General features: G+C 34.9%; 1 long non-coding RNA gene and 1 pseudogene across 4 annotated transcripts; one reads left to right on the top strand and one right to left on the bottom strand.

The window, feature by feature from the left end:
• Positions 1-38,433: 38,433 nt before the first annotated feature.
• On the top strand, positions 38,434-47,577 carry LOC111366631 (annotated as a pseudogene).
• A 6,226-nt stretch (positions 47,578-53,803) lies between these two features.
• LOC111367245 lies at positions 53,804-57,205 on the bottom strand. 4 transcript variants are annotated; one of them, XR_002697755.1, is made up of 3 exons: positions 57,000-57,205; positions 55,482-56,858; positions 53,804-54,550 (listed from the first exon to the last, which is right to left on the bottom strand). It is a non-coding gene; the product is annotated as an uncharacterized LOC111367245 (long non-coding RNA). The 4 variants fall into 4 exon arrangements; XR_002697754.1 differs by having other exon boundaries at positions 53,804-55,539; positions 55,621-56,858; XR_002697753.1 differs by having other exon boundaries at positions 53,804-55,539; positions 56,635-56,858.
• Between the last annotated feature and the right edge of the window lie 14,884 nt (positions 57,206-72,089).

The following is a 72,089-nucleotide window of genomic DNA, read 5'->3' as shown; positions in this document are numbered from 1 at the left end:
GTCTTTTTTACGGGTCTCCTCCTCAACAGTCCCTTGGATGTGTGCTCTTTGGAGAGGTGCTCCAATTTGCCCCTTACCTCCCTGGCTTTGCTGAAGATAGGCTTTAGGGGCCTAGCCCCCACTGTGAAAGTGGCCTTAAGGATGGAGGCCATATCTGGAGTGGGGTACTCCCTCCTCGTGTACTTATCTGCAATGAGACACAAAAATCAGGTCCCAATATCAATGAGATTTAAATTTTACCAAGATTGAATGCATCTTATCCTTCGATGCCATCAAATCGAAATCAATGAAGTATCTGCCTCGGTCAATGAGGTGATCGAAGTGACGAAACTTCAAGGGACTCTTGTATATATTTTCTATCATGTCGAGCTCCGTCTCGTGAGGCTCGAACCTCGTACTAGAGTCTGCAAAACAAGTTGCAACGGTTAACCTAAATTTTGGAAAACATCAACAAAGACGAACAGCTTATGATGGGTCATTCACGGGCTTCGTAATACTGGGTGGAACGGTGCATGCCAAGGCTGTGTCTCCCTCCACTGCCTGCCATTTACCCCTAACCCAAAACCACGACTCTTTTCACCCTTTGATGGAAGAAGACAGCCCCCCACAAATGGTGTGTGAGCCCCCAGGAAATTATGTAGTACCACCCATTCGACTCATCCTTACCTAGAACACGAGGTTGAAATAGGGTCTAGAAGACATGCTGAGGCATGTCCTCACTCAATGACATTTGCTTCCAGAGGAAGTATGACCCCACTAATTGGCTCTACCTGTTCGGCAGAACTTGGGTCGATGACAACATAAAGTTCCTAAGCATAGCTCTAAAGAAGGGATACAGAGTAAGCATACCTGCTTTGAACAGGTATTCACTCATAGCCACACATTCGAGCCTCGAAAAATAAGACCGTTCGTGGGCCTCGGGCACTAACATATCTATACTGTGGGGACACAATATTTCTCCCTAATCTCACCTAACCTCTTCGAAGTTATATTCGAAGATATCTTAGTAGTCTTCTAGTCCTCATAATCTATGGGCTTTTCGGCCATAGCATATTGCTCGACCTCGGAGCTACCACCAAGGACCGCCCCCCTCATTTAACCTAGATATGGTGACCATCTTCCTACCCGAACTAGACTCAATTTCAGAAATCAAAAAATGACAAAGATTATAGAAAATTCGATTTGATGAAGGAATACCTAAACAAAAATCACTAAGATGATGAAGGTCGAATGACGCGTGAGAATGGAAAAATGGAAATCGACACTGAAAAACGTGAGAGTTTCATAAATCAGAGAATTTGCAAAGTAAAGGGTTCAAAATGGGGATGGTTTGCCCTTTTATATGAGGCCAAAACGAACCCCAGCTGTCAGATTTAAGCCCATACAATCTGAACCCTTCATCTCTGATCAAATTTGAAGCGTAGAATTCAAATCGTTTTGAAACTAACGCCTCAGATCTTAACGTGCTACTCACGCACCTCCCAAGCAAGTCAACTTTTAGAAGCTCTAGCTACAACCATCATTGTGCATTTAATGCCACAGCCAATCATTGAAAGTTGTAATTGTTCGACTCTTTTTCTCGATAACACACACAAGCATTAAATCATTGGCACAACTATCAGTGACAATCATCACCACACGAGCCTCAATAGTTTCAGCATTACTCTTGCCTCAGCCTCAAAATGAATTTAGCTAAAACATAACGACCCTCGGCAGTTCAATTCACAGCTGCCTCGAGTGCCAACAACCTTACCACTTCGATAGTTCAGCTACTAACATGCCTCAGTTTCAAAATAACAATTTTAGCTCTAACACAATTATTAGCCTCAGAGGTTCGACATATGTACCATCTTAACTTCAAAATTGTTATCACCAAACAAACACGATGAGCCTTGACAACACAGATTTTCTACCTTGGCTCACTACTAAACGCTATAACAGCAAATTTCAGGTAATTGTCTAGGCGCGACAACACATTTTTAACTCCAATCATGATATAAATATCTATACTTAGACTTGGGAGACTAATTTAGGTTTCAAAAAAAATTCCAATTTTTACCTGATGAAAGCAAAGGACTTTGTTCCAACATTGAAGTTCACGCATTACATAAATGACTATTCTTGGACTTGGGGGCTATTGTTACATGTTGGCACACTTGACCGACCCACTGGGGCTCATGGTCGAAGCCCCAAGGCCAACGAAGAACACACAACCTCTAGAAGCAACACCTCTAACGTGGCCTAATTGCTTGAAGACCGAAGCGAATTGGCCAAGATGGTCCATACTACGGCTCCTATGTTGAAGCCGAAGCGCCTCTGGCTTCACCTCTCCCAAGAGATCCGGTCTTGCACAAGAATCCACTTTGAATGATTGATGGGACGTCCATCATAGGGTGCAAGTATTTTGTCTTGTGAAACATAATGACGACACTGCCAATCAATAAATGTATAGCAGGCTAAGTAGTCAAAAATGATTCTTAGGATTGGATATGTAAACTAACAGGATGAGGCCACGTGTACTCTCAACTGAGGGCCACGATTCAGCTTGTATCACTATAAATACTCCCCCATGTAAGGACTAATGCAAGATTCAATACAAGAACAAATACTACACAACACTCTCTCTTTTACTCTCTTGCAATACAAATCGAGATTACATAGAAATTCTACAAACACGATTGGTAATTATTGTACAATCGTTCTACAAATGTCTTGTCAGATTCCGAATGTTACCGTCCCGCACCTTTGAGCCATTCCTATGCTCTTTCTTAGACCAAACCAGACCGTCTACGCGTTTTAGCGTATCGGACTAAGCTTACGTGTGCGCGGATGGCTCTGATATCTGTTATCCGCGTGGCCCCAACTGGAAACCAGGTCAACAATATTCATTTACTTACTTCTCACTTTTATTTATCTATAATTTCAACTGTTTACTACACTTTCTAAAATTAATTTAGTTTAAGTAGTTTTACAGTAATTACTTTCTAGTTTTCCTAAAATAATTACTAAGAAGATGAATAGATTATGGCCTTATTTTGTGCTTTTGGAAATTAATGGGCAATGATGACCATGTAGCTAAAGTAAAAGGACCACGTTATTTACATTTTGTTCTAAGGAATCTTAGAATATTTGCTTTTTGTGATTGCCAAGTGGGTGGAGGGACATGTTAGAGCATTTTTACTTAAATAAGAATAATGTTATTTAGCAATGGTGTTAGAATATCAATTTATGTCGTATTATATAAGAAGTTAAAATAAGTGTGGAATTATGTGATTTATTTAATTGTACTTTCCATTTAATGACATTTAGTGTCCATAAACTGGTGTTGATAATGAATAACATTACTCTTGAAACAACTTGCATTGTTTAAATGTGGAGAGCAAAATAAGGATGGAGAAACGAGTAGATTGTAGATTGAACTAAGGGCCTGTTTGATAAAGATGGAAATTTCATTTCCCACTTTTGTCATATTTGATGTCAAATTTTTTTTCCCCATGGAATTAAATTTCCACCTACCCTTGTCACATCAACATTTCCTTAAATTCAATTCCCCAAATGGTGGGAATTGGTTTTTCAGCATTTTTTTTTTTTTTTTTTTGCAATTGAAACAAATTTTAGAAGTAATTGTAAAAGAGGATATCCCTTAAATTGACAATTTTCATGCAAAACAAAGCCAAACGAACACAAAAAAATAAATAATTTTTGGTTTTCTTGGTTTTTTTTGGGCAATGAAAACAAATTTCATCCCCAATGCTAGTAAATTCTTTTCTTTAATTAACAATTTTCATATAAAATAAAGGCAAACGAACACCAAAAAATATTTTTATTTAAATATTTTCTACTTGGAAAATTATACTAATCAAACAGAATAATTGACAATTTTTTGTAAAATAATTTCTAGACAATTTAAATCATTAAAATTCATTTTTTTCCATCTAAATTTAATTTTTGTAATCAAACGGATCCTAATGATTAGTTTTTATGTATAAGAGAGGCCATGGGGAAAAAAATGAAGATAAATTTTGAAAAGTAATTGAAGATGCTTTTACAGTGTTTTGTTCTTGGTGCCGTTAAATCCTAGTGTACAGTTTGCACAAATCAATTTCGTGCCACCTACAGTCTTCATTTGATGAGCATATACGTGTCACTTTGCATTGAGGAACCGTTGTGATTGATGGGGACGTGATGAAGGCAATAGTCAAATAATTCTGCATTTTAAAGTCGTTCTCTTTCCTCTTCTTTTACTTTGTAGTTTAAACTCATCTACCCATTAAATTACATTTTATTTTTATTTCTCCTATTTTTAATTACATAATCTTTCATAAAATAATATTATACATAAATCGAAAAATTTTATTCTTTTTCAACTACTCATTTTTAAAAAAATATATTATTTCACCCATTTTTATTTCTGAAAAATGGGGACTAAATGGAGGCTAAAATAAATTTGTTTTGTGGATGTCATTATTTTGAAAATTATTTTACGACAAAGTTATGGGTTTTTGAGCCTAAAAATTCGTTTCATTGACATGGTCAAATTCGGTTTTTGAAAAATATCTAATTTTTATAGTAAAATCATTCAAGTTAGATAAGTATTTTTAGACCTATTCGAAGGAAAATTATCTAAAATTTAATAAAAATGCAGTTTATTAGGTTTAAAATATAGGGCTTTGTATATATCAGACATTTTCTGCTTCAAAAATAATTTCCTAATATTTGATCCACCGACGAAGACTATTGAGCTAAGCGTTTCAGCTTTTCTTTTCCTTTCCATTCGCTCTTAGCTTGAAAATGTCTGAGGGCAACTGGCTAATTGATCATATCACAACAAGAAAGGTAGGTTACACGTATACTTTCGGTCTTTTTTTTGTTTTTTGTTTTTTTTTTTTTTGTAATACTCCCAAATCTACAATTGTTCGTATGGGTTAGATATGTTGTAAAATGAAAGTTTATTAGGGTTTAGAAATGAATGAAAATTATACCCCTTCAATTTTAGAAATAATTAATGTTATATCTCTGATTTGCCCTATAAATACAGGGCTTTAATTCATAATAAAACATACAAATTTATTGACTTTTTTTTGTTCTCTTCTCTTTTCTTCACTTTTGTAACACGTTATCAGCACGATAACTTAATTTTTCAAAATTTAATGAAGGTAATAATTTTTATAGGCGTGAATATTTATCACGTATACCAAAAATAATTTGGTATCATATAAACTATTTCAATATATATATGCATCATAACGATGTTGTTTCTTCTTCTCTACTTTTCATCGACATGCATATTAATTTTAATTCACGTTTGTATGTATAATCTGAACACATAATAATTCACTTTTTTTATTCATACATAATCATTTTTTCACATATTATTCAGTATTAATTCTGTCTTTTGTATCTGTTACATATTAGTTCTATCTTTAATTTCTAGATATGTGAAATTCATACGCATGTTTAGTATCTTTTGCATATTGATAAGAGATTTAGCCAATTTTATTTTTTATTTGGTGATTAATTTTTACATCATATCCTGTTTGTATAGTAATTAAATATTCTTTTCATGTGTATGCTTAGAAGATTTTTTTCTTTGCTTATACATTTTTTGTGATTAATTCTTGTATGTAAATTCATACCATGTCTATATGGTAATTAAATATTTTTGATTTTCTTATATAAACTTTAACTTAACAATTTATCATGTTGTTGCTCCTGAAATAGCACAATATTATAATTAATATTCTATAAGCATATTAATTTAAAATCTATCTATTATATATAGTTTGTTGATACTCTTGAAGTAGCACAATATTATAATTAATATTCTTGAAAAATATTACTTGCTTATGAAGAGCATAAATTATAATTTTTAATATTCTAGAAGAATATTCACATATTGCTCTAGAAGAAATAATAATAAAATACAACATGTTTCTGAAGTAGAATATGTTTTAAAGAAAATATTATTTTAGTGTTTATTCTTGAAGAAAAACATGTAATTTATGTTATTGACTACTTGATTAATCATTATATGATGTTTAATCACATTTTTCAAAACTAATTGTATTTTTTTTATTGTGTAGTTAATCAAATGACAAACATCATGAAACTTAAGTTTGTTGCATTTGACATCTCTGGCAAAAACTATCTATCATGGATACTCAATGTTGATATTCATCCTGTCTCAAAAGATTTGGCAGAGACAATAAAACAAGGAAACAAAGAATCTTGTAGGAATGTGTAAAACCACTTATATTCCTTCGCCATCAATTTCAAGATGGACTGAAAATTAAATATCTCATTTAAAAAGATTCACAAGTTCTTTGGAAAAAATTACTAAAAAGATTCGATTATCAAAGGACTATAGTCCTCCTCAAAATTCGCTATGAGTGGCTGCCCATTCGTTTGCAAGATTTCAAAACTGTTAGTGAGTACAATTCTGAATTATTCAGAATATGTTCAAAATTGACATTGCGTGGAGAAAAAAATCACTGATGAAGACATGTTGGAGAAACTTTTTTCACCTTTCACGTCTCGAATGTGTTCCTGCAGCAGCAATATCGCGAGCGTGGTTTCAAAAAATACTCCGAACTTATGTCTTGCTTGCTTGTTGCTAAACAGAATAATGAACTGCTGATGAAAAATCATGGGTTACATCCAATTGATTCTGTACCATTGCCTGAAGCAAATGGTACTGCATTGCTTAAAGCAAATGCAATATCAAGACAAGGATGTGGACGTGGACATGGACGTGAACGTGGACATAGATTTGGACGTGGATGTGGACGCGAAATAAACCATGGACAAAATAATCAACAAAGTTATCAACAACAAGGCAACAATTTCAAAAGGCACAAAGCAAACAAAAGTAGCATATCGAAAAAGGTATACGAAGAAAGTTGCTTTAGATGTGGAATGAAAGGGCATTGGACACGTATCTGTCGTACAACAAAATATCTTGTGGATCTTTTCCAAAAATCAATCAAGGGAAAGAGAAAAGTAGAGATAAATTTTGCTGGCTATGATGGTTCAATTGATGTGACTCATTTGGATGTCTCCGATTTCTTTGTTGATCTAAATGAGAATATTGACAATTTCGTTGAGGATGGTGTGATGGAAGATAAAGATTACTTTTTTTTTTATTTCTAGTATTTCCTTTTATTTTAGAAATTTAGTTTGAAATGTGTTTTTACTTTTCGCAAAAAAAAAAAAAAAAATTGAACTTTATTATGCATCGTTAATTTCACAAGTATTTATTATGTTATCATTTTGAATTTAAATTCAAGTTTTTTTAAATATATCTATTTTGTTATATTGATAGATTCATGATAGATTGTCAAAACACCTACTTGATTGATAGTGCAACCATATATACTATTCTTTAAGATAAAAAAATATTTCTTGGACTTAACATTGAAAGAAGGTGCATCAAATATCGTTAAAGGCTCCAAAAGAGCTTGTATTATTTTACCAAATAATACAAAGTTATACATTGACGATACACTTTATTCTAGCAAGTTCAATAGAAATTTGCTTAGTTTTAAAGATATCCGCTGCAATGGATATCATATTGAGATGACGCAAGAAAATAATATCGAATATCTTTGCATAACTTCTTTTAATCTAGTCAAAAACAGATAAAAGAAAAATTTTATGCACTCTCATTTGGCATGTATTATGCATTTATAAAAATAGTTGAATCAAATAATGTCACGAATCAAAAGTTCGTTGACCCAAAAAGCTTTATTCTTTGACATGATCGACTTGGACATCTAAGAGCTATAATGATGCGTCGAATAATAAACAATTCACATGGACATCCTTTAAAGAACCAGAAGATTCTCTTACCTAATAATTATTCATGTGTAGCTTATTCACAAGGCAAGTTATGCATTAGACCTTTAATTACAAAGGTCAATATTAAATCTCCAACTTTTTTAAAAAGAATTCATGGAGACATATGTGGGCTAATATACCCACCATGTGGACAATTTCATTATTTTATGATATTAATTGATTCTTCTACTAGATGGTCACATGTTTGTCAGCTTTCCACTAGGAATGTAGCCTTTACTAGACTACTTGTTCAAATTATAAAATTACGAGCAAAATTTTTCGATTACTTAATTAAAATTATTTGCCTTGAGAATGCTGGTGAATTTAGATCACAAACATTCGATGATTATTGTATGTCAATCGGAATTGTAATTGAACATTCAATTACGCATGTCCATACACAAATGGTCTGGCATAGTCGTTTATTAAATATCTACAACTTATTGCTAGATCATTACTTATGAAAACAAAACTTCCAAATTCTGTTTGGGGCTATGCCATATTACATGCTACATTATTGGTTCGTATTAGACCAACTGCTTATTATCAATATTCATCTTTGCAACTGACATTTGGTTATGAACCTGATATTTCTCACATACGGGTCTTTGGTTGTGCTATTCAAGTCCTTATTTCACCCTCACAACATACTAAAATGGGTCCCCATTGAAGACTTGAAATTTATGTGGATTTTGATTCACCATCAATTATTAGGTATTTTGAGCCTTTAACGGGTGATTTATTTACTGCACGTTTTGCAGATTGTCATTTTGATGAAATGACTTTACCAACTTTGGGAGGAGAAAAACTATATCCTGAAAAATAAAATAAAATTACTTGGAATGAAGCAACTCTATCTCATTTTAATCCCTGCAGCAATCAATGTGAGCAAAAGATTGAAAAAATCATTCATTTGCAAAGAGTTGCAAATCAGTTGCTTGATATATTTGTTGACACAAAAAAGTGACAAAATCATATGTTCCAGCAGAAAATATTCTAACAAAAATTGATGTCCCTGTAGGACAATCTGATGTAACAAATGAATCTCAAATACGTCAGAGGCGTAGTCGACCAGTTGGTTCAAAAGACTCTGTGCCTCGAAAAAGAAAGGTACATAAGAAAAACCACCCAAAACTTTCAGAAGAAATTACATTAGAAAATATTGATCAATCAGATATTGAAAATACGGTTCCTGAAGAACCACAATGTCTGAAAATAATGAGATTTCAATAAATTATATGTTATCTCATAAATTATGGGAAACGAAATAATGTTATTATAGACAATATTTTCGCGCTTTAATGTGACTCTTGATATTATGCAAAATGAGGATCTTGAACCACAATCAATTAAAGACAATCAAAATAAAAATGATTGGCCAAAATATAAAGAAGTCATACAGGTGGAATTGAATTCTTTGGAGAAACGAAAAGTATTTAGACCTGTAGTTCGAATACCTGAAAATGTAATACATGTTTGATACAAATGTGTTTTTGTACGAAAGAGGAATGAAAATTATGAAATTATAAGATACAAAGCCCGACTAGTAGCTCAAGATTTCTCACAAATATCAAGAATTGATTACGAAGAAATATATTCTCCCGTAATGGACACTCACTTTTAGATTTTTAATTAGTTTAACTGTGTCACAAAAGTTTTATATGCGCCTTATGGATGTAATAACTATATATTTATATGGTTCACTTGATAGTGACATATATATATTAAAACCCTAAAGGACTTAAAGTGCCAGGAACAAATGATACATGCCCGAGAACCATGTTGTCAATTAAATTGCAAAGATCATTATATGGGTTAAAACAATTCGGACGCATGTGGTATAATCGCCTTAGCGAATATTTGTTGAATGATGGTTATAAAAATAACGATGTCTGCCCATGTGTTTTTATAAAGAAAACAAATAGTGGATTTACAATTGTGGCAGTTTATGCTGATGATTTAAATTTAATTAGAACTCCTGAAGAGCTTAACAAAACTGCTGATTATTTGAAAAATGAATTTAAGAAAAAGGATTTGGAAAAAATCAAATTTTGTCTTGGATTGCTGATTGAACATTTCGCAGATGGATTATTTGTTAACCAATTTACGTATCCAGAAAAAGTTTTAAAATGTGTTTATATGAATAACGCACATCCATTGGCATCACCTATGGTTGATCGATCACTTAATGTGAAAAAAGATTCATTTCGTCCACTTGAAGATGGAGAAAATGTTCTTGGCTCGGAAGTACCATATTTTAGTGCAATTGGAGTATTAACTTATCTTGCAAATTGAACTCGATCAGACATAACTGTTTCTATAAATCTCCTTACAAGATATAGCTCTACACCAATTCAAAGACATTAGAATGGTGTTAAACATATTTTTCATTACTTAAAGGGTACCATTGATTTGAGATTATTTTATTCTCAAAAGTCGGGGTTTGCTTTAGTGGGATATGCAGATGCAGTTTATCTATCTGACCCACATAAAGTTAAATCACAAAAAGGTTATGTATTTACACGTGGAAGAATATTTATATCATGGTGATCTGTGAAGCAATCATTGACAGCTATATTCTCAAATCATTTTGAAATTATTGCAATTCATGAAGCAGGCTGAGCATGTGTTGTTGAGAAACATAACTCATCATATCCAAGTATCATGCAGATTAACTTCAAGAAATGATAGTCCAACAATTTTGTATAAAAATAATACAGCTTGTATTTCACAACTATGAGGAGGCTATATAAAAGGTGACAGAACGAAACATATTTCTCCAAAATTCTTTCATATACATGAGTTTCAAAAGAACGGCGATATCAATATCCAACAAAATCATTCAAGTGACAATGTAGTCGATTTATTCACAAAAGTACTGTCAATGTTTACATTCAAGAAATTAGTTCGAAAAATTAAAATGTATCGACTCAAAGATTTTTAGTGATCAACATCAGGGGGAGTAGCTATACTCTTTATCCTTCGCTTAGGTTTTGCCCCACTCGATTTTCTTAGCAAGGTTTAAATGAGGTAGCATTTATTTTTAGTACTCCAAATAATTGTATTATTTTTCCTTCGTTTTGATTTTTTTCTTATTGAATTTTTATCAAACAAGGTTTTAATGAAACAGATATTTTACAACGTGTTATTCAAGGGGAATAGTTGTAAAAAAAAGTTTATCATGGTATAGAGGTCAATGACAAGTATACCCTTGCAACTCTAGAAATAATTACTGTTGTATCCCCGATTCTACCCTATAAGTACAGGACTTTGGTTCACAATAAAACACACAAATCTATTGATTTATTTCTGTTCTCTTCTCTTTTCTTCACTTTTATAACAAAATAATATATATCTATACAATTTATAGAATAGACTGTGGGGTTTTAATAATTTCTAATCAATTAACCAAATTAAATTCTTAGTATTCGAACACAAATATTTATAGTTTTGCTGATTTTCTCTTTAAAAATTCTTGGCGCTCAATGAGTAACATTAATGATGGTCTTGTTTGTGATTTGTATTATATCTCTTATACACGAGTTTTGAAAATCATGTGGTCGACCTTCAAGCGTTGTTTAATATAATTTTGATTGCTTGATCACTACTTACGAAAGCAATATATTTCTTTGTAATATAGTGATAAAAGCAATATTTCATATAATTTTGATAGCTTGATCAAGACTTATGTGTCTCGTCCTCAGTGATCAATTCGATGATTGGATGTTTATTGCCAGCAAAAAAGCCGAAATGAAGGGTCTGTCTAGTCTACTCCATGTGGTTAATTTAGAAAATGTGCCTGACGGCGTACCCATTATTTTTACAGTTAATTTGCCACTCTGCTCTCCGGTAGGGATAGCAATCGGTCTTGTTGGTTCGGACCATCTGTGACTCGACTCGAAAAAAATTCGAACCAATGTGGCTCGAGGCTCGAAGGCACCGATCCCCATTTCGAGGGCCGTTTAAATAAAAAGAAAAAAAGAAGAAAGAAGATAGCAAAAAAAGGAATTCAACCGATTTTGTAGCTGCATATTGAGCAGCTAGGCAAAAAATTCATGTGTCAAATGAAAATCCTACGTGATTTCTAACAATTTACAAATGAGGAAACTATAAAAAAAAATGTCCATTTTGACAGTCATTTACAAAAATGTCCAAAATTTTTCAATATCCATTTTCGCAATTATTTGGACGAGAATACTCCTAAGTAGTTTCCATAAAAAGTTACATTAAAATGATATTCTCGACACTTCAAATGTCGCTCTTGATATTTGAATTCGTTTATATTTCAAAAGTATACATGTTAAATTACAATATTAAATGTTCTCGACATTTCAAACGTTATTTTTGACATATTAAATGTCTAGAATGACATTTCTCTACACTTTAAATGTTGTTCTTTGCATTTCTATATTTAGCATTAATTGTGATTTGACATGTGCAACATGAAATTATTTATCCTTTATTAAGGGTAAAATAGAGAATTTGATATCAATTTTAGTCATTTTTGCAAAGATGATCAAAATTGGACATTTTTTAATTGACATATGTAAAATTGGATATTTTTACAAATGCCCCTTTAAAAAATTGACACATGGTCAAAATGCATTTCAACAACCATGTTTTCTCTTACAAATTGAAAGAATAATTCTTTTCCAGACTATCTTCATAAATATTTTTATTTTTTCAATCTTTACATAAAAAATCTAGTCGAACCTACCTCCATTGCACTAGGGATGTCAATGAGTCGGCTCGCGAGTCGAAACTTGTGGCTTGTGCGTGGCCAGCTTGGTTTGGGAAAAAAAAGCTTGAACTTTTTTTTAGACCAAGCCGAGTCAAATCTCAACCAAATTTTCAAGGCTAGACTTGAGTTTTTGGCTTGTGCATCACTAAGCCGAGTTGGCTCGTGATTTTTTAAATTTTTCATGAAATATTCATATAAAGAAGTCGAACAAGTGATTCTTCTCGATTAAAATACAATAAAAATAATTCTTGTAGATATGAGAATATATGAATAAGAGTACAACTTTCAAATGTATAAATATCCTAATATTCACTTGTAGAATTAAAAACATTTGAGTAAAAAATATCTTTTAAGTTCCAATACCGTAAAATAACAAATTATGTTATATTAATGTCTATATAATAAAATCTAAAATTTATATCAATAAAAAATGTAACGATAAAACTATTAAATATGATAATAAATTATAAATATATATAGTTGTAACATAATTATTAATATTAATTATTTAAGCATATTTATACATAAGTTATACTTTATTGAAGATTAGCAACAAGTTAGGCCAAGCTTGTAATGGACCATTTTCACAACGAGCTGCACTGGTCGGCCCAACTTCGAGCTAAATATCGAAATTTGGGCTTGCCCCAGCCTCCAATCGAGCCGGCTCAAACCTTTTTCGGGCCGAGCCGCTAGCATCCCGAATCGATAGACTCATTTGCCATCCCTACACTATCCCCACCATTATAGTAGGTGACAAACATGATTAAAAGATTGATTCCTCTAAAAAGTGTAATATAATTATTTTACCATTCCCATTGATAAGGATGGCAAAGGGCCGAGTTGGCTCAGTCCATGTACCCACGAACTTGGCTCGTTAGAGCTCATGAGTGCTCAACTTGCCGAACGAGCACCACGTTTGGCTCAGGCTCTAGCTTAGGCTCGTCTCAAAACAAGTTCGAACATATCGTGGGCCGAGTCGACAAGCTACTCGACCCTTTTGTCACCTCTACCCATCGAGGTAATTAAATTCTTACATACTATTTCCGTACTATATAAAAAGGAGAAGTTACTGTAAATATGAACAGTGAATTCTTTCATTTATCTCACTATAGCCATTTTTTTTCATTTTATCGCACTATAGCCGTTTTGTTCCCCCCGGTATTTGAGCAAATACGATTTTGTATTTAGTTTTGTCTAATTGATACAGTGATATTTCCCCTTTCTCACTTGACATTCTTTACTTTTTCACGGAAATCACACCTTATTTCTTCTTCTCTTCTCTAATGTTTAATGTGTACTTTTTATTTCTATTTTGTTTTTATTTCTTATTTCTATTTTGTTTTTATTATTTGTGTATTAGATTTGATTTTTTTCAACAGAAGTTAATTTCCTTTTTTTCCCCTTTTTTTGGTTCTTTGGTTTTTTTTTCTTATTTCTATTTTTTTTTTATTATTTGTGTATAAATTAATTCGTTAGTATTTGTTTTTATGATTTTCCTGGTGTCTAATCTTAGATTTGATTTTTTTAGATAGGTAGGTTAGTTTCCTTTTTTTCCCTTCTTTTCTCCTTCTTTGGTTATTTGCTTTATTTTTTTTCCTTTTTTTTCTCTTTTTTTTTTTGAATTGGCTTTCATTAATTTTTTTTAAAAATATATATACACTATTGGGATCTTTTTTTTATTGTTTAGTTAGTTGACTCGGAATTTTGAGAATTTTAGGTTTGAATGTGTTATTTAGTTATCTGTGATTTTGTATTGCTTTATTGTCTTTGCTAAAATTCATTTTTGAAATTCCTTTAATCTTCTGTATTTGTGTTATTTCCATGAAGATTTGTCACTGTGTATTTATGTCTCTAATAATGTCATACAATTTGCATGGAGGAGTAAAAATGTTTGGATTCAGGGAATGGTTTTGAGGAAAAAATCTACTTTTATGTGGTGTTAATTTTTTTGTTATAGTAATTTTGGGTAGGATGTTGATTTATTTTATATAAGAGTTTGGTTATATTTTTTAATGGATTGGTTGAAGTTTGGAAGTTCCATTTCAATAGAGTTTATTCCATTTCTATGTTTTTTCCTGCAACATGAAAAAGAGATAGCAAAATAGATTAACATGAAAATCTAGGAAAAAATTTCCCTACATAAGAATATGATTGAAAGTGAAAAATGGTTAAAAAGTCTAATAGATGTGTCAAACTTCCATTAGGGTGGTCTTTTTTGTAGATCATAAACATTGGGGATTCGTTGTTCAGTAACTCGAAGACATATCTATCTCTCATTTGTAGTTCTTTTTCCCTAACAAAATATGCCCAGCCTATAGTAAGACATCGCACTTCGCTAGTTTGTCTTAAATTTGTGGTGATATCCCAATCGTGATGTAAAGAATCGTGGATCTGAATACTGCGCACAAATTTTGGCAAGTGTTCTATGGCAAACCTTCCTGGTTTATACTACAAAAACATAGATTAATGAATTTGAACTCAAAATTATGTGGAAAGGTCAATATAGAATGGGATATTAAAGATAAAACCTTCAATTTTTTGATGGCTGTTATGATGAGGTGTTTGTATTACTTCAAATACATGATTATTTGTGTGTGAAGTGTTGCCTTCTTCACGTTCTTCAGGAGTATCGAAGTCATATGTCACCTCTAACCTATAGTGGTCAAATATAGTCATGTTTAATGTGGAATTTCCACTATATTCAAATACCAGAACATAGTCATCCTGTAAATTATGATAGTCGAAAAATTGCTCCCATCCATCAGCTAGATTTATTTTTTCATCAACTCTTTCTAATCTGATGGTGACAATCATGCTATTGTATGTAGTTACTCGTATTGTATCACCAAGTTCCCGTCTTCAGTCATTGACAAAAGATGTGTATACAAAAAATATAAGTATGATAAAACATCTATTAAAATGTGAAAGAAGAACTAACTAGACGAGTATTGTGGTTTAGCGAAAGGGTAATGATTTTGAAGAAACGACGTCCATTTTGTCTTAATACATTGCAGTAAAAAAAATTGTTAGTAGAATAATATTATTTAGGATATGCAAACTAAAAATATTTATTTGCACTGAGAAAATTTTTAGAAGGATAATATTATTTGAAATGTGGAAACCTGGAGTATAGATGAGTTAGAAAATTTGCTAATCAAATATAGTGTAATTTGGTAAAGAATTAACAGTTTATGCACAAAGAAGACGTAATTAAAAGAAAATGGCAAATGGATGGACCTGATATGATTGAATGAAAACCGACAAGTCACATGTAAGATATGCAAATTTTTAGGGTAAAAAATGAATTCATGTAGGAAGTATTTAAGCTAAAAAAAGTGTACTTTTTCTTCTTTATTTAGATTTGACAAGAAGTTCACAGATTGTAGAATGGACAAATTGTTACTGAAAAGAACTATCTCCCTCTTCCCAAAAAGAAAAATGACAAAAAAAATTGGTGAAGTCTTGTTGTCTCCGTGATGCCACTGAGCCTGGTCCTTGTCTCCATGCACGCACAGAGACAAGTCTCCATGTTGTTTCCACGGAGATATGCAACTCTATACACACAGGAGGATATCCACGCACATACACATGCAGGCGACATGTTCCCTGTGTCGCATTAATTACTGTTACAAATCATATATTTTTCTTAATCAAAGTACATCATAACAATATAATATTTTTTTTTTCTTGACGTCAATAGAATACATTTAATTAATTTCTCTGTCTTAGACATTTATGAAAACGACATCGTTTTCTTGCCTTGCATATTTTGTTTTCATATTGGTTCAATGTATATTGTACTTGATTTGTTTCAATGATAATGGGTAGACAATATTGGACACCTACATCTGTACAACTTCAAATTTTTAAATCTATATTTGATCAAGGAAATACAACTCAAAGCAAATCAAAGATCACATAGATAGTCTCTGAGTTGTCATTGCATGGCCAAATTTGTGATATAAATGTTTATAGAGTTCTGCTACACGTACAAAACAATTTTTACAGATACCTTATAGAATACATATAGCGTGGGATGAGTGGGTTATTTTTTGGATTATTATACTCACGTGGGGCCCACTTCTCATGTGAGTATCTAGAATTCTTCTGTAGGGCAGATATCTGTACACAGAATTTTCGATGTTTATAATTGGTACAAGAGTAGACGTGCTCGTTCAAGAAGGCAATAATTGTCCACACAAGCACATGATTCAGCACTCATAATTCAGCCAAAGGTAAAAGAGGGCAAATTGCGTTAAGATTTTTAGGTATTATTACTTGTTAAAATATGATTTCTTGTTGATTTTATGTTTCTTTCCTTATTTTATTTATTTATTATTATTTTTTTACATAAATTTAACAAATTATTTGGTATTCTTGAAGTTTCTACAAGTTACACATGACCACTAGAAAGGCGAACTAGGTGCCGTCAGTACGAAACAGGTTTAGGTTTTTTATTTTTACATGCATTTATGTTTTTGCTTTTTTTATTTAGTTTTTTTAGAATTGTTTGTGATCCAATTCTTGCAAATATATTATCTTTCATCAATCTTATATTATTTTTATGTTTTTAGATTCTATTGATGGTTGCGTTGAATTATAGAAGGATGAAAGCATTTGTCTGGTGAAAGAATCTGAAAGTGGAAATACGCAATCTCAATGTACTTCAGATGTTCCTATTATTTTATATCGTTCTAAAAGAATTGATTCTAAAGGAGTTGATCTTCAAAATATTCCAGTTGAACCTTATATTCTTCCCTTCTATACAATTTGTAAATATTGTGGTGCAAAAAGTTTCACAAAGAAAGTAGGGATTTTTGTTGTTGTGATGGAAGAGTTTAGATTACAGTAAAATAGTGTTCCCCTAAATTGTTTGAGCTCTTTACTTTTACTTCATGTGAGGCAATTGCTTTTAAAAAAGTTGCTCTTAGTTATAACAATAATTTTGCTTTCACTTCTTCTGGTGTTAAGTATGATAAAAATTTGTGTAGGAATAATAAAGGTATATGTTACGCCCCGCACCAAAACACTTCGAAAATCATGTCTCTCTCCTCTACGAGGTGCCACGTGTCCCTACGAAGTGGTTTCAAAGTGATGTCGACTTCGACCGAACTCCAACTTGACGCACCGCAAGGCGTACACTTTACAAACCAAATCTACTGAAACAACCGAAGTGTCCCCCTTTAACTGAGGCATCTGGCTCTCCGAGGTGCTCCCTTAACTGGTACATTTGGCTCCAGTTTCAGAAGCATATCTATGTCAGGATCATCTATGGATGTGACATCTTCATGGGTCTAGTTGATGTGACATCAACTTTTTGTCAACTCGAACTCAGGAAAATTAATAACCCACCCACTTTAGACGCGACTCATTGACGCTTACGGGTAGACATCTCACTCAGATGTATACACATGTCCCACATCCAACGGTGCTCCTCATCTATAAATACCTAAAGTTTGGCAAGAGGCAAAGGTAATGAAACTCACACTAAACTTAGCTCTTCACATTAAAGCATTATATATTCTCCTTCCCACTTTCTTGCACAATTCCGGCACCGTTCCAATCATCGACTACTAACTTGACTGTTGGAGTGTATGCGGTTGCCACGACCCACGTTGGTTCCGACCGTGTGTACTTGTGCGTAGGGAGGAACATGCAGAGTCGCTCTCCATTGATCACGTGGACTTCCAATTCGTGAGGTCAACAGATTGGCACCGTCTGTGGGAACATTCCAACCAAAGGATTTCCCATTTACCGTCGAAAAACTATCGACTTACCTTGAAAAAGGGACGTTCTTGAAAAAGGACCAAGTCAACTTACAGTCTTAAGTTCATAACACCCTTGAAAAAGGAGTGGGAAAATGAGCTATAGCAATGAGTACGCAAATCTTGAAGGGCATAGGGACGCCTTTGAAGAAGAGGTGCTCCGGACCAATGTCATGCATCGAAGACCCCATCATCGGCGTCACCAATGCAAAAGGGCAACGGCACTCACTGAAGGGATGGCTCAAATAGCTACAGGGATGATAGATATTGCAGCCCAGAATCTGGTAATGCATGAATTCTTCATGCAAGCCTAAGGTCAGAATGGTTTTCCAATGCCACAATGGCTGCACCCAACTCATGGCAAAACTTGGCGTCTCATACCTAGGATCATTCAAGCTACCATGGAGAACACCCCATTGAGAGGGAAGTGAGAGTGGATGTCACTTCCTATACTCAAGGTACTCACGTGGTAGAACCACAGCTGGGAGAGAATTTCTCACCAGAATACGAACTTCAGAGGTCGGTTAGTATCTTTGACCAAATAGGGCAAAATCCTAACAGTAGGATCCGCTCCATACAGAGGTCAGCTCAGCATGTGTAGGAGCAGGATCAAGAGCAAGAAGAAGAGCAAGAGGCACCCCCTCCGTCCAGAAATAGGCGGGAAAAGAGAAACCTAATAGATTGGGGTAGTCGGGGAGGGGCACCTCTACTTCCTCAAGAGGGGGAGCGTTCTGAAGGGCCATGGTATTCTTATGAAATTAATAACGATGATGACAACCTCCCTTTCTCTAGAGAAATTCGAAGCTTCCCAATGGCCGCAAACTTTATGCCTCCTAAAATCCCTAAGAATAAAGGAAAGGGGGACCCACAAAAATACTTCACTAAGTACATGATGCAGATGAGCCTCAGAGGAGTCTCGCCGGCACTTAAATGCAGGGACTTCCATCTGACCCTTATCGGAGTTGTTGAGGTGTAGTACAGTAGATTACTGCCTTTAAGCATCAGAAGTTGACCAGATTTGAAGAAGACATTTCTGAACCAATATGTCTTATGAAGGGAAGGAGAGGCCCCAATGCAATGCCTATAGGATATGAGGCAAGCTCCTAGTGAGACACTGAAAAGCTATCTCACCAGATTCACTAATGAAATCACATATTGCGAACAAGTCACGGATAGAAAGACCCTCTTAGTCCTGAAAGAAGGCCTCAATATGAACACATTGTTCTGGAGAGAAGTCCGAAGCAAGAATCCAGGTACTTATGACGAACTGGTTGAGATGATGAGGGTGAAAATCGTCAATGAGAAGATGATTGACCATCGAAACCATCCAAATCAGGGACTTCCTTCGCCTCAGAAGCAGATGGGTCAAGGATCAGTGGCACACCTCGTCACCCAGCAATGGACCCAGACAAGTTACATAGTAGCCCCCACATCTGGATAGGCATTAGCTTCAACCAATCTGAATGCAGTGCCAGTGCTGGCATATGAAAATGCTCCTGTCAAAGCAGGACTATTCGGAGGAACAAACAACCAACGTAAGAAGAAGAAGCAGGCAAATAGGCCCCTGGAAGTGGCAAAGTTCTACACATTTCACCAACTCTATGGCCATGACATCAGTGAATGCAGAAAAGCACCTTGGTCCTCAAATCGAAGCAACTCACACTCCTTCAATAGGGACCATTATCATGAACACTCCCACAGGTCCACTTGTCCCAACAGGAAGTCGAGGCGACAACAGAATCAATCACCTCAAAGTAGAGAGACAAGAGATAGATCTCGGGGAGAATCAGGCAAAGGAATTAGGCCCCAGCCACCGGAGGCAATACTATCTTGGAAATTGATACAATCATTGGGGGACCCTACATCGAGGACAATACCAGAAATGCCCAGAAGTCCTCACAAGGGAAGCGAAAGACCCACCAATGATCATTTATATCATTAATCAGTCCTATACTAATAGAATGGATCCAATCATCTTATCCCAAAAAGATTCGCAAGGTGTTCATCACCCACACTGCGATGCGTTGGTAGTAAGGGCCGTTGTGGCTCGGAACGGACTTAAGCACATGCTAGTTGACAAAGGAAGCTCAGTGAATATACTGTTCGGATCAACCTTTGACAAGATACAAATTGAGCATGGGTTGGTTCCATGACCGACCCAATATTTGGATAGCATCATCCCACGAGGATGAATCACTTTACCTGTTGAGATGGGATCAGCATCCCTAGTGGCTCATTACTTCATGAAATTTTTAGTGGTGGATCATAGGTCGGGTTACCACAAGGTACTCGATCGACCTGCACTAAAGGACCTTTGGGCTATGACCTCTATTCACCATTTATGTATGAAGTTCCCAACTAAACATGGGATCACGACGGTCTGAGGAGATCAGATGTGCTTAAGATCATGTTATCTTAACTCCCTACGAAAATCTGAGCCCCACACTGTGAATGTGATAATCGATGCAACAAATGAGGTTAACACGGATGAAGAGATGCTTGACGTCCCTAAATAAGGGTAGATCCCCGAAGAGGGAGAAGATGTTGACATGATCGAGGCCCCTGAAAAAGGGCACCCTCTTGATGAATTAGACCCTCGGATCATCAAATCTGAGCTAAATGCAACTCCTATGGAAGAGCTCGAGACTTTCCCTACCAACTCTCAAGACCCCACTCAGGTCTTGTGAATAGGGAAAGATTTGTCCCCTCAAATGAAAGAAGAGTTGATGAATTTCATGAAAAAGAATTTGGTCGTCTTCGCATGAAAGCATGAAGACATGGTGGGAATATACACAAAGATCAGTTGCCACCACTTGAATATCAACCTCACTTGCACGTCGCATCCGCAGAAGAGGCGAGCACTCAACCCAGAAAGATATGAGGTGCTGAAGGAAGAGGTCGACAAGCTAAGTCACAACAGCTTTATCAGAGAAGCCATTTATTCGAAGTGGCTATCCAACCCAGTACTTGTGAAGAAGTCCAGCGGGAAGTGGAGGGTGTGCGTTAACTTCACCAACTTGAAAAAGCTTGCCCAAAGGACTCAAGAATACTCACGAAAGTCGATTGGAATTAGTGTCCTAATGTTGGAAAGCTGAAACCAACACCTTAAAAGTCACCAAAAATCGTACAAACACTCAAGAATCATCGAAAATTGCCAAAGAATTTAACAGCAATAGGGAGTTTGAGTTTGCAAAAGTAAAAACATTCGAATGGCACTAAGGCCTCCCCTTTTATAGGGGACCTCAGACGATCCCCACCGTTGAATTCAAATGATTTCGATCTAAGCCGTTCATCGCATCACAAATTTGGATCGTTGAAATGAAATGCTAGATTTGATCAATGCCTAAGATCTGTCTGTGTCCCTCACACGCGCATAGAATGCATCATCTCAAACAACAACAGCTATCAACAATAAGTAGTCGTAGTAGCCCTTTTTTGAGAATAGGTACCACATCCAACTGTCACATTAGAAACACGCGACAGCTGTCACATCAATTAACATCATAATAACGCACTTCGAATCAAAGTCAAGCTGTCCTACTTCACCTCGGACGCGGTGTTTCTAAGCTTTATAAAGCCTAAGCTATCTCTGAATGCGTCGTCCCATGTGGGTCAATGCACCGGTACCAGATACGCTCATTCCTCAGCTCTACAGAGCTTTATCGTACCTGATGCTAAGTCCCCTATGGGTCTTCGCCTCGGACGTAGTGTTTCAGTGTTTCTAAGCTTTACAAAGCCTAAGCTATCTCCCAACACGTCTTCCCCTGTAGGTCAATGCACCGATAGTAGATACGCTTCTTCTTCAATTTTACAGAGCTTCAACGTACCTGCTGCCAAGTTTCCTATGGGTCTTCGCCTCGGACGCAACATTTCTAATCTTTACAAAGCATATCTCCCAACTCGTTGTCCCTTGTGGGTTAAACTCTAGGAGCAGATACACTTTTTCTTCAGTTTTACAGAGCTTCAATGTACCTGACGCCAAATTCCCTATGGATCCTTGCCTCGGACAGAGCGTTCCCAAGCTTGCAAAGCTCTGGCCATCTTTCGATGTGTCGTCCCTTGTTGATCAACGCAGCGATTGTAGATGAACTCCTTCCGCCTTTAGCATAATGAGTTATACGCCTCGAGTGGAAGCTAACTGCCCTTCACAAATTAACGAAGTATTGACCAAGACGACCTCACCAACATCGCCTCGGTTTAACAGTATCCTCCAGCTACAAAGCCTTCGACACATCGACTCGCTTCCCTCTTTAACATTAACACTTCAACAGATACCACAAATCTTCTCTTAAGGTCAACATAATTGGATAAATAAGTCCACCCATGATATGAATATTCATGCCTAAACTTGAGGAGACACTATTAGGCCCCGCACTAGAACACTTCGAAAATCCTGTCTCTCACCTCTACGAGGTGCCACGTGTCCCTATAAAGTGGTTCCAAAGTGATGTCGACTTCGACCGAACTCCAATTTGACGCACCACAAGTTACACACTTCACAAACTAAATCTGTTGAAACAATCGAAACGTCCCTCTTTAACTGAGGCGTCTGGCTCTTCGAGGTACTTTCTTAACAAGTACCTCCACCGTCAGTTTCAGAAGCATATCTATGTCAGGATCCTCTATGGATGTGACATTTCTATGGGTCTACTTGATGTGATATCAACTTTATCTCAACTCTAACTCAGGGGAATTAATAACCCATCCACTCTAGAAGCGGCTGATTGACGCCTACGGGCAGATGTCTTACGACGTCAGATGCATACACATATTCCACATCCAACGGTGCTCCTTGTCTATAAATGCCCAAGGTTTGGCAAGAGGCAAAGGTAATGAAACTTACACTAAACTTGGCTCTCTACATTCAAGTATTATATATTCTCTTCCCCACTCTCTTGCACAATTTCGGCACCATTTCGATCATCAACCACTGACTTTACTGTCGGAGTGTCTGCGATCGCCACCACCCCCTATTGGTTTTAGCTGTGTGCTCCTGACCGTGTATTGTTGTGCGTAGGAAAAAACACATGGAGTGGCTCTTGGTTAGCTACGTGGAGGTCCAATTCACGAGGTCAACAATATATATACATTCAGAGTTCAAAGACAGGTATACCATTTTATAAATCCACTTTTTTTTATCAGCTGATGGGAATCCCACATATTTACAGTTATACTTATGTGATACTGATAATGAAATTACTAATAGATTGAAAAATTCTGACAAGTTATGTAAATCAACTTTGAGAAAGTTGATAGATGTCTTAAAGATAAATCCATTTTGTAGTCATTTCGATCATTAAGTGAAGTTTCTGATTTTGGCTCGTGTTATTTTGTACTTAGGTACGATCCAGGTCTTGATCGAAGACTGTATAATATGCCATCATGTGAACAAGTGGCTACATTATGGGTTGATGAAAACCCATCTACAAACGTTCACACTCGTGATATATTAATTTATGGACATTCAAATACTACACATAAAGTAAATTACTACTATGACTGTTATGATCCACTTCAATATCCATTAATATTTACCTATGGAGAACCTGGTGGCATGAAGATATCCAAAAGACCAATTTGAATACTTCTTCGATAGTGCATGAAAATTTAGTACAAATTAATAGCATTGATTCGGCTGAACAGCTTTTGGAAATGGAAGATCGTGGTAAGTTTTATTGTCATTTAAGTTGTTTTATATTTTTTAGAGTACTTTATTGTATTGTCGTTCTCAAAATTTTTCTTCTTATTTGTTTTCAGTTTTGAAAAAAGGGAAGAAACGATGACTATATCATGTAGTGAATATTTTTGCAACAAACTTCAAGTGAGGCCTTTAGAAAAGTCTGTGCTTCTTCATATAGGCATATTTTTGCAGGAATATATAATAGATATACATGTTAAGATTGAAACGGTGAGATTGGATTATTTTCGTAATAATCAAAAGGTTATAAGAACAAAACTTTACCAAGGAATTGTAGTTAGTATACAAAGTAATGAGAATAGAGGTTATAAAATTGGTAAATCAATAGTGCTACCTACAGGGTTTATTGGGGGTCCTAGAAATTTAACTAAAAGTATATGAATGTAATGTCTTTAGTTCAAAGATATGAAAAGCTTGATGTGTTTTTAACAATGGCATGCAATTCAAATTGGCTTGAAATTAAATAAGAATTGAGATATAATGATAAAATACAAAATAGGCCAGACTTGTTAGCCCAGATATTTTAAGCTAAGCTTGAGGAACTAAAAAAAGATTTATTAAAGAGAAATTCTAGGACCTATAGCCACGTATGTTTATGTGATTGAATTCAAAAACAGAGGTTTGCCTCATGTTCATTTTCTTCTAATATTTTAACCAAATTTTAAGATTACTAATTGTACTCAAGTTGATCACATTGTTTCGTATGATATACCAGACGAAAAGAAAATCCTTACCTGCATGTTATTGTGATCAAACATATAATGCATGGTCATTGTGGACAATTAAATCCTATAAATGTTTGTATGGAAAACAACCATACTTGTAGAAATAAATGTCTAAAAAAGTATATTTTATATACATCTTTAGGTAGTGATTCATACCCACTTTATAGGCATCATAACGATTGTGTTACTGTTAGAATCAGAGGATGCATGCTAGACAATAGATGAGTTGTACCATATACTCCTTATATTTTTACTAAATATGATTGTCATGTTAATGTTAAAATATGTTCTTTTGTTAAAACTGTCAAGTACTTATAAAAATATGTACACAAAGAATACGACCGTGTTAATTTTACTATGAATAAAGAAACAAATGGACATTATATTGATGATATTTCTAATTATCAAACTGCTAGATGGATATCTGTGCCAGAAGCTATTTGGAGAATTTTTTTATTTATTTATTCGACATATCTCCTTCTATAATTTCTTTACAGTTACATATTGAAGATGCTCAATTGATTACATACAATGAAACTAATATTTTATCAGAAGTTATAAATAAAGACTTTGTTCAACGAACAATGTTAACTAAATTTTTTAAAACGAATATTTCAGATGAAAATGCACGGACTTTACTTTATAAAGATTTTCCTACATACTTTGTATGGAATACATATTTGCGAGTTTGGAGTCCTAGAAAAAAGCAAAATATTATTGGTAGAATAGTTGCTACTAATCCATCTAAGGGTGAGAAATACTTTTTAAGGGTTACTAAATCATATTAAAGGGCGAAGATCTTTTCAAGATTTAGAAACAGCTAATGGCATGGTTGCACCTACTTATCGCCAAGCTGCATTTTTGCATGGTCTAATAAGTGGGAATAATTATTGAGACATGTGTCTGGCTGAGGTAATTTCTTATCAAATGCATGTATCACTATGTCGCCTTTTTGCTAATGTGCTGATTTTTTGAAGCCTTACAAATTCTAAAAATTTATGGATTAAATTTAAAACTTACATAATAGAAGATTATTTACATACAAGTCTAACAAAAAATGATGCTGAGGTTAAAGCTCTACAGTGCATAAATTCATTCTTCGAAGTAGTTGATAAAAATATAAATGATTTTTGCTTGGTAGATTCTAATGTTACTTTAAATGATGCTCATGTGCTAGCGAACATGATTTTAGAAGAAAGTACGAATGTTAATGTTGAGTCTGGCATGCATTATATAGAAATTTTAAATAAAGAGCAATAATTTACTTATGATACTACTTCAAATTGTGTTTTAAACTATAAAAATGAAGTTTTTTTATTGATGGTCCAGGTGGTACTAGTAAAATTTATTTGTACAAGGCATTGCTTGCTACAGTACTATCTCGACAACTCATTTCATTAGCAACAGTATCGTCGAGAGTAGTAGTTACTTTATTACCGGATAGAAGAATTGGTCGATGGTTAATAAATATGCTTTTGAAACTTTATATAAAATGTTAAAAAATATTACCGAATGTGAATTGCCATTTGGTGGAAAAGTCATTATGTGTGGAGGGGATTTCCGACAAGTTTTACCAGTGGTACAAAGAGGAACAAAAGATATTATGAAAGCAAGTTTAATCTTTTCATATTTGTGGCAGTATTTTACACAACTACCATTAATTGAAAATATGAGAGCTAGATTGGATCCTTCCTTCTGTGAATATTTACTTAAAATTGGAAACGAAAATGAAAGAGAGCATACATGTCGCATGATTAAACTTCCTTCAGATATCATGATAGATTTTGAAGATGAATTTAAATCATTGAAAAAATTAATTAGCATTGTGTTTCCAAATTTTCGCACTTATGGTGATAATTTGAATACTATGATAAATAAAATTATTTTAACTCCAAAAAATAAGTATGTAGATATGATAAACAATATCTTAGTTAAAGAAATTCCAGATGATACATTTACATATTTCAGTTTTGGTGAAGTGATTGATAAAATAGAAGGAATTATTCATGAAATTTTTTTGGATAGTCTAACTCCAAATGATATCCCTTCACATGAACTTGTACTTAAAAGAAATTGTCATGTTATATTGCTTAGAAATATTAATCCCTCAGAAGGTTTGTGCAATGGGACTAGACTTATTTGTCGCAAATTTAAACAAAATGTTATTTTAGTTGAAATTGGAACCGGTGAGTATCATGGAAAACAAATATTTTTACCTAGAATTCCATTTTTTCCACTTGATGGAGATAAGTATTCGGTACCCGCTGAAAGAACTCAATTTCCCATTCATCCTTGTTTTATAATGACTATTAACAAAGTCCAAGGTCAAACTTTAGATTTTGTTGGACTATATCTTCCTGAACCTGTATTTTCACATAGTTTGCTATATGTTGCATTGTCCACAACAAAAACAAGACAAAATATAAAAGTTTTGATTAAGCCAGTGGACGAAAATAAATCACATACTTGTTGAACAAAAAATGTGGTTTATCTAGAAATTTTGAATTTAATACATACTATTTAACAAGTCTATAATTATCAATTGTCCAACGATTAATCTTTCATCCTATTGTTAGCTCAAAGAAGAGATTTTCTATAGTATACATCATGTTTCAACAAAATAACAGGAAGCTATATCAGGTTAGTTATTCTCATATGTCATTTTCCATTATAATTATATTTTGCTTGCTAATATGCTTAGTTCTTTTTTTTCGTCGTCCTTCTCAATTTTAAAAAAATACTACAAATTATTTATACTTTTTCAAAATAAATATGAATATTCAACCTATAAATTGATGTCTTAAAGACAGATTCCATGCAAAATTGTCATAGCCTAATGTTTAAACATATCCATTGTAATAGTTCATGTTAAATATACCTCAATTTCTTTGGGTTTATAGTAGTTTCACTGCATTTTATTTTTTTCTGTGTGAACACCAAGAATATGACGAAATACCAAAAGAAAAAACTGCAAAAAAAGACTTATTACATAACATTTAAATAAGTGTATTTTCATTATCCATTACAATGAGGATGAGAGACGAGGATGAAGAAGATATTCACTGTAACAAATATCCACTGTAATCTTTCATCTATATATAGACATTCTATCAAATGAAACTGATTTTATTGGATGTACTATAACAAGGCATTCTATATATTTGAGTACAAATATTCCACAGTTTGGCCTGCAGAATAAATAGTTTTATTCTAGTCAGCTATATGTTGCATTGTCAAGAACAAAAAAAGACAAAATATAAAAGTTTTGATTAAGCTAGCGGACGAAAATAAATCACCTACTTGTTGCACAAAAAATGTGGTTTATCTAGAAATATTGAATTTAATACATACTATTTAACAAGTCTAGAATTACCAATTGTCCAACGATTAATCTGTCATCCTGTTGTTAGCCCAAAGACAAGATTTTCTACAGTATAAATCATGATTCAACAAAATAATAGGGAGCTACATAAGGTTAGTTATTCTCATATGTTATTTTCCATTATAATTATATTTTCCTTGCTAATATGCCTAGTTATTTTTTTCGTCGTCTTTCTCAATTTTAAAAAAATAATGCAAATTATTTATACTTTTTCAAAATAAATATGAATATTCAACCTATCAATTGATGTCTTAAAAACAGAAACCATGCAAAATTGTCATATCCTAATGTTTAAACATATACATTTTAATAGCTCATGGTAAATATACCTCAATTTCTTTGGGTTTATAGTAGTTTCACTGCATTTTATTTTTTTCTATGCGAACATCAAGAATATGACGAAATACCAAAAGAAAAAAAACTGCAAAAAAGACTTGTTACACAACATTTAAATAAGTGTATTCTCATTATCCATTACAATTAGGATGAGAGATGGGGATGAATATTGTAACAAATATCCACTGCAATCTTCCATCTGTATATAGACATCCTATCAGATGAAATTGATTCTATTGAATGTCCTAAAACAAGGCATTCTATATATTTAAGTACGAATATTCCACATTTTGGCCAGCAGAATAAATAGTTTTATGCTAGGCTAAATTGGTATAAGTGAAAAATTAAATATTATAGTAAATTAAAAGCTATTTAAATTCTCACTCATTGTTTGCACATGGTAGATAAGGTATAATCTATTGCTACATTTGTTTACTTATGTGTTTTCTCATATCTTTTATGGTGGAAAGGCTTGAATTCAACAAAAAATGTTTGGATCGAGCCAAGTGTCGCTCTTGCATGTACAATGACCTGATCTAGTGACTGAACACAATGGCTACAGTCATATATTTGGAATTTTCATTCAGGAATATTCACTAGAAGAAGATACTAACTATTTCTTGGATACGAGCATGAAATTAATAGACACTTGCACCCTATCTATTTACAACCATTTATAGGCAATCTGCCATTAGCGTATTCTTCTAACAGAGTTGCATCTATTTTACCCTTGGTGGTTCTCCTTTGCATGTCAATTCATCCCTCAACAGACGAGTATACTCCTCTTCAAATTTGAAATCCATAAATGCATACTCTTTGGAAACGAGGGTACAACCATCATTAATGAGCCACCTCAATAACTTTAACTCCAGCTTAATATTCTAATAGAATAAATAAATAAAATTATATATATTAGGTATAAATGAAATTGATTGTGATTGGTAAACTTTACTTGCTGCAACATTTATATCTTTTATTAGATCCAATAAAGTTTTCAACATGTCCCTTTTAAGGACATTGTCAGTGCCATCATCCCAATATGCACTGTAGGAAATAATTTAAAATATTCTAGATAATTTTTTTCCAGACTTTTCCACTTCTATTTTTAATGTAATATATCAAATATTTCATTTCCAAATAAATAATTACTTTCCTTGTATCTTAGAGCAAGAGCATATGTGCAACTATCGGATGTCACAGGCTCTATAAATGCAAGTGCAATTGGTGAACCAGCGAAGACTCTTATGTTTATAGATGCACAAACCTTGATGGAAGAAACAAGCTTTGTAATAATTCTAAATTACATGAAACATTTACTATATTCAGTAGATATTTTCCACAAAGTAATCATAATATGATACATATTTTTTATACAGGGTTCAGAGACAAATTTTGGAGATGTGATTCAAAATATGTAAAACACTGAAAGAGCATTCTATCTGAAAGTGACTCAAACAGAACCTAATTAATCCAATTACAAGTTCGATATCATCTCTGTGACAAATTTTCAACCTTCAATTGCAGAAGAACAACGATAATACCACCAAAAGAAGGTTGATTTTGGAAAAAGTTTTGCTATGGAAAATGTTGATATGGAAGCTGGTTAAGATTGGTCACCTCTAGCAAAAAGAACTCTTTTCAAGTCAGCTATTAACAGCCTACATTCAGAATTTGAATTTGAGAAAAGTATGCAGGCAAAAATTCATAGTTTTGATCCATTTACTGCAAACAAAATGAAAGAAAAGATGGAATAGAAGATGGAATGAAAAATAATTGAGCTATCCTATTAAAAAAGCTCCAATATGTGTATAAAAAAGTCAGTGTTATTTTGGAAGATGATGTATATTTTTTGTTCTATTTATCTTCTAGCTTCTACACTTTTTGTGTTTTCAACATCAATGAAATCAATTTTTTTTTTTTTTTTTTCAATTTACAGTTCAATATTTATCCAAAGAAAAAAAAATATTCATCTACATTAAACAAATAATATAAGAATAAAAATAACTTATAAATACGACAATGACAAATATATTTCTCATTTTCAAAAACGATAAATACTTTTTCTAAATTCTACATGTCCACAATAATAATAACATAATAAATACAAAACTCGTGCAATGCACGAGACGAAGACTAGTTACTATAAAAATAATTAAACGCATCTATTATTGGAAAAGGTGGGGAATTCCATTTTTGTTTCGCAAGTTAAGCATCCCACCTTTGCTTGGATAGTTGGATGTATTGGATTCCGTCACTGTTAGAACAAAGGTGCCTTTCCGTGCATTTGACCTATTAAAAATGAAAAATCGCCATGTAATGAAACCAGAACTTGCGAAGGAAAATTTATGATTATAATCCCTCGCCATTTCAGTAGTATCCTCAATTCTTTCACATCTTGGCTGCTTATTAACACATTTTAGAACCATCATCTTCTTTGTGCTACCTTTCATCTTTGCACAGCTCCATTTTGTACCCCGTCTTTGGTGCACAAGAAATATGCCAGCATTTTATCATTTTTCTATTTTGGCATGCTAAAAAATTTATTCAATTAAAACACTTTTGTTTTCTGCCTATCTTGTTTGTAGGCTAAGAGCAACTCGACTACATTACGTCAGTTGCATTTAGGTGACAATTAGATTCAAAAACTTCTAGTTTACGTGACACTCATGTCTACTGAATAGGTATTTAATTTCGAATTTTCATCTCCAATTTGTTTAGTTCATAACTAGAAATGATTGCTTACATGTATTTGATAAACTCTAAAATAAAATAAATAAAATCATGAGGAAGAAGGATAAAAATTGTGAGTGTGAAAATCAGGACTCTGGAGTGAAAAGAAAGTTTTCAATTTATCGTATTCATTCCATCTAACAGAGCTTATACACCTAAGTTGACTTTTTGAAGATGTTTTTTTTTATTTTCTCATATATCTAAATAGGGTCACGGTCAAATTGCATGGTAGATGAATTTTTTTAAACATTATCTATCGTTACTTATATGACCATTTCTTTCAAGTAGACCACGATAACATTGAAGATGCTTCGACAATTTTCTAGTGTGGCATGTACGGAAAGACAAATGAATAGGGTTGACCAATAGAAATTAAATATAGACTCTTCAATCTTCAAACAACTCTTTCAATTGTTGCATGTTTGACGAAGTTTAGTAATTAAAATTGTTACGCCCCTTACATAGCACCTCATCACGTCCGTTTCAGATGCCAACTGAAGCGTATGAAGAGGAGGCACATCAGAAAACGTCATGTCCGAGGCGTGAGGTCTCCGAAATGATATAGTCCGAGGCATCTTCTGTAGTGTGAGGTAACCGAGGCGTTATGCTGCGAAAGAAAAGGGGAAGCACCTCTTCATCGTCAGTTTCACAATTTGATCTTTTGGTCAAGATTCTTTATACCCTTAGGAATGATTCATGTGACATCTCTATCATATGTCAATTCAAAATCAAAAAAATTAATTGTCCACCCACCTAGGAAGCAACTAATGGACACCTACGAGCAGACGTCTCGCACTGTCGGATGATCTCACTGGTCTCGCATCTAGCAGCACATATGTCTTGCATCTAGCGGTGCCCTTTGTCTATAAATACCAAGAACTTGGCCAAAAATAAGGTAAGTAATATATGCGTGTTATTCCACAACCAAGATATTACATTTTCTCCTCTCCATGAGTTTGTGCTCTCCATGAGTTTGTGCATTCCAGCACCGTCGACTAACTTGTCGTCGGAGCATATGTGACCATCACCATCACAGTGGTGCTAGTCATAAACTTTTGACCGCATGTTGTTTCATGCAAGGAGGAATACATGGAGTAACTCTCGATTGGCCACGTGAAGGGTCCAATTCGCGGGGTCAACAAAAGTTAATAAAACATACTTTTCACAAACATATTACTATTCACCTATTATCTGTTATACAAGTCTAACAACTTATAACCACTTTCAAACATGCATTTGAAGAAGGAAGACCACTTTGGACACGTCATCAAAAAAATTGAAGTTTCTGTGACTCTAATGGGAATTATATGCTCTGGTCCTACCAAAATTGGAAAATTTTGTTTTTAAAGTGATGTTTTTGTTATTGGAAGGCTTTACTGAGATTGTGATGCGTCGATTTGTGGCCTTTTGGTCAGGCTTTTGGATGCTTCTATTGGCTTACCCTTTGATTCTGTCATTTTTGAACGACAAGTTTGGTTTTGCTTAGAGGACTCTCTTTTTTCTCAAAAGTTCTCTCTTGAATACCTTGCTTGACAAATCCTAATTTCTCTGTCTCTTTTACTTCATATCTTTCTAGTTTTACTTGGTATTGATAGATTGAAAACTTGGTGTTCTCCAGTCTTTGTGCTACAGAAATGTGTATACATTAGACTCTGTTCTTGGTCTAATATTAGTGTTTGTGTGGGTTTTCTCGTAAAATAAGCCTGCGTGGCTTGTGATTTGTAATTCTAGTATACCTTCATTGCCATTTTGACTTCATAATAGCGCCATGAGCTATATCTACTTTGTAGATGCGATGATTAGGTGCTGAAAGTGGTTATCGAATCTATGAGGCTTCAACATAAAAAGTCTTCCGTTTTCTTCTTTCGTTTCTTACATGTTCATTTTTTGATCTGTTGATGGATTATTTATACCTACTGCTTCTGTGATTTCGTTTCTGGGCATAAAAGATTTGTTAAAATTTTGAGAACGATTACAGAATTAATCATATAGAACACTGAACAGTAATGTAACCCTTGACGTCTCGTAAAATGGTTCAAGGCAGAAGAGAAAGTAGCTGGAATAAACAGAAAAGAGGACACCATGTTCGTCAACTTTTCGCAAGCGTACAAGTTCGCTGTTCAAGTAATAATTGTGATAAAAGAGTTATCATCCCACTGGAAATAATGTCTAATTCTGTTATATTTGATATAATTAAATTTGTGTTATTAATCAAAAGTTGATTTGTGAATAGCTAATTGACTTCTGTAACTAGAATTTGTAAAATTTAATGAAAGTTTGGTTTAAAATTCAAATGAGAGAACGTATCGGATTTCAGACACCATTGATCAATTCTTAGTTCTAATTTTCAACCAGTGATAATTATCTCGACTCATGCAATTGCAACGATCAATAATTTCACTTCTATTTATTATTCTTTTCCAAGATATTATAAACCTATGATTACCACGAGATGATCATATTCATAATCCGAATTCATATGGCAAGCACGCATTGACATTTAGGATTATCACACATGATCTCACACGCCACAAATATTATTCCTAATATTTATTGTCCGTGTATTCCAATAACACTTTCTACCTATCATGAGTTTTTCAACACTATGAATTAGCAACTTATTGTCCCAATGGTTAGCAACTTATTATCCCAATGGAAATATGCATATTAATGGAATCACAACGCAAAAATCAATATAAAAACACGAGGTCCCAAATTAAAAACTAAAAATCAAATAGTTTTGTCATCCATCTAATACAAAGGAAATTTACCCTAGCATATTAATGTAAGAAATACGTGAAAAATAAAATTAAGTCATCATCCAAATCATTAAAATATGAAGAGAATCTAGAATCTTTCAATTTATGCCTTCAAATCCGGATCCAAGTGATGAATCTTTGTTCTTCCATGTATTTCCTCTATTTCTCCTCAAATTCGACTTGCGATATGATAAGAATTAGCTTTTTACATTTTGGTCGGCTCTTGGTATAAATAGGGTGCCAAAAAATTACACACCAAGGGTTTCCAAAACAAAATAAGGAAAAAGAATTTATTTTTCTATTGGAGTTGAATCATAAGTACGCTTGGTTTAATGGGTGTGTACGCATAGTTCCCGTGAAATAGTCTCTGGAGTGCATTTTCTCAACCATGCGTATGTAAGTACGTAAGGCTTGCAAGCCCATTTGTATGCATGGTTCAATTTTTGGGCAAATTGGTCCCTGAACTTTCTCAAGTGTGTGTTTTGATCATTTTCCAAATTTTCTCGTCCCGTTGACTTCTCTTCGATTTCAATAGACATTTGACGTTCTCAAATCATCATCTTGTAGTCCAACTCAACCTTTTGAATTATTGAATTTTAGTCCCCAAACTTTGTATTTGATGCAATTGAGTCCTTTTCTTACTTATTTTCTTTATTCTCGCATCTTTCATCGATTATTACCTATAAAAAATATATACATAGAATTAAGCCATATTTCATCTAATTTGTCATCAAATAATCAATTTTAATGGCCTAAATAAGTGTATAAAATACACTTATCTCACCATCCCAAACCCTACTGCTCGAACTTTTGTGTCTGCATTCGGCTTTGAGCAACATGTTTGGCTAAGCTTAAAAGATAACTCATTTTAATATTACGCATAAGTAAAGTTTTTAAGTATGGCCAAAAATGTGTTCTTTCAGACCCAATATCCGGACCATATTCTGACGCTACTTTAATTCAATTTCCTCATCTTATCAAGACTTTTGATTGTGCTGAAGTTACTACGAGCCTATCTGAGCCTCATTTTTGGCTAAAAATGCTTCTTCTTTTTTTTTTTTTAAAATATTAGATTGATGGAGAATGTATGACTAAAAAATAAAGAAATTCTTTTGACTTGTATGTAATATTATTTTATTAAAAATGTGTAGTTGAACAGACGAAAAAGATATATATATATTTTTTTAAAATAATGGGCATCTCGGCTACATTTAGCCCCCGTTTAGCCTCCTTTTTCTTTCAATTTTTTCTTCTTACTCTTACTTTAGACTACACAATTTTGCACAAAATAATATTACACATAAACCAAACTTTTTTTACTTTTTAATCACACATTCTCCAAAAAAAAATAGTATTTCATATATTAAAAATTGAAAGAAAGGGGGCCAAACGGTGGCGTACGCATATTTATAGTTCAATTACGTGTTTAATACCTTGCTATGCACTCCATGACGTCCGCCCTTTTAAGGTTTTTTTTTTTCCCCCCAACTTTAACTCTGTAAGTGAGAATCAGTGAGTGACAAGAGAGGATTTTACACTAAAACTCGTCCCATTTTCATTTTTCTAGTGAGATTTGAAGATGGTTTGGCTACTTTTTCTTTTCTCTCATTTCATCTGCAAAAAATCCAGGTTTTCTTCTCTTCAACCATTTTTCTGCCATTTTCACTTCTACTTAAGTGACTTATAGTTGTTTTTCTTAAAATTTCTTTCTTCGTTGTGACAGTTGTTAGGTTGGTGACTCAAATTAGGAGTCTTGTGAGATTGCATATTTGATTTTTACTTGGAAATGAAGATTATATCCAAGTTGAATAAGGAAATGATATCCTCACTCGATCAAAAATCTTTGCAAAATTGTAACCTAATTTTAACAAATTTTCTTACCTTTTAGGACTCTTCTAGGGTTTGAAACGTGGTCTATAAATATAAGGTTCATTTGTCAGTTTAGTTGAAGTATTATTGCTGTGTTTGTAATTTTTCTCCATATTATCAGTTTATAATACATCCTTCCTCTACGATTAATTTTCTTTGTTTATTTCTTTACTTTTAATCTTGTTTTCTTGTTGTGATCTTCATTACTTCACATCGTCATTATATCTCATTTTTTTACAATCCTTTAGGATCAACAAGTGGTATCAGAGCTTGGTTCTTCTTCTGTGAATTGGTTGAGATTTTTTCAGAGATGACTACCATGAGATATGACATTTCACTACTGGATTGTAATACAAGGTTTTCTTTGTGGCAAGAAAAAATGAGGGCTATTCTGGCACAATTGGATTTGGACGATGCGCTGCTAGGTCTTGAGACAATGCTAGCTAATTGGACAACAAAAGAGAAACAAGGGAGGAATCGGAAGGCTTTATCGCAAATCCATCTTCATTTATTCAACAATATTATGCAGGATATCTTGAAGGAGAAAACAGGGGCTACCTTGTGGTTGAAACTAGAGCAGTTATGCATGACTAAAAGTCTCACAAGCAAACTGGCTTTAAAGCATAAGCTATATTCTCATCGCATGGCAGAAGAAGGGTTACTGGAGGACCATATTGTCGTGTTCAAGGAAATAGTTGCAGATCTGGAGACATTAGAGGTTAAGTACGATAAAGAGGATCTGGCCTTGATCATGTTGTGTTCGCTGCCTGGCTCTTATACGTTCTTTTGGGACACCATTTTGTATAGTCGAGATACTTTGACAATAGACGACATATATGATGCTTTGCATTCAAAGGAGAAGTTGAAGCATTTGATTGAAGTTACATCGAGGAATGAGGAAGCTCTTGTATTGCATGGTAGTCGACGGAGGGGTAAATCGAAGAATAACAACAATTTATTTTGTTTCTAATGTAGATGTAAGGGACATATTTGAAAGAATTGCGATAAGTTGCAGGCTAAAAGTGATTTAGCTGAAAATCGTGGAGCGCAACCTTTGACTTTAGACGAAACAAATGTAGTTGAGAATTTTTCAGATGACGGAGATGTGATGTTGACCATGGCGTCTGATGCGAAATCTATGCCTGACGAGGAGTGGATTCTTGATTAGGCATGTTCACATCATATGTGTTCCAAACGAAATTTCTTTTAGACATATGAGGTTGTTCAGCAATGTGGAGTTGTAATGGAAAATAACCAGTCTTGTCGCATTGTTGGGATCGTTCAAGTTAGATTTAGGCTACGGGATGGGATAGTCAGCACAATTGATTAGGTTTGACATGTTCCAGACCTGAAAAGGAATCTCATCTCGCTTAGTACTCTGGACGCAAAAGGGTATAAATTTTCTGGTGGAGGTGGAATCTTGAAGGTTCAAAAGGGTGTCCGAGTTGTACTAGAAGGACGGAGAATGTTTCAGTTGTACATCTTACAGGGAAGTGCAGAACCAGTTAAGAGACATATGGAAAGTTCAGTACTGTGATGGATATTCAGTTTGGTATAGTACCTTATGTGACGAGCTATGGGTCGGTTCAAAACATTGCTCGAGGGAACGTTGGTGATTCCACTTTGCCACTAATTTTAGTGGTTGCAAAATGTTCAGTTCTAGTATTGGATCCATTGAGCGTTAGTACTGTGGCGTCAGTGATGTCTATAATGCTTTTGGGGACGTTAAAGGCAACAGTTTTAGTAAGGGGCCTTTTGTTCAGGAATTTTGTATGGTTTCTGCTACAGGGTGTGCTTCAACCCTGTTTGGTAAATAATAATTCCTTGGTAGAATTTCGAGAACTCGAGAGTAGAGTTCAAGTATCGCTTGTGGACATCGTGCAGATGACGATGGTTTATATGGAGAGTTTTGGTTAATGCGTTAAGGAGATTTGTCATCTCATTTCGATGCAAACGAGTTTATTTCTAAGGTGGAGAAATTTTGTTGAGCTCCGCTTGTTGCACTGAAATTTGAGTCAAGGTGGAGATTGTTAGGTTGGTGACTCAAATTAGGAGTTTTGTGAGATTGTGTATTTGATTTTTACTTGAAAAGAAAGATTGTATCCAAGTTGAATAAGGAAAGGAAATCCTCTCTCGATCGAAATTCTATGCACAATTGTAACCTAATTTTAACAGATTTTCTCACATTTTAGGACTCTTCTACGGTTTCAAACGTGGCGTATAAATATAAGGCTCCTCTTTCAGTTTATTTGAAGCATTGTTATTTATTTCTTTACTTTTAATATTGTTTTCTAATTGTGATCTTCATCACTTCGCATCATTATTAAATCTCATTATTACAGCCCTTAGGGATCAACAACAGGTGAGGAAACCATGGAGTTCTTAACGCTCTCTGACTTAACTGCATAGGCACTTCATAATTTACCTGATAATGGTCTTCCTGTGGCAGTTCAAATGGAAAACCAGTACCTTAGGAATGTTTCAAATAATGTCCTAATGGCTGAAACTTGGGTCCGGGCTCGTGTTTAATCACATTAACTGGCCACCAACATAACTTCCAGGGTTGTTGATCACAATTCGTTGTGCAAAAATGATCAAGAATCTATGTCGGTTCTGCCTGCCATCAAGAACATTCACTATTCCCTCACCAAGTGGGGTTTGCAAAATGATATTAGTCTCTTCTGCCTTTTCTTCAACTATTTAGACTTCAAATCTGAAATTTACTGAGTTGATTTGGCTGAAAATTACATCAAACCTATACTTAACATTTTACAAGGGATTAATTCTCCCTATTTTGTGAACCCAACTTCAAATATGCATACATCATCTGATGAAACCATGAGTTTCTTTAAATTCCATTCAAAATCCTTGAGAAATCTTGAGATTTATCTTAACAAAATATGTGATAATTAGCAGTCCAAGAAATACGAAACCCACTAGCAGAAAACTTGCATTTTTTGATTACGGCAGTTTAATAGGTTCACTTCCGGCAAGGCTTGTAGGATAATTTTTTACCTTAAAATCACCGGATCTTCATGTTGGATCATCAAGAAATACATGAATTATAGCGGAAGCGTATATGAATCACACATGGTTAATGCAATAGTTGATTCGCAATCTAATCTTCCAAATCTACACGCAGCCCATAATTCTTTCTGGCAATGGGAGGCAGAACAGAATGAACAAATACGTAAGTGTGATTTGGGGACCATATCCGTATTTATATAGTGATGCCCTTTGACCTAATTCGGCCCATCGTAGATTTAAGAACTTGGGCCCAGTTTCTACACATACAGAACTCACACTTTAATTGGATGTAAAGGCCAACAATCGAAGTCTTATTAGATCACTTTAATTGGACTCAACCGAATTCGATAGCCTTTAATTTAATATATAAAAATTTACACATATAAGCCCACATATCGTTTAAAATTACTTACAATCTCCTACTTGGACTATATGTATCACCTTATGATTGTGTATTAAATATAACCTGATGAGTACTCAGAATTTTGCTATCATTACTGAATGCATTCCTAAACAATCTCGTCCATCAATCATATCAACATAGGATCAAAGTGGCTTTCGTTATTTTCATTATAACTGAACCCATCAATGATCACGTACATCAATATAATTGAATGACGTGGATTAAGCATGGATGTATAGCATGAAAATTACATGTGATGTGATATGTAACATGCCTATTTCCAAAGGTACACCTTAATACCTTGGTGAGATTATTTTAAACATGTTCAGACATAATAAACCAAATAAACCTTATAATCGAAAATAACTTTAACTATAAACCATATCCAAAATAACAGTACATGTGCCCAATATGAAAAGCAAAAATACAAACTCCCACCGAAACTAGATATCTCCAAGAGACATTACACCCATATGAGCAGTGTGCTCATGAAAGACCTTGGGTATTAATCCCTTAGTAAGCGGATCTGCAACCATGAAGTTTGTCCCAATATTCTCTATTAACACATGTCCACTCTGAACTTTTTCTTTAATAGCCAAAAATTTGATCTCTTTATGTTTTGACTTCGTCGAGCTCCTGTTGTTATTAGAATACAGTACTGCTGATTTATTATCACAAGAAATCTTGAGCGGTCTTTCTATATTGTCCACAATGCATAGCCCAATGACAAAATTATGCAACCATATTCCATGATTTGATGCCTCATAACATGTTACAAACTCCGTTGCCATAGTGGAAGTAGTTATAAGTGTTCGCTTCGCACTATTCCAGGAAATAGTACCTCCAACAAGCAGGTATTACCTGAAGTGGATCTCCTACTATCTTGGCATTCTGAGAAATCGAAATCAAAATAACCGACGATCTCCAACTAATCTAATTTCCTGTATGTGAGCATGTAGTCTTTAGTTCTTTGTAAATACAGTATTACCCTATTAGCTACTTTCCAATGATCCATTCCCGGGTTACTTAAATATCTCTTTAGCATCCCAACAAGGTACGCTATTTTCGGACACATACAAACCTAAGCATACATCAAACCCCTATAGCTGAAGAATAAAGAATCTTATGTATTTCTTTAATTTCCTAATCATTTTTAGGGCACTAACGCAAATTGAATTTGTCTCCTTTAGCTACAGAGGTGTCACCTGATTTACAATCTTACATACCATATCTTTTAAGTACTTTTTCGATATAGCTCTTTTGTGATAATTCAAGAATATCCCGAGAAAGATCTCGGTGTATCTGAATTCTTAACACCAAGATCTTTCATCTTAAAATTCTTTGCTAGAATTCTCTCGATTTCATGCAATAAGCCTATAACTTTGCTAGCAAGCAATATGTAATCGACATATAAAATCAAAAAAATATACTTACTCCTATTGACCTTGTCATATATACAATCATCGACCAAATTCATCTCAAAACCAAATGAGATGATCAGTTGATGAAACTTGCAATACCATTGACAAGACCCTGTTTGAGTCCATAGATGAATTTCTTTAATTTACAAACTATTGGCTTTGCATAATCTGATACGAAGTTTTCTGGTTGTACCATATAAATTTTTTCTTCAATGTCACCATTGAGAAACGCTGTCTTAACATCCATCTAATGTAACTCAAGATTGAAATATCATACCAATGCCATTATAGTCTTGAAAGAGTCTTGAAATCAAAGAAAAAGTCTCTTTATAATCGATACCTTCTTCTGTGTAAAGCCCGTTATGACAAGCCGAGCCTTATACCTCTCTACATCACCCTTCAAATCCTTCTTGGTCTTAAATATCCATTTACAACCATTGGGTTTCACACCTTCAGGCAATGGAATGAGGTCCCATAAGTCATTGTTATTCATGGATTTTATCTCTTCATTCATGGCATCGATCCACTTTTGAGAGTTAGAACTTTCCATGGCTTGATGGAAACTGATCGAATCATCTTCCACCATTCCAATGTCAACTTCATGTTCTTGGAAAAATACAATGTAATCATCCGAAGCCGCACTTCTCTTCTCTCTAGTGGATCTTCTTAATGGCATTGGTTCTTAAGGCTGTAGAATTTATTTTTCTGGAACAATTTGTTGACCTTGAGAGGGAGATATGACGTTGTCTTTATCCAGAGTCGCTTCATGAACAATGTTAGGGATAGAAACTCAATCATTGTTAATAGCAATTGGGAGGAATTTCAACATATTCCTCCTCAAAAACAGAGCCTGTAACCGTTTCTCCCCCCGCAAACTCAACATTCTCAAATAATCGGGCATCTCCTGTCTCAAAAATTGCCTTAGTTGTGGGATAATAAAATTTGTAACCCCTGGATTTTTCAAAATTTTCAATAAAATAACAACTAATGGTCCTTGCGTCCAGTTTCTTTTCATTTAGCTTATGGGGTCTTGCCTCAGCTGGACACCCCTAAATATGTATATGTTTCAAACTAGGCTTCTTGCTCGTTTAAAGCTGATAAGGGGTTTTATTAGTGGCTTTAGTTGGAACTCTTTTGAGTATATATGTTGTGGTCTCTAATGCTTCAGCCCAGAGGGATTCTGGTAAGATAAAATGACTAATCATACTTACCATGTTCTTAACTAATTCATAAAATACTATTGATTATAGTCTGCTCATTTCATTTAAGATGCGAAATTGGAATCCTTTTCAGCTGCTACTTTTTCCCAGTTCATGCCCGATCAGTGTAGTCATTGTGTCTACTCCATCCTTCTTTGACGAAATGGATGGTTATAACTACCATCCATTCAACACCTTGCCAAAACCTTCATTCCCATCCTACCAAGCAACTGAACTATTTGATTAATACTTGACCCTTCAATTGAGTATAAGTCAGCAAGCAGTTTCCCCTTAGTCAGTTGAAGATGATATGATGGGTTAATCATTTGCTTCATCGGTTCCAACCGTGGTAGCTACGAAATCTGGAGGAGCATATATTGAGAAATGATTGAATGTCATGCCCCTAAAAAGTCTCATCCAACATAAAAGTCTCCTTGTACTGCTTTTTTTCTTTGAAAAAAAAAGTACAGTACCTGAATAAACAGCAGTTGTTTCAACAGCTTGGATTGGAATATCCAATCTCAACGCTGGTTGAACTGGCTAAGCCACTCCTGCTATATACGATTAATTAGATTAGCTCATTCTGTTTCGTCTCTCAACAATACCATTCATAGTGGACGAACCCGGCATAGTGTACTGTGGGACGATACCGCATTCCTCTAGGAATTTAGCAAATGGACCTAGATGTTGTTCAACTGAACCATCATATCTTCCATAGTATTCACCCCATGGTCAGATTTGACGCTTTTAATCCTTTTGCTGAGTTGGTTCTCAACTTCGATTTTATAATTTTTGAACACATTCAATGACTTTGATTTTTAATGAATGATATATATATATATATATATATATATATATATATATATACATATATACATATACACATATATATACGCATATATATACATATATATATATATATATATTGACCATTCCAAAAACCCGTAGGGAATGGTTCACAAATATCTGTATGTATAAGTTATAAGACGTTCGAAGTCCTCTTGGCTTGAAATCTCATTTTATTGGTTTGTTTTCCCTTTATACAATTAATACACAAATCATAATTTGTGAAGTCAAGAGGGTTAAGAATCCCGTCAGACACAATCAATTCTCTTTTTAGAGATATGACATAATCTCTTGTGTTACAACGAGGCAGAATTCTCATCGGTTAATTTTTGCTTTACACCTCGAGTACTTACATGCCCTTTCATTAAAAGAAACAATTGTATCAATTGAATAAATATTGTCGTAACCTGATAAAGAACTGGAACCAACCAATTTTGAATCATGAAACAAACTAAATTTTTCATTCCCAAATAAGCAAGAATAATCAAATTTGTCAAAAGCAGAAATAAAAATCAAATTTCATCTAAAAGACGATACAATAAATGTCTCATCAAGATCTAAATAAAAATCAGTCTTTAACAATAATCTAAATTTTCCTATTGCCTCTACTTCCACTAGGGGTGGGTGCGGTTCGGTTCGGTTCTAAAGAGAACCGAATCAAACCGAACCAAACTTTTCGGGTATCTAGTAAATGGAACCGTCGGGTCCAAATATAATTATGGAATCGTTCGGTTTCGATTCCGTTCGGTTCGGTTAGGTTTCGTTCGATTCTGTACTATAATTAAATTTTTTAATATTTATAACAACATTATATAAATACAACTAATTGTACATTCAATGATTTTGGAATGTCAGAAACTAGTAAACTACCTTGTTCAAATGATCGTTACGATCAAAGTTTCGGTCAGCGGAGGTCACAGCTTCGATCGGAGGTCACGGTGTCGACCGATGATTGTATAGGTTTTGGAAGATTAGCTAGGCTGCGAGAGTCAAGACAATGTTATGCACTTTATTGTAGGTGTTTAGGGTTGTTTAGTGGATTTGATTTTGTTTGGCTAAGAAATGAAATAATAAAATAGGTAATTGGGCCAAAAATTAAAAACTTAGAAATGAAACAAATTATTGGACCAAAAATTTGGATTTAGAAATCGTTAATTTGTTAATTTGTTTAGAAAAAATTAAAATTAAAATTAAAATAATTTGAATTACTCAATATAAAAAAAATTAGAAAGATTCGGTTCTTATTCGATTTTTCAGTTCTTGGTCTAGAACCGAGAACCAAACCGTACTCGTCGGTTCTCAATTTAGATACCCGTTCGGGTATTTAATTTGACAAGAACCGTCGGGTTCGGTTCGGTTCGGGAGATTTGCCCAGCCCTAACTTCCACCATCTTGCCGTCGCCAACATAGATGTATTTTTCATCATCACTTAGTTTTCGGCAACTCAAGCAACCTTGCAAGATACACTGATGTGAGTTGTCGCATCAAAATCTATCCACTATGTACGTTTAGGTACCTAAGTTAAATTAACTTTAGAACAAATCAAATGAAGAAGAATAGCTTTCTTTATATGCTATGAGTGGTAATTGGTGCAATTCTTCTTCTTATAACCTGCAACTTCACAGAAGAAACAACCACCTTCAGTTGGTTCCTTATGTTGTTTCTTTTGCGATGCTGTGCCTGCAACTTCCTTATCATTTATCATTTTCTTGTTCCTTTTGTCCTTGGATGTGATGGCTAAATGAGCACTTTCTGTCTTCTCATACTTCAATATTTCTCTTCCTGGACATAGTGTGAGATGAGCTCATTAAGGGATCATGAGTTCTTTTCAAAGTTGTAGCTCACCTTTAATTGACTGAAATGTGTTGAAAGAGATATCAGAACAAAGGGCATTAACAAGTCTTCAGATAAATCCAACTTGAATGCCTTTAGTTTTGAAACAATGCGAGACATTTTCATAATGTACTCATGAATGTTTCATTTCCCTTTATACCTCATTGAGACAAGGTTTGCCAAAAGTGTACTTATTTCAGCCTTTTCATTCTTGGTAAACCTCTTCTCAAAATCCTCAAAGAAACCTTTAGCCGTAGTCATTATATGGGACATAGTGTCCCGGAATGCTTCTAGAATAGCACGCTTCATGACCGTTAAGCTTATATGATTCGATCGTTCCCATTTTTCAATCTCCCTCTTGTCATCAGAGATACTCTTATCAGTAAGTGCAGTAGGTTGATCGATAAAGTAAGGTCCAGATTCATGACTCCGAGAACAATCATCATGTTCTCTTGCCATGCCCTGAAATTCGTGCCATTAAGCATTGGAATTAAATTGATGTTAGCAGAGATATTAGCAGCAGAACCTGAAACTGAATTAGAGAACGATTATTACAAATAGCTCACATGAATATTTTTAATATCCAAATAATAATAATCTCAAATAGTGGTAGTGCCCATCACAAGATACCTAGCACAACATCAATATCTAGTCTTTGGACAGAAATATTAACTTGTAAGTGGTACTCTTGACGTAATAATCAAACATTGACAATAAAATGATGTGTCCATCAATAAACATTTCTTTGGACCGATTTATTGATTAAACGTTAAACCAAATAATTGTCACATGCTTATTACCACTGGTGCACGTGTATTCAGCTAAATATTAACCTTCCTTTGGGCTGATCAATAATCCCATGAATAACACATGCACAAATATATTTTAATATTCTAAGTTAATTAATTTTCACAAGAGATGTTGCTTCAATTAATTCACTTTCGAGTATTATATCTCTTAAAAGAGTCCTTGTACCAAAGTTTGAGAGAGAAATCCACCAATTTTGTATATTTTGTTTAGTTTTAAACTTTAGGGGCCTTATTAGGGACCAAAATTAATTAATTCAAAACTTAAGAGGGTCAATTAGAACAAATTTAAAACTTCGGGTGCCAATTTGAATTAAGTATTAAAGTTTGAGAGCTTTAATTATAAAATGCAGAACTTTAATGTCCCGAATTAATTAATTTTTAAACTTTAAGGATCGAATTATTAAACTCAAAACTTAAAAAGGCCCAAATTTTAGGAACATTAAAATGTTAGGGACTAAAACCTTAATTTTATAACCCTAACCCTAATTGAAAGTAAGGGGCTTCAAGTTACCTAATTTGCATGACAAGTCCCCGTCCCCAAATCATCCAAAACCTGAAAAACCCTAATAAAAAAAAAAAGGATCTTTTCTTTCTCCCTTGGGCGACGCACCTCGGTGTCACCTCGAATAGATTTGGAGCGCCGGCCGACGCTGGTCTCCCCCTCCCCCAACAGGGCTTCTGTATATAGCAGCGTGAGTGCACCGGCGGCAGTGCTGTCGTCGACGCAACACAAATATATATTTTAAACTTCATAAATCTGTAACTTTAAATTTGTAATCTAAAACCAATAAACCATAATCTGAAATTCCTCATCTATTAATTTGAATTATGAAAATAATGAAAGTTATACCGCCAGAATTTTCAAATTTAACAAAATATACATCCCAAAAAATTGTCAAATATGAAAACTCCATAAAATATTGCAAGAACCAAATAAATTATTCGATTCTCAATGATTCAACATGAAAAAGCTCTGATACCACTTGTAGGATAATTTGTTACCTTAGAATCATCGGATCTTCATATTGGATCGTCAAGAAATACATGTATTATAGTTGAAGGGTACCTGAATCACACATGGTTAATGCAATAGTTGATTCGCAATTTAATCTTCCAAATATACACGCAACCTGTAATTCTCTCTGGCGATGGGAGGCAGAACAGAATAAACAAATACGTAAGTGTGATTTATGGACCATAATCGTATTTATATAGTGATGCCCTTTGACCTAATTCGGCCCATCATAAATTAGGAAGTTGGTCCCGATCTCTACACATATAGAACTCACACTTTAATTGAATCCATAACGGTCCAAAATCGAAGCATTATTAGATCATTTTAAATGGGCTCAAACGAATTCGATATCCCTTAATTTAATACACAACAATTTACATATATAAACCCACAACATCGTTTAAAATTCCTTACAAGGCCTACACAAATATCTCCATCTCCAGTACCCATTGGTTTTTCTGAACCAGCTTTTGTTGCAGGATGCACCTTACCTCCACTAATAGGCAAAGTCTCGCCTCCACCATTGACACTTCCCTTGTCTCCTTCACTGCCACCAATGGTCAATCTTAGTGCACCTCCATTTGGGCCCCATTTGCCTCCATGTAATCCATCTAGTGATGCTGGTTCAGCTGCTGCACCGGTAGCAGCAGCGGTGCAAAATGGGCTGTGGTGTGTGGCAAAGCCCAGTGTGCCACCAAAGACACATCAGGAGGCACTGGACTATGCCTGTGGAGAGGGCGCTGCTGATTGTGAAGCTATTAGGCCTCATGGGCCACTATTTCCCTGATACCATTGTCGCACATGCCTCTTTTGCTTTCAATAGTTATTGGCAGAAGAATAAGAAAAATAGTGGTTCCTGTGGCGTTGGAGGGACATGCTCATCAATACTGATCCCAGTACACATTTTTCCATCCATTTTCATGAATTTAATTCTTTTTCATGAATATTTATATAAATCAATAGTGACTTTTACTGTTTGAATATCATTTAAAATGCATTTGCAATATTGGATTTTGCAGGTTATAGTCACTGTCGATTCATTTGTCTAGAGGGATCAGTTGAAGTTGAAGATGGACCATATGTCGACTTCTTTGGCTACTTTTTTGCTTTTGGGGCTTTCCATTTTAAAGTGAATTATTTCAGACAATCCCTTTACTCGACAATCTATGTCATTATTTTATGAAAGATTGTGTGGTTAAAAATAAAATAGAAAAAAAGAATGAGAATGAGAATGAGAATAGGGGCCAAACGGGGGCTGTATTTTAGTTGGTTGTTATGCAAAAGAACATAGGAATCTACGAGCAATAGAAACTCTGTTTGAGTTGTTTATAACATGCTTTGCACGTTTATTGGTGAGTGTTAAATATAAGTGTATGGTAGCTGTTGAATTGACATACGCGACAACTGTTAAATTTGATGTGTGACTTCAATATTTTCCATCGTTTAGGTTTAGAATAGACTATTAACTATTTTAATCTAAGTCAAAATCAATAATTAATTTTAACCACATATTTTGTGGAATCCACAACTTTTCAACTTTATCAACTTTTATCAAATCAAAATTTACTAAACTTGGGGATTAATCTACAATAGTCCTTTTTGTATGCCTTCTTGATTTCTTTCATGTTAGAACCATTATCATATCATACTTCTCTTGCATAATTATTATCAAGTTTTAGATTTTGAATTTCACTTATAAGTTCACTAAAGAGGCCTTTTCCTGAAGTATCATCCACTTTTAGAAATCCTGAAAAGTATTATTTAATTCTTATCGAATTTGTTGAAATATCCATACAGCTTGTAAAAGGAATTTGTTCTTGGTGCTTTAGGTTTAGAGTCCTGGAAAATATTTTTCATTATCAGATTTCTTCAAATTTTTATACCTGTTGACTTCAATTGCAGACATTTGTATCTAATTATTTTGAATGTTATGTCCCAAGTAATGAGTAAAAGAATCTTAATAATTGATTTTCTCTAATAGTTTTTATTTTTTATTAAAAGGATATATGAAAATTATTAAAGGGAAAATTACCTAGAAACCTCCATTTAAAGACTAATTTTCAAAAACAAGGGAAATTAATTTTTATTTCACAAATCAGGCTGTAATTAGATTTTAATAATTATAATTATTAAAAATTTAGTTAAACCTAACAAATTCACCTCACGCAGCCCCAATTCGTTCCAAACCCTATCTTCACCATTCTCTCTATCCATACCTCTCGCTATCTACCCACCTCTACCACTCTTCTTCCCAGTCGGTAAAAGGATCAAATCTAGGTCATGGCTGCCGCTTTGGCTTTGGTTGTGGGTGGCGCCTTGGAGGAGGTTATGCTGCGAGTGGCCCTATCATATCTAGTCTACGACGCCGATTCTCCGTCGCACGTCGTGGCCAAGTGTTGCATCATCGCCGCTACTAGCAAACCAACTATGGTTTTATCATTATGCTAAGAATATAGGACATTGCTGATAGACTAACTATGATTTGAGTATTTCTTTTCAATTTTCCACTGCTCATCAGTGTTTAGGATTTTGTCATTCATCTTGTAATGTTTTTTTAATGAAGTTCATTTTTCTGGTTGTTGTGGATTTTTCTTGGTGTAAGATTTTTAGGTGTGACCTTTGATTATGAAAAATGCCTAGTCGGCAACCAAAAATAATAATAATAATAATAAGAGAGAAAAGAACATGGATTGTTATAATCAAATTTTTTTATAAGACAAATAGGAATCTATTATTCATGTTACAGTTTGTTCCCTTGGTTGCCCACTAGTCAATTTTTAGATTATGACTTGTCCAGTATAGCTTAATCAAGCAAAAAGTCCTCATAAATGTTCAACCATATCTATATACAATCAAATTTGAATTTTCATGCTTAGAACTTCATTACAGATTATGAACACCTATTTATGGAGTTAATTACAATGCCAAAACATAAAATATGTGCTCAGGATGCCTTATTCATGTAGACCTGGTGAATATTATTTTAACAATACTACCAAAGCAAAAGTTCTCGTAAATTTAAGTTGGTTCTTTTCTTGCATTTAGATTTGTCATCCCTCCTCTTTTTGTTTTGTTATTTGCAAGCTGATGTTTACTTAGATCCCTAATCATGGAAATGATCCAATAGTAATTAGTATGAGCACGTATGATTCATGTGTTTATTAATTTATCTGAGCAAGAAGAATGCCTTGCATGTAGGAGGCAGTTTGTTGTATACAAGAGCCAAACAATTTGTTGTGCAAGTTATTGCAACATTGTATAGCAGCCACATGGAGACTTCTTTTCTAAAGGTGGCCAAGGTACCAGTTCCTCTTGGGAAAAGAGTAAACTTGATATCATTGATGGTGAATTTGAAGAGAAATGAATAAAGATCAAGAGATGGCTTTGATGTCCTCTACATGCAATACTCATATGCAATAATGTCATACTAAAACATAAGGGATGCTTTTTGTTTTCCTTTTTACATTACACTAATTACTTTCAGTTCATTCTAGTTGTTGTGTATATTATGTATTGTAGGTGGGATATGATAGTCTTAATATTTGTAGACTGAGAAATGAAAGTAACATCATTTTTGTTGTACAAGTTTTTCATCATGAGCAATTGTGGAATATTTTTTTATTGGTTTTGGATTGCTTAATTGCAATTTTTGTAGTTAAGGTTCTTTTAGAAAGTAGATCTCAAGGCGATCTCCAACTCGGGATCTTGGAAATATCACACTTTGCTGCAAGTAGCACTAGCGGCATTGAGGATTGATGCCTCTTTTTCATGGGTGATTGACTAGAATTTCATATTATTGGACTCTGGTACTCTGCCTTCTTAAGGAAATGATTGTGAAGATCAAAGGAGAGGAATTATTAATGGTCACCTAGAGTAGCAGAGAAAAGTTTTAGTTAAACATCAATTGAGAATTTTACTTTCTTTTTGGGAATTCATTATCATGGATTTAAGTCGAAGGTGGTAGTGGTGGTACATTGTAGGTGATGGTGGTGATTGTGGTGCTGGTATATGGTATGTGTAGATTTATTTGTGGTGATTTTCTGTGACCAATTATATGTTTACTGTGATTGGTTATGACCAATTCTATGTTAATTTTGACCAATTGTGACTTGATCACATATCAAGTTGTATATCATCACAGTTAAGATGACCTGTCACAAATAGTCATACTGAAAACAAATTTGATCATATTTATTCACACTACAAATAAATTTGGTCGCATAAATAGCACAAGTTAATGACTTAATCACAAATTAGATGGTTACAGATAATCACACTGAAGACAAATTTGATTGCAATTAATCATATATAACACAAGTTAATGACTTGGTTACATATAATTACAAATTTTGATTAATGTAAGTTGCAGTCAGACAACAATATGTCACAGTTAGATAACAAGAAGTCACAATGAAAGCATTACAAACCATAAACATTCATAGTGAAAATAGAGCTGATCATAAACAGTTACAAATAATACAAACTTAGTCACAAAGAATCACAATAAGCATCTTTAAGCTTAAGTTACATTCTTCAATTTCATTTTAATTTTCACAGCAATTTCACAAATTAACTCCCAATTTAGTTTCAATTTGTTGCTCCTCATCCCATCACCATCCATGGACGTCCCAAATTTACCTAAAAAATTGTTGGTTTGCAGCAACGGAGTCTTCACCATTTGCTTCTTATCCAAAAAGGCATGGCTGTCACACTTATAGAAAAATTATTCGTTGGTTTTGTCGCCTTCGGTAAGGACAGTCATCACATTTCGTCTCTTTCACTCAACAGTTAAAGAAAGAGGAAAGTAATACACAGGAAGAACAAAGAAATCAAAACCCTAAATTTGGAAAATGACAATGGTACGATGATTAAGATCGGTTCTTCCATTCGTCCATCAAGTCCTCGCCTCCGACACTATCTCCATCATCGTCGGCCTAAGATCCACCACACTAAAATCCCTCTTCCAGCCTCTCATAAACATCAAATTATAGTAGATTGGAGTGGGTATGTTGAATTGGGGTGTGTATGGTAGATTGGGGCATTTGTGTAGAGAAAGATTATTGTGGATTTGGTTTTCTTAATTTAATACGTAATAAATTATGCAATACCTGATTTTTGAAATATTTTTGTAAGTTTGTTAAACGCGAAATTATGTATTTAAAGTATTATGGTCACGTGGTTTCCCCATTATTAAAATTCATGGGCCCTCTATAAATATGGGGTCTTAGGCAACTACCCACTTTCCTAATGGTTAAACTGGCTCGGACCCCTGTGACCCACTTAACAAATGGATCGACATGTGTAGGTGACTCTTTATATATCACCCATTTGCCCCCACCTATTTATGCCTATTCCACCCAATTTTCCACCTCTGAAGATGACCCACTCCCCAAGGAAGGTGAATTTGCATTACTGAATGAAAAGACAAGGTGGAATTACAATAGTTTGATGCATCACCTAAAGGCCCATTCTCCCCCATTTTGACACCCAATTTTTGTTCTGCATAAATGAAATGAACACCTTAAACCCCCCATTCATATTTGACCAAATCCTATAACACACCTCTCCTACTTTAACAAACTAAATGGAAATATTCATGCACCTTCAGGGCTTCAGTAAAAAGTGCAAGTCTTGTTTCTTTTACTTAAAATAAATCAAAGTAGCAGATTGCACACTTTCTTTGGTGCTCTTCCTCAAATACAGCAGCAAGTTGATTGATCTCCTCTTCCAAGCAATAAGGATCATAAGTCTTTGACAACACAATAATAGCTTTATATTTATCCTTCTGCAAGAATTATTTTCGAATCAATAAGAGGGAAGATCAAATATCTGATAACATGTTTCAGAAAACAATTATTCAAAGCTAGCAAATTGCTTTTGCACCTGCAGGTAAAGCCAACAAGGAGATTCGCGCAAAGATACCATAAAGGAAAACTGAAGAATGTCTGGCACTAAAAATATTCGAAGCATCCATTGCCATTTCTCAAGAATCTGCGAATCCATTTAAATAACAAAAACCACAAACAGAATAAGAGATGCATATAACGTATTCCTGTCTCCCCAAATTGATGTAGGATATAGAAACAAATCATTTACAAACACTAATTCACCAATTATCCTCTAATTGTTTATTTGTCTTTTTGCAATACACTATTCCCAAACAAAGAACTAAAACCATTTTCCAAACCGTTTTCCACCAAGACCAAGTAGAATATGAAGTTCCAAAGAAAGACGTACCTTCACGTTCGAAGAAAAATTTGTTACAATTTTCTCGTAGCCAGCTTTCTTGAGATGGAAATTCTTCCATTTAAGCAAGACCTTCTCTGGAGCTAGTCCAATAAGCTCTTCAATATCTGGAAATAATTCAATCACCTGATTAAGTTGTACCTATTGGGCTGAACTTGAACTTGCAACTCTGGTAAGGAAAAAAAGTGACACTAAATTTATCGAGATTTGAAGAGATGTCTTGTTAATTACGTTGTTGTTTTCTACCAATTGTACAAGCTGAGGTATCTTTCTGAGGTTGAGAACAACCAGTATTCGAATATGAAGGGCCACCAACAAATGCAATCCAAAGTTAAGGGATCAAAAAAAGGTCAACGAGGATAACTAAACTTACTTAACAATGTGCATCAACATATAAAGCAATATTCATCTTTCTGCTTCTTCTCTTCTCTCTCTGCCATACAGAAGTTATAAAATGTAATAAAGACTAAGGATACTAACCTTTATAATTTGAGAAATTAACCCGAGTACCAAATGAGTCTAAAAAGAATGAGAGATTTATAAATATTTGACAGCCAAATAATATAAATATTTTGCATGCTTATCAGCAAATTTGTTACGTTCACTATTCCTTCAATCAAGTCTTGAGTACCAATATAACTCGAGGTTTATCCAAGAGTGGATCTATGTAGAAAGGCAGGATGCAAATTACGCATTTATTCAAAAAAAAAAAAAAGAACATTTACTTACAGAAATACCTCTGACCCTCATTGGAATAGTATTTCAGTTATTGTTTTAAGTATTTCAATAACTTTTTGTTTGATAATAGCATCGCTTGTGTTTGTATCTTGATTGAACTAATAACATACTTCAATAATTGGCTGGTTTGTTACTGGATTAATTTACTCCTTGGGATTGTGGTGCCATGCAGAAATCTTCAAATTTGATGCAACGGACAATAATACATCGATGTTGGATGTCGAGGTTTTTTATTTTCACAACCCTTCTGCTGAAGCTACATCTCTTGGACACGCTCAAATCAATTTCTTGAAATCTAATATATCAAACTTGTCAGACGTTTGCATTTTACTTCGAGAAAAGTTAGATCAACAATTCCAGTCGAAGTTGCATTTAAGAATCTTTTTAGATAATACCCGAGGGTAGCAATGCTGTCAAACAGGGGATATAAAATAACAACATTGGATACAAAGTAATGATCAATCAGTGAATAGTAAGGCATAATATTACATACATCTTTGATGCATTTCTGTGGCCTTCTTGATACAACTGGCCCAAAACTGCAAAGTCCTCGAGCCTATTTCTAAACATCATTATTTTTCTCTTATATGAAAAATGAACCCTTTGAATTCTTACTAATACAATGGCTTTATATATTTGGGCAGAGCTAACTCTGACAATTTCTTCCCTAGTAAAATTACCTCACCAACAAAATATTGTGCCATTGTTGGACTTGATCGTTAAATTTGCTGCACTGCACAATAATCTCACTGAAGTTATGGGCCAAGCATAAAAAGAAGCAACAATCTCAAAAGCACTGTTTTTCATCAGTGTTGGAAGCAATGACATTTTTTATTATTTCAACAAAAGTAGTACAGTGCCTATAGGGAAGTTCATCGACCATCCGATGTCAGCATATACAACTCATACTGAAGTAAGCTTTCCTTCCTTCCAGTATTGTATGCATTTTCTTCCAGACAAAAAAAGGAAGATTCATATAATAGAACTGATGTCATGTCTGATGGTAGGTTTTGTACGACCTCGGGGCACGGATGTTTGGTATCATTAGAGTTGCACCAGTCAGATGCTGTCTGGCCATTAGTCTTTTCCAGAAACTTTTGATAAGTAAATATGGTCGTTTTGAAGGGATGAATAACGTTGCCTTAGCTTTCCAGTCAGAACTCGACACCCTACTGTACAACATCAGCTCTCAGATTCGCGAAATGAAATACTCACTTGGAAATACATACAATATGGCAATTGACATCATAAATCATCCCCATGACTTCAGTAACTAATACATATTTAGTGAACACCATAATCAATTTTCATTTTCATTTTCATTTTCATAGGGGAATTTGAGAATTCTAGCATCATTTTGGCAAAATACATGGAGTTTAGATGGTTAAGAAGATTTTATTTATTTGTTTTTCATTGAAGTCTTTCATTAGATAAGTTAAATACATGGCCATGAGGCTCCCCATGGTTAGTCAATATTGCCTACTTTCTACTATTTCCTGATATGAAGGACATTGTCAAAAGAGCTTTAAAGAGCCAACTAACAGGTAAAAGCCCAAAGTACAAAAAAAGAAGCGTAAAGTGAATTAAAGCAAATAAAATAGTGATATGATGCATTGAGAACACATAAAAAAGAAGATGGTCAGACACAATTCACCATCATTTAATGATTTGTAGTTTTTTCCCCAGGTAAGAAAGAAGATTGCATCTAGTGTATGAATAAGTTACTAACAAAAATGTTTATAATAAAAAATAAATGCGGTTCATGTGAAAATAAAGAATCTCACTTGTTCAGGATGACAAAAACTTAACATATGAAGAAAGTTATTGCCACAAGTAACCATCGACTAATAATGACATCAAAAAGATGAACTGTCAACTTGAGGAGTGAACTACCAAAAGGCACTTTTGTTAAAACCAGAACAATCAGCTCTAAAAATATAAATAAGTGGAACTACCAACTAAATAACCTTAAAGTGAAAACTTATACATATATTGTGTGTTGATGACCTAGGATAGACAGAATTGCACCAAATAACTAACCAATCAGCAATAGAAAACATATAATTCCAGTTAAAGAATATGAGACAATCTAACAATGCATACCGAGGCCAAGAAAAGATAAGAGAAGCATCTTACAGCAACAGTGATAAGTGTTGATCTCCTGCAAGAACGCATTTGGTTATTGACATTAAATTATGAATGAATTAATCGAAGTGAATTAAAATTCATTCAAGGTACACACAATCATATACAGAATTGAAGACTTGTTGAGTTTTGCCTGAGTTTTCATTTTTCTTCTGCTCCAATGTATTTGTTGCAGTATTCAGGTCCACATTTAACCCATCAATATCATTCATTACATCTGAAGTAAGAAAAATTTGGGACCACACTGACAGAATTCGTAAGTGACAAATATGTGGTCACATTTCCTAGCGTTTGCACTGTGTAATCTGATTGATTTACAACATAATTAAGACTATGTATTGCTTCCAAATAAAAATAATCCTGCCTAACAGAAAGAAGAATACAGCCAATCTTGGTGAAAAAAACAAAAAAATGGATGGTATTAGCCTGCACACATAACAAGAAATAACATATAATTCATTGCCTTTCTTCAAATTGCATATCTAAGTAAAAATAAATGAAGTAACAACATTTTAATTCAAGACGGGGCCAAAAGTAGTACATTACACTACAAGTGATGTAGATGATATCTCACACATCATAAATATAGAGTTGAGTTAATATTTAATCTAGTAGTGATATAAGGATTTAGATCCAACTGCTCAAAAGTCGATAAATTATCAGGAATCTTCCTGAGTCGGTGAACTGACATCATGGTAAAAACTTTTTTGTAAGCAAAGTTCATCCCATTCAACCATTTTTGCTTTCCCAAATTCATCCATGTGCAGGCTACTGGAGATTTGAGTCACAAGAATTTAGCTGTTCATGTCATTATTTGAGCACTAAAATTAGATATTTGCTTATAATTTTTAAAGATAAAGATGCAAATTAAAGCCCCATACATCCACATTGGTGAAACATGTATAGATAAAATCCCACACGTCACAGACAAATTAGCAGGCTCGTTTACACATATTAATTACAAATGGAGTAAAAGGATGTTCAATAATGGAAATTCTTCCACGCACATAAAGCTGACTCGTGTAGAAAGCAGAAAGATAAAGTGCAGAAAATGACAAGCCAACCATCAAAAGATAGAAAATAAGGCAAAAGATGAAGTGTTATTGCGTACCAAGATAATCAGTGAGGATACGGCCATCGGAGAAACGCCGGTATGTTTCCCTGAAAAAGTGCTGCCATAAGGTTCTTTGCAAGAACTTGCCAAAGACTTCCTTATATTCCTAGTATCAGCATACTAATCCCCAAATACAAATAGCTTTGTTGGTCGAAAGCCACACTTGATGGTTGTCATGGAAGTCATACAAATTTTGGAAGTCAGGGTTCCAATTTTGCGATCTGTACAAAGAAATCACGAAGAGAAGGACGAGAAAAACACTCAAGCTCAAAAAATTCTTGCAAATAAGGAAGCAAATGGTAAACCCATCTACCACACTCAGGATTCATAGCAAAAAAATAAATATATACTCAACAAAATACCTTGTTTCCATCATTATTTCGTGCAATTTCTTCATCAATCATGAAAACTTCAAACGCTGTGATAAAAAGGTCAAAACGGTCGATCCAAAATCGAAGATCGGAGAAGAAAGGCCTCTGTAGGGTTATGAAGTTTTAATGTGAACCCCAAAAAAGCAAAAAAAAACAAAAAAAAAAAATGATGAGCGCGAAGAACAGTCTCTCCGCGTTGCGCGTTTTACTGTGAATCTAACCCCAAAAAATAAAATAATAAATAATAAATAATAAAAAAAATTGCGCTATTTCCATCCATATTTTTTATAATTATATCCCACTCTAAGTTCATCCTTAATAAAATTTTAAAACTTAAAAAAAAAAATACTATTTACATCCACGTTATATTCCAATTTTGTCCTTACTAAATTCATTCATTTAAATAACATATATCCATATAAATTTTAAGTACATCCCTAACGCTAGATTCACACAATCCCTAAAATATAAACTCTTTTAAACAAAATGAATAAAATACTAACGAAAATGATATTAATTTTATTACATTCATGTCTTAGATTTAGGATTTCATCAATTAGTCATCGTTCAATGTAAGCACATTCCCTCATTAAATTATTATTATCATCTCTAAACAGTTAAAAGACAAATTGTATATGTTAACGTCGAAACACAAGAATTCATGGCAGTGGCAAAGTTTCCCATGAAAATCTAAAAAAGAAATCTTTAGATCACCGAAAAATTATTATCGTTGGAGTTAATATATATCATTGAACATTAAATTATTATATATTATTCAGCTAACCATTTTAATAGTGTTTACTAGAAATTTTATCATTCTTATTCATAAAACTCAATTCATTGAAGACAAACCACCATGAATCAACATCCAAATTAGGAGGAGGTCTGTCTCTAGAGAAAGTATATCGAGTAACATTTGAAACTCATCGTGTTTGGACGATGATTGGTTTGCTTCAATCATCTCTTTACGTTATGCTTAACTCAAAAATTACAAGTAGAAAAAATTAATAAATGTTTAGAGAAAAATGTTTTAACATGCCTAAATTTCTTATTTTTCAATTAGACAAATATGCTTCACATTAATAACAAGTAGAAAACATCACTTACTAGAAATAATTTGTACATAATATATCAATGTGAATCAAAATTAGGCTTCAAATCTTTGCGGATAAATATAACATGATTAGGTAATCGAATGGTAGCGAACAAATCAAGTAATTGTTCAATCAATAATAGTAGTGTTATCATATCAAAAAATAATAATAATAGTAGTAGTTAATTGTTCTTATGGTTTATCCAAATCAATTATCTCTGATATAGCTACACCTTCTTCTGCTAGGGACCTAAAAAATTGCATCCTAACATGATAAGGTGTAGCCCAACCTTCTGCACATAGACGATGGTACTTGTACCAATTACAAGCAATAGGTGGCATTGGTCCAATAGTATGCCAATTTATCTATACACAATCACATGGAAAAACATAAGTAGAAATATTATTTAGTTAATTAAAAATTTAATTAATTGGATGAATATTTACCGAGACAAAATGGCAGTCATTGACAAATCCAATTGCAACAATCTTATGAGATGCGATTGCAAGTGGTTCATCTCAAAGTGGAAGAAATGTAAAACATTGTTATTGGCTCAAGTGAATAAGAATAATTTTATATCTTGAAGCAATAATTGACCCATATTCGGCATAGTCATCCAATACTCACGACTCGCTGAACCATCAAAATGAGAAAGTGAATGAATCAACTCATGAATCATATCATCATTTCCATAGAGTCTAAAGTAATCATCAAAATGAATCAACTCAAGGAAGATAAGAGGCTCGCATTGTGGGTATCAACGTTTAAAATATAGAGTTGTTTCGCTTTTTCTTTTATACCGTAAAACTAAGACTTTATCCAAAGTTTGGTCTAAAATTGCCAAATTTAAAATCTCGAAATATAACATGCCAACTATTTCAATGGAAAAAATGTGACGAGGTTAGGATGAAACTTGTTTTATACGAGTCGCATTTAAAAGTAGCAAACATTAAAATTTTAGTTTTGAAAATAACAGGTTGTACGTGGAAAATATGGTCTTGGCTTTTGGATATAGATTCTCTCTCTTCCTCTAGTTCATCCCAAAATGGAAAATTATATTTTAATGTAAAATATGATGAACTTCGAGTCAAATACCACTTTAATTTTTGCAATGTATACATATTGAGCTAATGTTTGTCCATCATTATTTCAAAATCTCTTTTTTTTTTTCCTTTTTTTTTTTTAACTTTAGTTCATTTTTAATCATACATTTTAACAATAAAATAATTTGTACGTAAATCTAATAAACAATATATTTTTCAAAAATTTGCTATTTCAAAACTCATTTTCACTTTATAATGGTAGACAAACAGGGCCTGAGCACCTTCTTATTAGTTTAGGCTTTAGCTTTTGTGCAACAAATTTCTCTATAGCTACAGATCGAGAGGTTACTCAATGACCTAATTAATGCAATAATGAAACTCATTCCATTCTATAGCAATTGTCAAAAACAATAGATGGCATGAAGTGAGATTGGCTTTGGAATATGTTTAAGATGCATTCAAAACAAAGTTCGTCCTCTTTCGTCAAGTAGGTAAAATAGGCATACGTACAACTGCTTTACCTATAAAACAAGTTATAATGCTAAAAGATTAGAAATATGGTAAATATTAAAAAGAAGAAATGCTGGATTAATCTGCATATTATCCTTATTTTTATAAAAAATTTCATTGAAGGGTTATATACAAATATAATTATATTTATCATTAATATTTTTAGATTATTTCTTGAATCAACAAAAAAAAATATGAATAAATACATTTACAATAATGAAACAAATTAAGAAATAATTAATAAAAAATCAAAATCCAATTGAGTTTATTTAGATTATAAAAAAAGTCACTTTATAATATTAGTAATAGTAAGACAATTTCACATATTTGTTATGATTTGTTGCACTTTGTCACAGGCACATGTGTTTTAGAAAGGGTTAATTTCCCAAACGATTACTGAACTTAGGCAAAAATTACAAAACAGTCACTAAAGTTTAAAACTTTCAGTAATGGTCACTTCAGTTTCAGAGTGCTTTAAAATATGATCACTAAAGTTTAATAACTTGCAAAAACGGTCACTGAAGTTTAAAAACGTTTTTTCAGTTTTTGGGGCTACTTTTGCGATAATTTTTCGGTCACCTCGAACCATAGATACTGTCGAATTTTGATACCATTGGAAAACTTCTAATGTCCTATTTAATTACCACCTAAAATCTCCTCGTAACTCTAAGGGATTCGATTAGGAAATCATCGCAAAAATTGTCAAAAAAATTTGAAAACCTGCCCAGATTTTCAGATTTTTTGGGTGACTTTTGCAGCGATTTTTCGGCCACTTCCAATCACCAAGACCTCCGAATTTTGATACCGTTAGAAAGCTCACAATGTCCTCTTCAATTATATCCCAAAATCTCCCCCAAACTCCAAAGAATCCTGCCGGAATAAACTTACAAATTTGACTACCCAAAAAGGCAAAAATCTGTCCAGATTCTTGATGCTGATTTTGTGGGTTTATTCCGATCAAATTATTTAGAGTTATGGGAGAGATTTTGGGTGGTATTTGAAGAGAAAATTATGGGCTTTCCAATGTTATTGAAATTCTACGGTCTTGGTGGTCGGAAATTGCCAGAAAGTTGCAACAAAAGTGATAAGTGTGTTTTTGCACACTTATTTACATCACAAACATGACTTAAATACAGGCAAATTGATTTAATTGTTACTTAACTTTGTCAAATTCATGCAATGTAGGAAATTCTATGGAAATAGTGGAATTCAGGAGAAAAGAGCCGAAAAATGATCAAATTGAAGCAAAGAGAAAATTCAGGGACCAAATTGCAATTATCTGAAAGTTGACCCGATGAACACATCAAGTAATTGATCAAGCCAAGCACCAATTGAAAGTTATAAGGGACCATTGGAACAACTAGGAACAAGAGAGGAGGTCAAGGAGTGAAGAAATGAAACTTGAGGACCAAAATGAATCAAACTAGAAGCTAGCTATACTATGCGACCGCATAGTATAAAACCTATGCGGTCGCGAGTGAACCTCCAGGGTTGAAAAAGGGCGTTTTTCTTAAACCTATGCGGTCGCATAGGTATAAATTTTCCCGAATTTTGCACTTTCCTTATACGATTGCAACTCCTTTGGTAACCTAATTTGGACGAGTTTAAATAGCAACAAGACGTCCAGAAGCGGCACGAATGACTTGGGAGGCAAAAATATCAATCTTGGAGTGGAATTGAAGGCAAGAACAAGCAATTGATGCGAGATTTACGAGATTTCTTCAACCTTTGACAAGCCGGTGATGTATTTTATTCATATTTTGTTAGTTTTCGTTATTTTTATCATGATAGGCTAGATTTTTGCAACTAGGTGATCGATGAACCATGTAATTTCTATTAAACTTGCTATTTCATGATTTTGAATTATTAGTTTGATGGATATTTGAATGGATTACATTGGTTTATTTATTTCCACAATTAATGTGCACTTGATTTGTGTGAACTTGGTGGTTTAATTCTGAATTTGAGAAAATTAGATTAGACTCGACATATATAATACATCATAGGGTCCGATAGGGGATAGGAATATACCCCTATGCCCTATGTAAATCTTTAATTGCTCACAAAAGGATTATATGCGTTCTTGTAAAATTGCATCCGTCATAGAGATATAGGTTGATGATTTATGAGAATAGGTTCAATACATCTCGAGAGAGAGTATTAAATAGATTTAGGAGCATTGATTTATCAAATTCCTATTAAATTATCAAAATTGTGAAATTAGGGTTTAATTGGTAATTATTTGGGGATTCGTGATCCTAGTGCATTTGTTTTACAGAGATTTTCATAAATTGATAATACATTTCATCGATTTTTCATAACATTTCGTAATTGAGTCATTAGTTAAGTGAATTTAAGTAATTAGGGTTTGATTTGAAATTAGGGTTTTTCAATTTGGGGATTTCCCCCAATTTAGGGTTTGAATTGAAATTAGGGTTTTTCAATTTGGGGATTTCTCCCAAAATTAGGATTTTTGATTCCAAAATTCATTTCAACTCAATTAGTTTCGGTTAAGGCTAAAACAAGTAAAATTGAATTGACCAATTTCTATGGGACGATATTCGGACTTAATTGATCCACTTTATTACTTGTTAACGAACCGTACACTTGCGGTAATTTAAATCGAAAGAAATATTTCGCGAACAAGTTTTTGGCGCCGTTTTCGGAGATTGAGTTTAGTTTAATTTTATTTCTTGAGGCACTAATTCGAACTTAATTTTTTATTTAGCATAATTTTGTTTTTATTTTTTTATTTTAGTTTATTTTTCTCTATTCGTATTTTAGTTAATTAAATTGTTTGAATCTAAGTGCTCGTACTAGTTTTAATTCTTAGATTTGCATGTCACGATTGCTTGGAGGAGAATTGATTCCAGCTGATCCTGAAATTGAGCGCACCTTTCACTGACGACAAAGAAATCACCGCGAAGCACAAGTACAAATGGCCAACGAGTTAAACAGTCCCATGATTCATGCTAACGAAGGAAAGGCAATGGACGAAGGGAATGAGATTCTGGGGGATTTCTTGACTCCTCAAGTGATTCAAAGTCAGTCCAGCATAGTGTATCCACCATTTGGGCAACCTAATTTTCAGTTGAAGACCAATGTGATACAGTTGTTTCAAAATGGACACCAATTCTATGGCAAGGCTGAGGAGAACCCACACACACATGTATCTCGATTTCTGGATATGTGTCAACATTTCAGATATCAAGGGATTTCGGATGACGCTATTAGGTTGAGGCTCTTTCCACATACATTACGAGACCGAGCACTTGAATGGTTGGATTCACTCCCGGTTGCAAGTATCACTACATGGAATGAGTTGGCACACAAGTTCTCCACGAAGTTCTTCTCCCCAGCCAAGATAGCAAAGCTGAGACATGATATATCAATATTCAATCAAGGAGAGACTGAATCATTTGATGAAGCCTAGAACAAATTTAAAAACATGCTCCGGAAATGCCCTCAGCATGGGTTCGATAAAAAGACCCAGATCCGATTCTTCTACACAGGATTACTTCCATACCATAAGAGCATGGTAGATTCAGCATCAGATGGCTCAATATCCACAAGAACAGTTGATGGGGCATTGGAATTATTTGAGCGAATGGCTACCACATCAGCCATGTGGTCTTCTGAGAGGGCAACTCCAAAGAAAACTCCAGGTGTCTACGAGGTGGACGCTTATTCAGAAATCTCTGCAAAAATCGATTCCCTGTATCACAAGGTGGAGAGCATATCACAAGCGTCACAAGCTAAGAAGAGCAATTGTGAGGAATGTGGAGCCGAACACAAAACATCAGATTGCCCTATACTCATGCAAGGAATTGAGCAAGCAGACTACGCACAGTGGGGACAACGCCAGCAGAATAATCAATATGGTGAGACTTTCAATCCCAGCTGGAAGAAACATCTCAATTTCTCGTGGAGCAACCAGAATCAGAATAAGCCACAGGGGCAGTTTCAACAACAGGAGAAGAGGCCTCAATTGGAAGATATGATAGGAAAGTTCATGGAGAAGGCCGAAGCTACACTTCAAAATCAAAATACAGCCATCAAAAATTTGGAAACTCAGATGGGGCAGCTAGCCATCGCATTGACTGGCAGAACACCAGGTAACTTACCAAGTAATACAGAAATCAATCCTAAAGAGCAAGCAAAGGCCATTACAACTCGAAGTGGAGTTCAATTACCTGAAATTCATGTCAAGACACCGGGAGTGATTGGAGAAACATCTTCCTCCGCTGAAGAGAAGACAGTTGTAAAGGAATCAAGTTCAAAGGAAAAGTCACAAGAATCACAAGATAATGCCAAAGTCACAGTCAACCCCTACGAACCTCCGATTCCCTTTCCACAGCGTTTGAAGAAGCAAAAAGTGGAGCAACAATACAAAAAATTTCTAGAAATCTTCAAAAAGCTCCATATCAACATCCCGCTAGCAGATGCACTATTCCAGATGCCTAGCTACGCGAAGTTTCTGAAGGATATCATATCAAATAAACGCAAGCTAGAAGATCATGAGACAGTCATGCTTACTGAGGAATGTAGTGCCAGAATTCAAAACAAGCTTCCACCAAAACTAAAAGATCCAGGGAGTTTTACTGTTCCTTGCACAATCGGTGAAGTATATTTCGATAAAGCATTATGTGACCTCGGTGCAAGTATTAATTTAATGTCTTTGTCTGTTTTCAGGAAACTAGGATTGGGAGAAGCTAAAGCAACCACTATGACACTTCAGCTGGCTGACAGGTCATTGACACATCCCAGAGGAATAATTGAAGATGTACTTATCAAAGTTGAGAAGTTCATATTTCCAGCAGACTTTCTTATCCTGGACATGGAAGAGGACAAGGACGTTCCCTTGATACTTGGCAGACCATTTCTGGCAACAGGGAGAGCATTAATAGATGTTCAAAGAGGTCAGTTGATTTTAAGATTGGGAGAGGAGCAGATATCATTTAATGTATTCAAGGCAATGAAGTTACCAGCAGAATCTGATAGCTGTTATCAAGTGGACATTATTGACAAGGCAGTACAAGAAACATTTCTACTACACGGTCCATCTGACGCTTTTGAGGCATGTATTGCACAATCCCAATCAATCCAGTCAGAGTCTGTTGAAGTTGAAACATGTTCAAGATTTTTGGAGACCAACCCACCATACACATGAAAGAGGCACTTCGAGGAACTGGGGACGGGAAACACAAAGCCACTACCTTCAGTTCAACAGCCGCCAATTTTAGAACTCAAACAACTGCCGCCACATCTCAGATATGCTTATTTAGGATAATCAGATACACTTTCAGTAATCATTTCGAACACAGTCAGTGAAATGGAAGAGGAAAAACTGCCAAGGGTACTTAGAGAGAACAAGACGGCGATTGGTTGGACAATAGCTGACATTAAAGGAATCAGTCCTTCCATGTGCATGCATAAAATCTTAATGAAGGAAAATTGCAAGCCTAGCATAGAAAGTCAGAGAAGATTGAACCCGAACATGAAGGAAGTAGTGAGGGCAGAGATACTGAAATTATTGGATGCAGGAATTATCTACCCAATTTTAGATAGTGCATGAATCAGCCCTGTTCAAGTGGTACCGAAAAAATGTGGAATCACAGTGGTGAAAAATGAGAAGAATGAACTAATTCCCACCAGAACTGTTACGGGTTGGAGAGTTTGCATTGACTATCGCAAACTCAATGCAGCTACACGAAAGGATCACTTCCCACTCCCATTTATTGATTAGATGTTGGAGAGGTTGGCTGGACATTCACATTACTGCTTTCTTGATGGATACTCGGGCTATAATCAGATACCTGTCGCACCAGAGGATCAGGAGAAGACCACTTTCACTTGCCCCTATGGTACTTTTGCCTATCGTAAGATGCCTTTTGGTCTTTGCAACGCTCCAGCCACCTTTCAGAGGTGCATGATGGCAATATTCTCTGACATGATTGAAAGGTTTATCGAGGTTTTCATGGACGACTTCTCAGTATTTGGATCTTCATTTGATGAATGTCTAAACCACTTGAATTTGGTCTTACAGAGATGCAAGGAGACTAACTTAGTTTTAAATTGGGAAAAATGCCACTTTATGGTGCAAGAAGGCATTGTACTTGGGCATAGGATATCGACAAAAGGAATTGAGGTAGACAAGGCAAAAATTTAAGTGATTGAGAAATTACTACCGCCTACATCAGTTAAAGGAGTTCGTAGTTTTTTGGGGCACACTGGGTTCTACCGGAGGTTTATAAAAGATTTCTCGAAGATCACTAAACCCTTATGCAACTTACTAATGAAAGATGCAACTTTTGAGTTCAATGGGGATTGTCTCACAACTTTCAACACTTTAAAGGAAAAGCTTACGACAGCACCAGTAATTGTAGCTCCAGACTGTGAATTACCTTTTGAATTGATGTGTGATGCAAGTGATCACGCTGTAGGTGCAGTATTGGGACAACGGAGGAACAAGATTTTTCATGTAATCTACTATGCAAGCAGAACTCTAAATGATGCACAACTAAATTATGCAACCACTGAAAATGAGCTGTTGGCTGTGGTGTTTGCATTTGACAAATTCAAGTCATACATTGTCGGATCTAAAATCATCGTCTCTACTAATCATGCTGCATTGAAGTATTTGCTCACAAAGAAGGATGCAAAGCCGAGATTAATTCGCTGGGTGCTGTTATTGTAAGAATTTGACATTGAGATATGCGACAAGAAGGGCACCGAGAACGTAGTAGCAGATCACCTATCCAGACTAGAATCTGGGGAGACGAAAGATTTAGTGGATATAAATGAGATCTTCCCGGATGAACAGATGTTGAGAGTGGATAAAGCACATTGGTACGTAGATATTGTCAATTACTTCGCCAGTTCCATTCCACCACCTGACTGCTCCAGTCACCAAAGAAAAAAATTCTTTGCCGAGTTAAAATACTATTTCTGGGAGGATCCAATTCTCTATAGGCGAGGAGCTGATCAGATAGTGAGGAGGTGCATACCTGAAGAAGAAGTACATGAGATTCTCGAGCACTGTCACTCATCCGCATATGCAGGACACTTTGGAGCTTCAAAAACAGCTGCAAAGATTCTACAATCAGGTTTCTACTGGCCTACATTGTTTAAAGATACATTTGAGTTTGTTAAGAGATGTGACAGATGTCAACGCACTGGGAATATCTCGAGGAGAAATGAAATGCCACTGAACAATATTTTGGAAGTGGAGATATTTGATGTTTGGGGAATTGACTTCATGGGACCTTTTCCCCCTTCGTTCTCAAACCAGTATATCTTGGTGGCAGTCGATTACGTCTTAAAATGGGTGGAAGCAGTTGCATTGCCAACAAATGACTCGAAGACAGTAATTGGCTTCTTGAAGAAATACATTTTCACACGATATGGTACACCGCGGGCTATAATCAGCGATGGGGGCAAGCATTTCTGTAATCACCAGTTTGAGCAACTACTGAATAAATATGACGTTAAACACCGCGTTGCTACTCCATACCATCCACAAACCAGCGGGCAAGTTGAGGTATCTAATCGGCAGCTGAAGAGAATACTAGAAGTCACTGTGAATTCATCTAGAAAGGATTGGTCTAAAAAGTTAGACGATGCATTATGGGCTTACAGAACAGCATTCAAGACCCCGATCGGCATGTCTCCATACCGCCTAGTCTTTGGGAAAGCATGTCATCTGCCATTAGAAAAGGAGCATCGGGCATATTGGGCTACGAAACAGTTAAATATGGACTTGAATGCTGCAGGAGAAAAGCGTCTACTGCAACTGAATGAGTTAGATGAATTTAGAATGGAGGCTTATGAGAATGCAAAACTTTACAAGGAGCGAACCAAGAAGTGGCATGATATGCACATTCAGAGGCGAGTGTTCGAAGTGAGGCAACACGTACTACTGTATAACTCGAGACTCAAGTTATTCCCAGGAAAACTACGATCACGGTGGTCGGGTCCCTATACAGTTACAAAAGTTCTACCATATGGGGCTATACAAGTGAGCAATGAGAATAAGGGTACCTTCACTGTCAATGGGCAAAGGTTGAAACATTACTGGGGCAGTGACTTCTCTAAACAAAAGTCAACCGTTCAACTCGACACGCCAGAATGAAGCGGCCGCAGAAAAGTCGAGCTATCGACTATAACTTAGCGCTGGGTGGGAAGCAATCCACTGTATCCTTTTTATCTGTTTATTTACTTTATTATGTTTTCTGCATTAACTTAGGAAGTTTATTTTCACATTCATTTAGTATTCCGTTATGTGGTCATCAATCATCTAGGCATTTCAAAGAGTCCAAGCACTGTGCACACGAGTCATTAAGAATCACACACAATTTCAGGTTGATTCACGTTGTTTTGGGTAGTTGACTGTGAAATTCACGTATTTCGAGGAATATTATGTTTTCTAAATTTCACATGTCAATATTTTAAAAAAATATATTTCTGAAAAAATTTGGGGGCGTTGAGAGCTGGGTCTTTATTTTAAAAAAAAAAAATTTGGACAAAAATGGCATTTTTATTATTTATTAGGTTCAAAATCAATTTTTCCAAACCCTCTCTCGCCCAAATCAATCTTCTCTCAGATTTCTGCACGTAATAACACTTCAATCACCTACATTACACAAGACTATTGAGGTTGGAGAACACATCATTTTGAAGGTACGCCTTTGGACTATATCCCTCTCGTTTTTTGTTGTTGTTTTCGAATTGATTTTTTTTACATTTTGGGGAGATTGGGGTGTTGATGGGTGATGGAGTGTAGTGTTTGAATTCAATTGTGTTTTGGGGTGATTCGAATTTTTGAGTTATTGAGTTTTATATGGATTTCTTAGGAATGCATGCAATGTGTTTGATAAATTGCCAAATTGATTATTTTTGGGTATTTTGGTATCTTTTGCCTTCAATTCATTTGATTGATGGGTGTATATGCGCGTGGTGATTGAATTTTGAATGGGGAACTATGTGAACTAGTATATTTTTTTTCCTAGTATATGAATGTCTCACAACGCATATAACATGTTCGATAAAATACCCCTCTTGGTACTCTAATACATTTATGAACATCTAGCATGGCATTTGACTATTCGATGAATGGAATAACTCGTTTTGACGTATTACCAAACAATGTGACTTAGACGACACCAACACACACATGCACAAAGATAGCTAGGTCGTAGCATGCCCACAGCACCCTCCGTCCCTTATTTTGCACTACTATTTGACACACCAAACAACCTCCGATTGAGCTGAAATTTGGGTATGTGCTAGACCTCAATGCATACTTCCATATGCCCGGAGGTTGCCCGAGACAATCTTGATAATTCTCGATGGTGCCCGGGGTCGAAGGTGTAAACTCAACCATGACTCCAACCCTTTAACTATGAGCATATTCTCCCAAAATTTTCTTATATTTTCATGTGGACTATACATTTATACTACTCTAATCATCCTACATTGTTCATTATACCGTGGTAGTATACATGCTTATTGAAACAAGTTTGGGGGATTTGTGCTTTACGTGCCTTTCATTTCATGCAATTTCTCGCTATATATCAAGATGTCTAATGCTAGCTATTTTCCATCTTTGCAGGATGCCGCCAAAACGAACTTCTAAAGGAAAGGAGAAGGTCGGTTCATCATCCGACACAGTACGCACTCGTGTGCTTGAAGGAGGTATACAAAGATTTTTGATTGCCGAGGCAGCAGCCCGTTATGAAAACATAGTGAGTCGATGGACAGTGACACCAGAACGGGCTATTAAATTGGAAGACTTTCCTGGGTTCGAGCTGACTACTTTGGTGCAGAACTGTGGTTGGAATAAAATAGTGAAGCAGCCATATCGGAGTTATGAATTGTTGGTGGGGGAATTTTACGCCAATTTCAATACAGAAATTGACACACCAGGGTCCGATCACCTACATCAAACTTGGGTCCGGGAAAAATGGATCACATTCTCACCCGAAGTTATTCAAGACTACTACCAGCTCACGTGGGAAAACATAACGCCTGTACCAAGTGACTTCAATTGGCCTGAAGTGGTGGAGATCTTATTGGGGCGACAGAATGCATGGCCACTTCCCACTACCGAGTGGCATCAGATTGAGCTATAGCGATCTTGTGGCTGTTTATGTGCCACAACATTGAGCCTACCTCTCACAGGACCACATTCACAGATCCCACAGCTGGATTCCTTTATCACTTGGTGCGAGGTAATAAGGTTGATCTTGCCACTCTTTGCTGTGATCAGATACATCATGTGGGTACTTTGGGAGATAGACACAGCTCAATGATCTTCCCAAGCCTCATCTCCGGAATTTGCATAGCTGCTGGTATAAACATTGTATCCGGGGAGGTGGCTGCCAAACCCAACCCCACCATAAAGCGCAGTACTTTGGAGGCCCAAGACAGAGCCGGGTTAAAGCATTGGGAGAAGCAAGAAATTGAGAGGCGCAGATAGCAGGGAGAGCAAGGTCACGAGCAAGCCGAGCAAGAAATGCCTCAAGCTCCTCCATCACAGGCTGAGTTAAATGCACAGTTGTGGCGCCAGATTTTCACCACCACCACGGGGATCAGCCGAGACGTGCAGAGTCTCCAGCAGGCTATGGGGACTTTGACGACTGAGATGCATACAGCCCACCGTATCATCCGCATTTCCACTGATATGTCACGTGCTGCTCGCCAAGATGCCCAGGCAGCTAGAAGGGAGATGGACACTATGAACGGTCGACTCAGTGTGTATGTGGGCCGGGTGGATGGCATCCAGATGAGGGTAAATGAAACCTGGGAGTGTTTGGGCCGCTTGGAGACACGTGTTGAGGGAATCCATGATGAAATGACACAGCAGTCAGCACTGATGAGAGAGATCTTGGCGCGCCTACCTCCACCTCCAACTGATGATACTGCAGGCTCTAGCTTCCCACCGCAGCCCCCGTTTTGATCAGGGGAGTATCGTTTGCCTAATTTGTATTCATTTTCCTTAAATTCTGCCTTCTAAACTTATTTTTCACATTGTGGACAATGTCTTGTATAAGTTTGGGGGATGGTGGCATAATTTGATTAAGACATTCGACATGTAACTAATTGCATTTCCACAATCTAGATTTATTTTAACTAATTGCTGCATGAGACATGCTTGTGAGTGAATATTGATTATGCTTATGTATGCTTGTGTGAGCTTAATCGCCTTGCCGACTATGATGTTACTATTGGATTGGTACATTTTAGAACTTTGGGCTCGGTGCTAATTAGGTTAACCTATACTTGTTGATGCAATACTTGACATTCTTTATGCACATCATTCATGCTTGATATGTTAGGTAAGTGATTGGGGTTTTGAGCAATAAGTGGAGAGATAGTATAACCCTCTATTGAATGAACCCGTAAAATACCTTAAGACAGTTTGGTGATAGTTGAGCTATTATAGGAGAACAATGAAATGAGTGAGGCTCCGTGCATGAATTATTGTGTGGATTGCCTAGACCAGCGGGATGAAGAGTAGTTGAAAATCTTAAATTGAGGGTTAGTTTTGGATACCAAATGTCTAGAAAAATAAGGGCATGAACTTAATTTGTGAGAATAAGACACTTCTTTTTAAGCCTTTATGACTCGAGCAAGTAAGCCTGTAAGGATATTTCAAAATCCGGTGCCCTAAGGTCAACTGATCTGGGAATCACCGGCCTAAAGTTCGATACATGGGTCATATAGAAAGCAAGAGGTAAAGAAGTTAATAAAAAGTCATCTGATCGAGCCTTTATAACTCGAGTGAATAAGCCTGCAAAGGTCTAAAACCTGGTGCCCTAAAACCAACTGGTTTGGGAGTCACCGACCTAAAGCTCGTTACATGGGTTATATAGAAAGCAAATGAGAAGATAATAAATAAGAAAAAAATTGAGAAAAGTGAGAAAAACAAAAAGAGACAATAACAAGAAGAAAAGCCCTTGGACAATTGGTGGAAGAAACTATACCTTTGAGACGAGGCAAGTAACCTAGTTTAGTCTTGAGTGTCGAAGCAATCAAAACTAAGAGAGCCTTCACTTGTTGATGTGTGAACTTGTGATAATGAAATTAATCCAAACTACGAGAGTGTGAGAACTAAAGCTAGGTAAACTCATAATTTTTAAACACAACCCCGGGATAATTGAGTGAAAAGAATAAGTTTGGGAGGTTGGGTATTTCTCGAGCGAGTAAGGAGACATTTGACCACTTGGGGTCGGGACTCAAACTCATCATGAACTTGATATGTTAGCATGAATCCACACACTCACACGTCAAGTATGCACCTAACAGGCGAAGGTTGATGTCATCTTGCATTGATAAATTTTCATAAAATCAATTACTTAGTCCAATCCTGAGCCAAGGCAAGGTGTTAAGCCATGTTTGTTCAGAATTATATCACTATCTTGTTTGTGGACAAA

Source organism: Olea europaea, chromosome 18 (assembly GCF_002742605.1).
Source record: "Olea europaea var. sylvestris chromosome 18, O_europaea_v1, whole genome shotgun sequence".
NCBI lineage: Eukaryota > Viridiplantae > Streptophyta > Magnoliopsida > Lamiales > Oleaceae > Olea > Olea europaea.
Note: the sequence above shows the minus strand (reverse complement) of the source record. Positions and strands in the feature narration are given on the sequence as shown.